The sequence below is a fragment of the Gossypium arboreum genome, chromosome 10 (genome assembly GCF_025698485.1).
Source record: "Gossypium arboreum isolate Shixiya-1 chromosome 10, ASM2569848v2, whole genome shotgun sequence".
Taxonomy (NCBI): Eukaryota; Viridiplantae; Streptophyta; class Magnoliopsida; order Malvales; family Malvaceae; genus Gossypium; species Gossypium arboreum.
Genome location: NC_069079.1, coordinates 25,908,371 through 25,980,459, shown reverse-complemented (window position 1 = coordinate 25,980,459; position 72,089 = coordinate 25,908,371). Strand labels below are relative to the sequence as shown.

General features: G+C 37.9%; 2 non-coding genes across 2 annotated transcripts; one reads left to right on the top strand and one right to left on the bottom strand.

The window, feature by feature from the left end:
• Nucleotides 1-37,975: 37,975 nt before the first annotated feature.
• On the bottom strand, nucleotides 37,976-38,082 carry LOC128283357 (small nucleolar RNA R71). The gene has a single exon (XR_008273699.1). It is a non-coding gene; the product is annotated as a small nucleolar RNA R71 (small nucleolar RNA).
• Nucleotides 38,083-50,034: 11,952 nt separating this feature from the next.
• Nucleotides 50,035-50,141, top strand: LOC128283167 (small nucleolar RNA R71). Its single transcript, XR_008273509.1, has one exon. It is a non-coding gene; the product is annotated as a small nucleolar RNA R71 (small nucleolar RNA).
• The last annotated feature ends 21,948 nt before the right edge of the window (nucleotides 50,142-72,089 follow it).

Genomic DNA, 72,089 nt, shown 5'->3' with positions numbered 1-72,089 from the left:
CGGAAAACAAGAACCTCGGAATACTAGGGGACTTTTCTTGCACACTTTGTTGGCAAGCACGTAATGACCCAAGGGTTTGACACCGAATTACAAACTCGAGAGACTCAATAGGCAAAGCCTTCTTTGGATGCTAAGGTTTCACATATATAAGAATGAGTAGAACCGGGGTCAATCAAAGCAATCACATTAGTATCGAAAAGAGTGAAAGTACCGGTAATAACATCCGGTGAGGTAGCATCCTCGCGTGCGCGTATGGCATAAGTCCTAGCAGGAGCACGAGCCTCGGGTCTTGTTGTAGTATCTCTCGGCCCTCTCTGACTGCCACTAGCATTGCCCGCATTTCTGGATGGCCTACCTCGAGCAGTGGTAGCACTCGGGTTTCCACTTTGACTTATATTTTGTTCAAGCAACCTCGGCGGTCCTTGATAAAGTGGTCACCGATCCACACTTATAACAGAGTGATCACGGAACCTCTGACTCCCGAATGCCATTTGCCACAATGCAGACACTCCGCGCTCTCTCGGCAATCATTTCCACCACTGGCGATCGAAGTGACTCGTGTGGTCACAGGGGGTCGACCGCGATCTCGTCTAGAAAAGCCCGAAGCGCCTCTAGACCGGCTCACATCATCTCAAAATCTCTTCGATGCCTGTTGAAGAGACTTTCCCGAGGGCCTTTTTCGGAATTCTCCAGTTCCCACATCAACTTTTTGTTTCTCCTTTCTAAGCTCTTCGGCTTTACAAGCTCGCTCAACAAGTACTACGAACTCTCGTATTTCGAGAATGCCAACGAACATCCTTATATCATCATTCAGCCCATCCTCGAAGCCTTTACACATAATAGCCGGACGAAATGCATTCTCGCGTCTGGCTAAGCCTCACAAATTTTCGTTCGTAGTCGATGGCGACATAGAGCCTTGCTTAAGATCAAGAAATTCCTTCGCTTTTGGTCGATGAATCTCGGTGATATACTTTTTTTGAACTCGGTTTGAAAGAATTCCCAAGTCACTTGCTCTCTAGGCACCACGAAGTCGAGTACTCCACCAATAGTAGGCGGAATCGTAGCAAGGAGATGGTACACTTTAAGCACTCATCGGTGTACAAGATAGCTCATCGAGCACCGGATAGTGTTGTCCAACCAAAATTCAGCTTGCTCGGCATCGTCGCTATCCGTAGCCTTGAATTCAGTGGCCCCATGTTTACTGAATTACATCATTGGGGCTTACTTGACCTTATTTGGTCGATTCTGGGAGGTATTGTAGGTCTTGGGGTTGCATTAGTCGGAAATGGAGGTTGTGGAACAGCCATGTTAGTTTGAATGTATTGGTTGAACCAATCATTCATCACGCTATAAAAGGCTTGCCTAGCCTCATCATTCGGATTGCTGGCCATAGGTTGAGAGTCTGCCGGCTGTCCCTTCTTGCGGAGCAGCGCCACACTCTCCACATCATCAGCTATTGCTCGGTTGGGATGGGATCCATTGCTATAAACAAACACAAATTGATTGTCGAAATCACCACACTATCAATTTATCACTATATGGCATGTATAGCTAGACCCCAAACATATCATGGTAGTCCTAGAATCGACTAAACCGTAGCTCTGATACCAATAAAATTGTAACACCCCGAACCCGAGACCATCGCCGGTGTCGGACACGAGGGGTTAACGAGACAAATCCTCTTAAAGTACCGACCAATTTGGCATTTCCAGACAGGCTGGAAAACTGCGTCACTGTCGCCTTAAAAATCATATCTTGAGTTTCAAAACTTGGAAACTGATTCCGTAATTTTTCCCTGAATTTAGACTCATATATCCATCCATGGATTTATTTCTAGAATTTTTGGTTGGGCCAATTGGTACAGTTTATTAGTTAAAGTCACCCATGTTAACAGGGGTCGACTACACTGACCTTCACGCGTTACAACTTAAATATCTCTCTGTACAGGGTTTTAATACTGGTGCCGTTTGTTTCTAATGAAACTAGACTCAAAATGGAATCTGCACATATAAGCCATGACATCTAATTCTTTCTGGATAATTTATAGTAAATTTTCAAAGTCGCGTCAGGGGACCCAGAAACCGTTCTGGTCCTGTCTCACAAGAACTTTAATATCTCTCGGTATACTGTTCATATGATCGTTTCGTTACTTTCATATGAAAATAGACTCGTCAAGGTTTGTTTGCATAACTTATTCACAATTTAATAACCTTCCTACAAATTTTGGTGATTTTTCACATCCACGTCACTGCAACTGGCAGCATATGTTTTTAAGGTAGGCCTTACCTATTTTGTAGTTTCCATGGACCAACTATAGTCTAGTCATACATAGGTTCACCTATGATCATGTTTAGCCATTCCAATGGCTGATCATGTGGCCAACACTCCCATTCCAATCCATAATAACATCATGAAACCATATAAAATTTCAAACCACAAATGGTCTAATTCCGTACTCCACTTTTACGAACCATTTTTGCATGGCCGTACACATATACATCACAAAAGCACTTGAAAACAACCGAGGGTAGTCCTATACATGCCATATCCAAAGTTCAACTAAAAGAGTACCAAAGGGGGTTTGATAGTGTGGATGACTTCACTTCAATGATCCCGAATCCGATCGCTAACGAGCAAAATCTATAAAACAGAGAGCCAAAGCAACGGGGTAAGCATTTTTATGCTTAGTAAGTCTCAAGCAATAAAATCAGCTTTAACTAAAGCATTACATTCACATAGCCAAATGAATCATTTCATTAATACACATTCACATAATCATACTTACTTCACACTTCATCATTATATAGTTTCACAAGATATCAACCAATTCAATAGCTGAAAACTCGTTAGTCGATTGAGCGAATGTTACTCAAACATGTCGACTTTTCCAATGCACATATAAACATACCTTATCCTTTGGGCTTTTCGAGCGTACTAATTAAATTTATTACAGCAACCAACGCTCACCTCCAGCCCAAGCTTCTTGAATACAACCGGATATAACCACATGCACGAATGCCTTGGTCTTAGCCCGGATAGAACGACTTGCACAAATGCCTTGGTATTAGCCCGGATTTAACAACTTGCACGAATGCCTTGGTCTTAGCCGGATGTAGTCACTAGCACAATTGCCTTGGTCTTAACCGGATATAATTACTAGCATAAATGTCTTGAACTTAGCCGGATATCATTCAATTGCTCATGCACACACATACATCAATAATCATTACACATCCATGTTTCATTTTCGTTACTAAGGCTCAAACACAAACATATCACTAGCATAATCGCCTTGGGACTTAGCCGGGTATCATTCAAATACTCATACACACATAAATCAATAATCATTACACATCCATGTTTTATTTCACATAATTGAGTAGGGTCATTTCTTGAGGACTTACCTCGGATGTTGTCGAACGGCTTCAACGGCTATTCGATCACTTTTTCCTTCCCTTTATCGGATTTAGCTCCCTTTTGCTCTTGAGCTTAACAAATGCAAGTAGAAGTATTCAATATTTCTATCAATAATGTTTACTAGTCAATCACATTCGGCATCTCATATCATCTCACTTTATTATAATTTATCATTCAACCTTTGAACCCAAAACGCCATTATATGGCCACATATACATACATCCATATATTTAAGCTCAAGAATTTTAACATAACATCAAGTGCTCAAATTACTCATGTGGCCGATTATACATGGTCATAAATACACAAAATCAAAAATAATTTCAAGGTTTTTCACACTATACATGTACTAGGCCGAATGTACATGCAAATTTCACAACATTCTTCAACAAATTTCTTCTTTAAACAAACATATTTATCACTTTCTTCATAATCAAAATATCATGTGCAAACATATATACACATATAGGTGTAAGGCTGAATTTCAAGGTGTCCATAACCATCCAAAACACAAATTTTAACTAACATGCAAGAAGCATAAACCATGCTCATGAGCATACCATGGCCGAATACATCACACACCATACCCCTTTTAATTTTTTGGTCATGGTTAAACAAAGGATTCAATGTCTTACTCAAGAATGCTAAAAGAAATTTCAAGAGTAGTCAATCCATCATTGCATGCATCATCAACAAGCTTCACATTTAGCATGCAATGGCTTTAACACAATATCAACCTTGGCCAAATACCATTTCCATGGCACAACAAGGATTTGGACCATGGGCTAACATGAACATCAAGTTAGCAACTAAAACATGCATGAATCTCATGACACAACCTCAAACATACCTTAATCTTGATGCAAGTATAGCCAAATCTCCTTCTAGATCTCTTCTAAACCAAAATGGAGCAAAAATCCTCCTTCTTCCTTAGTTTTGGCTCAAAGAAAGGATGAAATTTTTTTTCTTTCTTTCTCTACAACTCACGACAATGGGGGGAATACCACACTCACACACATTTTTTTCATTCTTTTCTTACCCATACACCTTTGTTTATTATTTCTCCCTAATGCACCAACAAAACATGTTTATGACATGTTTTGCCCATCCTCTCTTGCCATGGCCGGCCACCACCTATAAAAAGGGGGTATTTGACATGCAAGTCCATTGTTTTGCATGCATGCTTTAATTAGTCATCACACATTTCCCTATCATACTTTCAAAGTTTACTACTAGGCCCTTTCTAGTGAAATTCACATTTATAACACTAAATCAAATCATCAAAAATGTCACACACAATTTAACACATATCATAGGCATCAAAATAAATTTTAAATTATTTTTATGCCTCGGTTTTGTGGTCCCGAAACCACATCCCGACTAGGGTCAATTTTGGGCTGTCACATAATTAGTATTTACATACTTACTTACTAAGCTATAAGCTTACTTTGTTTCTCTCTTTTGTCTTATAGTGTCCTTCGGCTTGCTCAGGAATTAAGGATCGTGAAGATCTACCCGCACTATCATACTTTAGGGTATTTGAACTAAACGTTTTGAATTATGGCATGTATAGTAGGCTTAATTATTTTGTTACGTGTCATATTTGTCTAGGTTTAAAATATTAGTTCTGATGATTTTCGACCAGCTACTTTGTACAAGCCATTAAAGTTGGCTAATATTGTTCAAGACATATGTTATATCGATGCACTATCAAATTGGATGACATATTTATATCTCGGTTATGCTTAATGGTATGTGTTATGTTCTGGTAATACCTTGTATCTGTTAAATGACGATAGCAGGTAAGGGTGTTACATGTATGCAAGAATGTCATGCTCGAATGTAGTCATACATATCATAGGGTATATCAGTCATTTTACCTCGTAGGGGTATAACAGTCATTTCATCAGTATGGTGTCTAAATGAACTTACTAACCCAACAGTAGGTCCAGAATCTTCTTGGATGACCCGTGCAACCTTAACAGTCAAACAGTGATAATGGGCCCAAAACCCATAATACGACCCATGTGGGCCCACACACCCGTGTGGCCCATTAAGGCCAAAAATGGCCTTGGCCGTGTGGACTATACAGCCTATCCCAATAATCTCTACACGTTCATGTGGTTTACCCGAGTGGGGCGCACGAGCCCGTGGGACCCACACGGTCCATTTCGGCCCAACGTAGCCCAAAACAATCTAAGCCTATAAAATCGCTCATGGTGGCCTTTGCTATCAAACGCTCACGATTTATGTGTTCGGATCAGCACACAAGCGAGTGCACGCTTTTGTAGTGCCTATGGACATACTTTTTAGCTTTTGCCGATTAATAGTTATTGTAGTGTGATTACACACCTACTTGCGAGTACGCGCAGAAGCCTACGACCACCAAACCTCTATTCAATCAAGACACTCGATTAGCCCTTTAATCAACAAGGTTAACCACCCTCTTTTAAACACCCATCTCAAAATCATATTGATACTTGCCTTGATTGAACGAGTGTGGTTTTAGCCCGCTTAAATCACTGACAAAGGTTGATAACAAACTCCTTGATGGTTATCTGCATATTAAGCGAATTTATTATTCAAGTTACTTATACATATAGGTTGAATCAACTTACATCAACCTATAGAAAATGCAAAGCCCAAAACAAGGGAAAGAAGTATTCGGCCAATACCAACCCTAGCCAAAATATCTCAGTTTAGAATAATCACAAGGAATAGTATTACCTCCGATCAAGAAACGAGAGAAAGGCTCCAATCGTTTCTATAACACTAGAGAACTCCTTCACTCCTCAAGAATTACTTAAACCCGAAGGAACACCATAACCAAGAGAAATAAGATAAGAATCGGCATGCAGAGATACGAGAAGAAAAGTTGAAAAAGTAGAGACAAAACAGGGACTTACCAAATAATATTCGGCCAACACACCAGTGAAAAGGGAAAGGATCAAGAGAGAGCAGAGAGAAGAGCAGAAAAGGAAGGAGACGAGGTATTCGGTCTAAGGTACAACCGATTGTGGGAGGAAGAAGGTAGAATCTAAAACTGAAAGTGATAAGAGGGAATGATGAAGAAATCAACCAAAACTTAAGAGAGGGGAGAATAGAAAGGAATCGACCCCACAAAAAAGTGCAATTTGTGAGAGAAACAGACAAAAAGAATGGAAAAGGAAGTCGGCTAACCCATTGACCTAAAGGGAGATTAAAGTTGCACCCAAATGCAAAAACAAGAGTACTTGAAAGACACCAAGCAAAAGTCAGCCTGCCAAACCAAAAATGCAAAGAACCAAAAAGAGAAAAACTTGGAAACAAACGAAATGGAGAAAAGAAACCTACTACACTCCAACTGAATTTCCTTGTGTACCTAGAGTCCCCATTCGGCACCAACACTCCCCGACTTCACATCCCCTTGATTTCCTCCTAAAATCTCTCCACAACATCCTCAACCAATCACAATCCAAATTTCCCCTTTTTCCTCCTAAATTTTGCACAAACCCCTACACCCTTCAAACACTTCAATCATCCAAGAATCAAAGTACCACTGACATACAATCTCTCACACAACAACTAGCAAAATAAAACATCCTTGCGTGTAGTATGACTCAAACTCAAGTCCTTTAGCAGTAGCAACACGCCACTATCCCCTGGACCAATAGGTTTTTTATGACTTTCTTTTTCCACAATTATTTAAGAACCCACTATCTAGTAGCAAAGGTTTTATTCAATTAAAACAAAAATTTTGCACAAGCCAAGGCATGAACTCAGGACTTCTCCAACACTCCTCAGGACACAGGTTCTTAAATAATTGTGGAAAATTTTTGTGCGAAAGCCTTGAAAGAACCTATTGCCATGGGTTGTGCGAAAGCCTTCGTCGAAACATTGAGTAAAATTTTTGTTCGTGCAGACATTGTGCGAAAGCCTTCGTCGAAACATTGAGCCTATTGCCACGGGTTCGTTTGACCCTCCATGTCACTCTCAAGTCAAGTCATTCTTTACTGAAAAATGTGTAGCTCTAGCTTGCTGTGTATGTATTAAGAAAAGATAAGTTACAATCTCGCTTTAAAACATTAAAACATATATTGAAAAGATAATGTTTATCCTTTACCTATTCTCACAACTTGTCTCTGCTAGTTTGTATTTTTATAATCTCGATGGAAGTTAGTCGTGATGTACTGGATGTAGTAAATGGATCTTCATCGCATATCGAAATGCCTAATGGCAATAATTAATCCTTACCCTCTATCGGAAATGATGAAAATATTATCATTGCTAATAACATACCTCCACAGGTTAGTAAGGAAGAATTCCCACGATTTCATGTTCTCCTTATCTATGATGACAAATGCTATTCAGAGCACGTTCTTGTTCTCGTCTTGAGCAACCACAAGAAGTAGGATTTGTGTATATTTTTTGTATAGTCAGGTCCCATCTACTTGCACAAATGACTTGTAGTGGGGAAATGGGCGAACGCATGGATCAAATGTCCAGAACATCCGATGGAAAATTCTTTTTTCCGATTGTAGTTGGTCATCCAGGCCATAATAAGTTCATATCTATAACTTAATACAGCATAGCGGCTATCCATCCCTATAGCTCATTGTATGACACATCTGAATCCCTATACAATTGCTTCATTGCCATCTATTTAGCTATTCTCGCCTTTCGATATGATATTCAATACTGAAAACGTACCTACATTTTGACAATCAGTACCAAAACTTTAATGGTCGGCAAGTCCTTCACTATTGGTACGATACACGTACGGATAGTTTTGGAATGAATTTTTTGATGATCTTCTGTCATACGTGTTGACGTGCATGTGTGAGGCTTAACAAATTTTTGTATCTCCCACATCTGCGACTTCTGAATAAATGTGGCTCATACCCGCCAATTGCAGCCTTTCACCAACTTCCAACACCCCCAATATATAATCTTGGTTTATACACGACTACTTTGTAGCCCACTGATATATTCATGCTATACCGCTTAATTGCAAATACGTATTATTTCTTACTTTCGAATCTCTGGCCCATGTACGGGCAGTCGGTGAACATGTAGTATTTCAGGGTCTATGAGCGACATGTGTGCCCTAGGATTATTGTGTATCACAATACATTGAATCTGGTTCCCGACTGAAGACGCGTTAATGTTTCCTTCGTCATTCACATCTTCGTCGTCAATATCATCCAGGACCTCGTCCACATCGGGATCAATATCACTATTGACCTCGTGATTACAAGGATCACTATTATCGTATCCATTATCACCAACCACATCAATATCGGGTGCAATATTTAGATCGATATCGATCCTGTGTACAGTCGACTAACTATCAACGTACGATATCGGAGCCACCATATATTGTTCTTGAGCTCCATGTTCTTCACCTAATGGAGTGAGATCCTCAGTTGGCTCCACTCTAGCTAACTCAAAAAATAACTGAATTGGTGACTTTTGGTCACTCCGATTCCCACAATAAAGAGCGACTATTGTCTCCACGTTTTCATTATCTACAAGTTCTATTTCGGTGAATTTGATGGGATTTTTTGAAACTGGAAACTTGTAGAAAAGTTTCGAGATCCTTATTCCACAATGTCTAACAATTTTTGCACTAATTCTTTCCTTCATACCATCAAACGAGACATTTCTATTAAATCTCATTACTATTTGTTGGCGACATTCGAAATGCATCTAACAATTGTTGTTAGGATTATTCCATCGAAAAAAACACATACGAAAAACTGATTATCTATATTCAATACTCAATTTGTTAAAAAAGAAATAAAAACTCTCAAAACAATTTTGAACAACAAAAGAATACTTACACAAAAAATTTAATGAATAAAATGAAATCAAAATTATATCAATATGCAAATTTTTTCATTCATAAGCTCAGACCTTTTTAGTTCTCATTTCGTACATGAATAACATTTATCTTTACATTTAACCACTTAAAATTCATTTATACATTTTCTTCCATCTCTGATCTTGGATCTTCCTCTGGGAAATTTTCTATATTAAATTTTGAATTCTCTTCAAATTCATCTCCTACAATCCAATTTGGAAATTCTTCAAGATCTTCTTCCTCTTCAATTTTTATAACGGGTATTGAATTTATAAATTATCTTGGTACTTTCCTAAGAACTAATTTATCGATCCATGGTATGTAAACACATTTTACTTTCCAGTCAACTTTCATGAACCTACACTTTGTCTCATTATTTTCCTTGCTCCATAAGAGATTATAAACTTCATGAAGTATATAACTAGATTCTAATAGGTTCGTGGTACTAATTCCTTCCAACGCTGGTCTAAAATGATTTGATGCTCCTGTTCTATTAATGTCCCTCTAAGGGTTAAGTATTGCACTTTATTCTTTCTAATTAGTTCATGACCCTTCCATAACACTTCTTGCATCTTATGATTTACTGTAATAAGGTGTTGAATGATGTCTTCTTTTGGTTTCATTATGTAATCTTGCAATTCTCTCATCATTTTATCAACTTTCTACCTTTGTGCTGTGGTTATTATCTCATCGGGTAATATCAAATTTATTGCCATTTCTACCAATATCTATGAAAAAAATTATTTTTATTTTGATTTTCAGTATTTATCTATTTTTTTCATTGTTATCACTAACTAACAATTACTTTATAATACTAAAAAATAACTTTCAAATATATTAAAAATATTAAAACATAACATTCATTACCTAACAAATCACAATAAACCTTAAACAAATAATTAACCTAAACACAAAACTTACTAACAAAATAACTTAAAATTAATATAAATTTACATTTATAATCTAACAAATCATAATAAACAAAATAACTTTAAAACAAAACATAAAAATAACGCTAAATAAACTATATAATACTAAAAATAATTTATTACTATATAATACTAACAAAATAATTTATTCTCATCATAATATATTCTATTTAAAAGTAAAAATAAAAAACCTTTCCTTTCTTTCTTTCTTCTCCCTCTCTTCTTCCTTATGTTTTGCTTTTTTTTTTTTTATCTAAGCTTTATTATTGAGCCGGACGGTTAAGTAGGGAAAATTTAATATTGGTGCCTCCTATTAGATAGGGGTCACCAATGACCCCTGTCACCGGTACTGCCTATTAGATAGGCACCACACCCCTGCACTGTATTTGTATATAAATACTGGTTTCATACTAGTCCGGTACAAATGTGGTGCCGCCTATTAGGTAAGCACCACATTTAAAATAATATATATTTTTTGGCCAAGGATGTTAGATTTTAGGGTGGTGCCGCCATGCACGACCCTCCACTTGCATGAATGTACCATTTCAATACATAATCCCTCTGACATACTATTGAGATATTTTATATTTTTTCATAATATTAATGTAACATCTTGATTTTCGGGTTTTTTTACGATTATTGATATTTTGGTAAAGTTTTTAAAATTTGGTATTTGGTTGTGGAATTCATAATTTGAGTAGGTAAATGGGCTTATGGAAGGCCCATGTGCTGGCCAAAACCCAGTGGAATTTTTGAATTTTGGGCTTAAGAAGTTAGGGGCCTTGGATAGGTGGTCTTATTAAAATTTGTGGGTAAAATGTAACAATAAAAGATCCTCTAGTAAAGTGGCTAAGTGACGCCACTAGGGAGCTATAAAGGTGGCGTGTAAGTGTTGGGGGAAGACCTGGGTTCGATTCCCTGTGATGGCAAAGATAATGTTATTTTTATGCTTGTGCATGCTAGAGTTTAAAGCTGGATGGAACTCTGTGGGAGAGAGTTTGAAACAGTCAAATGGATGAATTAAGGAGGGATAAGGGGAGAGATTTTAGGGATTTGAGAGGTGAATAGAGCTTAGCCGAATTGAGAGGATTAGAGAGGGGATTTCGGCAGATGGGTTTTAGTTAGGGATTTTCGGCAATAGGAATTAGGGTGTGCCGTTTTCTCTTTTTGGTGTAGTGTTTTTCTCTCTTTTCTTTTCCAGCCGAATCTACCTTCCTCCCATTCATCTTTTCTTCTTTTTCTTTTCCAAAACCAGCCCACTACTCCTTTCGTTCACCTATTGTTTTTCTTACCACCACAACTGTCGAAATACCGCAAAAGCCGAAATCCGTGGAGACTAGGTGGTGCCGATTCTTTGTTGACTAGCAAACCTCTTTTTCTTTTCACTTTTTAGTGGCCAATTCCCTTATCTTCTAGGCATAAATGGATTCAAGAAGAGAGACTGTGGTAAGTGCTCGAACTCTAAACGATTCCTATAGTAACTGTTGACAAAAGCCGAAACCCCTATAGTTTAGGAGATGGCCGAATGTGAGTATAGGCTCTATTGGGTTTTTTCTTTTAATCTTTTATTGTTTGTTTAGTGGAGGAGCAGCAAGGCGTAGGGTCGACTTGGATTAGTTTGGATCATCGGAGTGGCTAGAGCTAGTCATCAATTTCGGCAAAGGTAAGGTTCTTAAGGCCATTATGGAGGGTGGCCGAATGTGTAAGTGTTGAAATTAGATGTTCTCGAGTTGGTTCAATTATTGTGAGCTGATCTATTAACGGTTGACTATAGGAGAAATCGTGTAGGAGATCTCGGCGAGGAATATCGCAAAATAGCTGTGTAACGAACCCTTTTTCATAGCTTAAAATGATAAATGCCGAAAAGCCGAAATGCCAAAATTCTGGCATTTCGAGGACTTGCGAGCAAGCGAACGCTCATTGGTTAGTTAGATTTGCTAAGTTGATCAGGATCGTTGGAACAGGTAAGAGCATGATTTTTGGCATGATAGTAAGTTGGGCCTCGAAGGGCTGAAGTTGGGCCCAATGGGCTTCCGGGCCCATTTGGGTAAAATTGGTAAAAAATGAAAACACGTTAACTTAGCATTAAGGTGGTAACAACATTATGGAATATAGGCTAAATGGGCCTAGATGACAAAATCGGCTAAGTAGGGCCCATTAGGGGTTTTTTTTGACCCAATAACTCGGTTTCGCTAAAAATAGGCCAGAATCACTGTTTAAAACATAAGAATTGTTAATAACTAAAAATGAACATGGAAAACCCTAATATTTGGTAAAATTATGAAATTACCTTTATAATACGAAAATGACTATTTTGCCCCTAGATAAAAATGACCATTATACCCCTAGGGTTTAATTATAAATTTGGAACGTGGGATATGATATACATGATTGAGATGATATGCACATGATATGTATGATATGCACATGATATGTATGAAATGCACATGATGAACTCATAAATGCATTGGGTTGGGTTTTTATATGGATGGAGGAAGTGCAGAAGGGTTTATGCCCCAGTTTATGGAAAAGGGCTTATGCTCCAGTTTACCGAAAATGGCTTACGCCCTAGTTTATTGAAATGGGCTTTGCCGCAGTTTACTGAAAAGGGCTTTGCCCCTGTTATTAAAGGAGGCTAGGTCTCCAGATATATGACAAAGTGGCTATGCTGCCAGCGGTGTGTTGGTTGGGTGGGTTGAATCATTTCCCCATATGGTGTGTTGGTTGGTACAGGTGGAGAGTAGCAGATGGTGGGTCGAGTAGTCTCTCTAATTGGGCTTGCATTCATTCTTTCATTGACATCACTCGTGATAATGAAATGGCCCTACGAGCCATACCGTTTACAGTAAAGGCTTCGGCCCAATGTTATGAAATATGGAATATGAAAAGGCTTCGGCCCAGTATATGTTGAGATTGGATTTGGGCTTAGGCCCAGCAGGCTGATATTGCTTTGGGCTCTGAAAGGGGCTTGTTACACATTGAGTTTCCAAACTCACCCCCTTTCCTTAACCTTGCAGGTGAGCCTTGATTTGGGGGCTTAGAGCCAGAGGGGATTCAGAGTGGCCACGGTGATCGCCTTTGGGCTTTTGAATAAGTGTTTGGTTTTCGTAAAGTTTGCTTTATTTATTAGTTATTTTTGGGTTGTAATAAGGCCATTTTGACTTGATTTTCTTTCTTTTCTGGGATTATTTTATTTTTAATAAATTTAATCTGGTTGGTAATAAATGGACTAGACTTAAGACGTGTTTTCAAAATGATAATTGTTTTCAAAATAACACCACGCCACGATTATTCGATTTATCAAAGATTTCAACTTAAATAAATTAAAACTCGATTTAACCAAGTGTGGCAATGGTTGTGGGCATGTCTAGGTTTGGATCCATTCGAAGAGCTTGGTACTTAAGTAGCCTTCATGGCTCACCTCCTCTGTTACGGATTCCTACCTGGTGCCCAGCTTCCATTCACTTGGTTAGCTTAACCAAAGTTATTTTTTTTAAAACATTAAAATGAAACATGGATTATTATTTCAATATGGCATTTTAGATTCAGCCATAACGTCTAGGCCGGGTTTAGGGTGTTACATTTAGTGGTATCGGAGCCCGGTTGCAACAACTCGACTGTGGATCGGGTCCAAAAAAAACTTTTTGAAAAAAATAATTTTACCAAGAAGGGTATTTTTTGGAAATAGTTTTGAAAAGATCTTCTCAAAGGTATACATGATAAAATGGTTTAAGTTTTTTGGTTTTTAAAAACGGGTCTAAAATCGAGAATTTCAAAACAAAGATATTTTTTGCAAATTTTAAGAAAACCTATTTCCTGTGATTAAATACATGGTTTGTGGTTTTTGGTTTGGAGAAATAAGTGGCGCACTGAATCCCCGGCACCAAGTCTGTAAGTATACTCTCTTTATGTTATGTGATATTGATATGATGCTATAAATAGAACTGAGACCCTACTATGATACTTTAGATAAGGGTAGAACTGTAAAACAGTAGGAATGAAAACTGTAGCTAGGCTACGATGATGCGAAAACAATCCTTGAACTGTTATATTTCTATAAGACATCTCGTAATAAACAATTGAACATTATACTAATATCATAAAATTCGTAATCAAATAAGTTGATATGAGTACAAGAGGAACTCGTGGACGAGGCCGCGGACGTGGTCGCGGAAGGGTGCAAGCTGAATCTTCATCTTCAGGGCATAGGCCAGCTGAGGAGGCATCTGTGCCACAGGCAACAGAGAGTGGGTCTTATGATCGGGCTGCAGGGGATGATGGTTTGTCCCAAGCCATGTTAAGGGTTTTAGAAAGAGTTGCTGGAGCTAGCACTGGGACAGTAAATAGGGGATCCATCTCCAAACGACTTCGGGCTAACGGAGTAGAAGTTTTTAAGGGCGTATCTGGAGTAGCCCCAAATGTGGCAGAGTATTGGCTAGAGGCAACAGAGCGGATTATGGACGATTTAGATTGCTCTGTGGAGCAAAAGCTGAAGGGGGCTGTGTCGCTACTACGTGACGAGGCATACCGATGGTGGATCACCGTAAGGGAGAGTACCCCAATTGAGCGAGTAACCTGGGAATTGTTCAAAACTTCTTTTAAGGGGAGGTATATTGGAGCTGGTTATGTGGATGCCCGTCGAAAAGAATTCTTGAATCTGACTCAGGGAAACAAGACTGTCGCGGAGTATGAGGCGAAATTTTTGAGGCTGAGTTGATACGCCAGCGGGATAGTTGCGACTGAACATGAGTGCAGTGTTCGATTTGAGGATGGTCTCCACGATGAGCTTAGGATATTAATAGCTCCACAGAGGGAGCGTGATTTTGCTGCATTGGCAGAGAAGGATAAGATAGCCGAGGAGGTAAAACGAACTGAGCGACAGAATCGTGAGAAGGATCGACCCAAATTTAAGAGGGATTTTAGACCCTCGAGTGCTACGAATCGGAATGTTAAAAGAGTAAGGATAGAGGAACCAGTTCGAGCAGTTCTAGTAAATACTTTTAGACCGCGGCTTGCAGGGACTGTGGTAAGGTGCATATGGGGGAGTGTTGTAAACGAACTGGAGCATGTTTTCGATGTGGGTCCAAGGAGCATAAGTTTAGAGAATGTCCTCGGAGAACAGCTCAGGAACTAGCTGCGGAGTAAAGGGATGTCCAACCACAGCGAGGAGGACCACCACCACAGAGAGGTCGTGGGCAAGGTAGAGGTGGCAATGGTAATGGATGAGGACGTGGGGCACCTGGCAGGGGTGCTGGACATGTTGAAGCTCGACAGCCGGTATTGGTTTATGCTGCACGACATCATGAGTAGGGTGACGCTCCTGATGTTATAACCGGTACATTCTTCATTCATAGCACGCCTTGCACTACTTTAATTGATGTGGGTTTCACTCACTCGTATGTTGCTTGTGATGTATCTGGGGAATTGGGTGTGCTTCCTGAGGAGATTGTGAGTGGGGTATCGGTGATAAGCCCTTTAGGACACTCGGTTAAGGTAGATAAACTCTTTAGGGCGGTGCCTTTAGAGACACAAGATAAGATTTTTGAAGGAGATTTGGTGGAGCTGCCATTTGGGGATTTTGATCTTATCTTAGGAATGGACTAGCTAACTAAGCATAAGGCGACGTTGGATTGTGCTGCAAAGAGAATGGTACTAAGAACTGCTAAAGATGAGGAGATAATGGTCATAGGGGAACAAAGGAATTATTTGTCCAATGTTGTTTCGGCTTTAAGGGCCGAGAAGTTGATGCGGAAAGGTTGTGAGGCGTACTTGGCTTTTGTAAGTCAAACTGAACTGGAGGAGATAACGGTAGAGCCAGTTAGGACCATTAAGTAATTTCAAGATGTATTCCCAGAGGAACTTTCTGGATTACCCCTGAGCAGAGAAGTCAAGTTCGGAATCGACTTGTTACCTGGAACAACTTCTGTGTCCATTGCGCCTTATAGGATGGCACCTAAGGAGTTGGTAGAATTGAAAGCTCAAATTCAAGAATTGTTGGATAGAGGGTTTATAAGACCAAGTGTATCCTCGTGGGGCGCACCAGTGTTGTTCGTAAAGAAGAAAGATGGGACTATGCGAATGTGTATTGACTATCGGCAGTTGAATAAACTGACCATCAAGAACAAGTATCCATTACCAAGAATCGACGATCTGTTTGATCAACTAAGAGGAGCATCGGTATTTTCTAAGATCGACCTTCGGTCAGGATATCATTAGTTGAGAGTTAAGGAAGTGGATATTTATAAGACGGCATTCAGGACTCGATATGGTCATTACGAGTTTCTGGTAATGCCTTTTGGTTTGACTAATGCACCGGCAGCATTCATGGATTTAATGAATCGGGTGTTCCAGCCATACTTGGATCGGTTCGTAGTCCTTTTTATTGATGATATCTTGGTGTATTCGGAAACGAAAGAGAAGTATGATGAGCATCTTCGTGTTGTGCTACAAGTGCTAAGGGAAAAGCAACTTTATGCAAAGTTTAGTAAGTGCGAGTTTTGGCTGAAGGAAGTCACTTTCTTGGGGCATGTTGTGTTTGCTGAGGGGATCAAGGTGGACACTCGAAAGATTGAGGCAATTCTGGAATGGAAGCCACCGAGGTCAGTAACAGAGATTCGAAGTTTTCTGGGGTTGGCAGGTTATTATCGGAGATTCGTAGAAGGATTTTCTGTGTTGGCAGCACCGTTAACGAAACTTATAAGGAAGGGAGCACCTTTTGTTTAGATGAATAAGTAGCAAGAGGCCTTTGAGAAACTGAAGAAGGTTTTGACAGAAGCACCAGTGTTGATTCAACCAGAGTCTGGTAAGGATTTCCCTGTGTACAGGGACGCGTCACATATAGGTTTGGGCTGCGTGTTGATGCAAGAGGGTAAGGTGATCGCTTATGCTTCACGACAGCTTAAGCCTCACGAAGTAAACTATCCTACACATGACTTGGAGTTGGCAGTGGTGATTTTTGCACTTAAGATATGGAGGCATTACTTGTATGGGGAGAGATGCATTATCTATACGGATCACAAGAGTCTTAAGTACTTGCTGACTCAAAAGGAGCTGAATCTTAGACAGCAAAGGTGGATAGAGTTGTTAAAGGACTATGACTGTTCGATTGAGTACCATCCAGGTAAGGCAAATGTCGTGGCTGTTGCGTTAAGTCGAAGGGCTGTAGCGGAGTTGAAGGCAATGTTTGCTCGTCTAAGTTTGTATGACGATGGAAGCTTATTGGCAGAGTTACAAGTGAGATCGACTTGGATAAAATAGATTAAGAACCAACAATTGGAAGATGAGCCGTTGGTTTCTCGGTTTCAGCAAGTGGAGAAGGGGGAGAATCCAGACTTTGGGTTAAATAGTGAGGGAGTTCTTTGTTTTCGAGGAAGAATTTGTATGCCAAAGGACTCTGACTTGAGATTGATGATTTTGAAAGAGGCACATAATGGACCTTGTGCTATGCATCTCGGAGGGAGTAAGTTGTATCGAGACTTGCGAGAGCTATATTGGTGGCCTGGGCTTAAGCGAGAAGTGACCGAATTTGTGGGGAGATGTTTGACATGTCAACAAGTGAAGGCCGAGCATCAACTGCCTTCAGGATTGTTACAGCTGGTAAAGATACCACTTTGGATGTGGGAAAGGGTAACTATGGATTTTGTAAGTGGGTTGCCATTGACACCTTCTAAGAAGGATTCAGTTTGGGTAATTGTGGATAGGCTCATGAAATCTGCCCATTTCATACCTGTCCGAACCGATTACTCACTTCAGAAGCTGGCCAAGTTGTATGTGGCAGAGATAGTGCGGTTGCATGGAGTGCTAGTATCGATAATTTCCGACCAAGACCCAAGGTTTACATCTTGGTTTTGGCAGAAGTTGCATGAGGCGTTGGGAACGTGATTGGATTTCAATACGACTTTCCACCCTCAATCGGATGGGCAGTCAGAGAGGGTTATTCAGATTTTAGAAGACATGTTGAGAGGTTGTGTTATTGAGTTTAGGGTAGCTAGTAGGACTATTTGCCATTGGCGGAGTTCGCGTATAACAACAATTACCAAGCAAGTATTCAGATGGCTCCTTACGAGGCACTATATGGGCGAATGTGTCGTTCGCCTATTTGTTGGGCAGAATTGGGGGAAAAGCAAGTACTTGGGCCAGAGTTGGTAACGGATACTGAAGACAAGATTAAGGTGATCAGGAATCGGTTAAAGGAGGCAGCGGATGGAAAAAAGTCTTATGCTGATCTGAAATGTAAGGATATTTAATATGCTGTAGGGGACATGGTCTTTTTGAAAGTTTCGCCTTGGAAGAAGATATTGAAATTTGGTAAGAAGGGTAAGTTGAGCCTACTGTTTATTAGGCCTTATCGAATTATTAAGCGGATAGGGCCGGTGGCTTATCAACTAGAGTTACCTCCAGAGCTGGATCGTATTCACGATGTTTTTCATGTGTCCGTTCTAAGGCGATATCATTCGGACCCAACTCATATCGTGCCAGTTACAGAAATTGAAGTACAGTCGGATTTGACTTTCGAAGAGGAACCTGTACAAATACTTGATCGCGACGTCAAGGTGTTGAGAAGGAAGTTAGTCCCATTAGTGAAGGTACTTTGGAGGAACCATGGCAAGGAAGAAGCTACTTGGGAGACCGAAGAGGCGATGCGTCACCAGTACCCTCAACTGTTTGGATCAGGTAAATTTCTAGGCCGAAATTTCTTTAAGGAGGGTAGAGTTGTAACATCCTGATTTTCGGGTTTTTTTGCGATTCTCGATATTTTGGTAAAGTTTTTAAAATTTGGTATTTGGTTGTGGAATTCATAATTTGAGTAGGTAAATGGGCTTATGGAAGGCCCATGTGCTGGCCAAAACCCGATGGAATTTTTGAATTTTAGACTTAAGAAGTTAGGGGCTTTGGATAGGTGGTCTTATTAAAATTTGTGGGTAAAATGTAACACAAAAAAGATCCTCTGGTAAAGTGGCTAAGTGACACCACTAGGGAGCTATAAAGGTGGCGTGTAAGTGTTGGGGGAAGACCTCGGTTCGATTCCCTATGATGGCAAAGGTAACGTTATTTTTATGCTTGTGCATGCTAGAGTTTAAAGCTGGATGGAACTCTGTGGGAGAGAGTTTGAAACAGTCAAATGCATGAATTAAGGAGGGATAAGGGGAGAGATTTTAGGGATATGAGAGGAGGATAGAGCTTAGCCGAATTGATGGGATTAGAGAGGGGATTTCGGCAGAGGGGTTGTAGTTAGGGATTTTCGGCAATAGGAATTAGAGTGTGCCGTTTTCTCTTTTTGGTGTAGTCTTTTTCTCTCTTTTCTTTTCCAGCTGAATCTACCTTCCTCCCATTCATCTTTTCTTCTTTTTCTTTTCCAAAACCAGCCTACTATTCCCCTTCGTTCACCTATTGTTTTTCTTACCACCACTACTGCCGAAATACCGCAAAAGTCGAAATCCGTGGAGACTAGGTGGTGCCGATTCTTTTTTGACCAGCAAACCTCTTTTCCTTTTCACTTTTTAGGGGCCAATTCCCTTATCTTCTAGGCATAAACAGATTCAAGAAGAGAGACTATGGTAAGTGCTCGAACTCTAAACGATTCCTATAGTAACTGTTGACAAAAGCCGAAACCCCTATAGTTTAGGAGATGACCGAATGTGGGTATAGGCTCTATTGGGTTTTTTCTTTTAATCTTTTTATGGTTTTTTTAGTGGAGGAGCAGTAAGGCGTAGGGTCGACTTGGATTAGTTTGGATCATCGGAGTGGCTAGAGCTAGTCATCAATTTCGGCAAAGGTAAGGTTCTTAAGGCCATTATGGAGGGTGGCCGAATGTGTAAGTGTTGAAATTAGATGTTCTCGAGTTGGTTCAATTATTGTGAGCTGATCTATTAACGGTTGATTATAGGAGAAATCGTGTAGGAGATCTCGTGAGAATATCGCAAAACAATTGTTGTAACTGAACCCTTTTCATAGCTTAAAGCGATAAATGTTGAAAAAGCGAAATGCCAAAATTCGGCATTTCGAGGACTTGTGAGCAAGCGAACGCTCATTGGTTAGTTAGATTTTCTAAGTTGATGATCAGGATCGTTGGAGCAGGTAAGAGCATGATTTTTGGCATGACAGTAAGTTGGGCCTCGAGGGGCTGAAGTTGGGCCTAATGGGCTTCCGGGCCCATTTGGGTAAAATTGGTAAAAAATGAAAACACGTTAACTTAGCATTAAGGTGGTAACAACATTATGGTATATAGGCTAAATGGGCCTAGATGAGAAAATCGGCTAAGTAGGGCCCATTAAGGGCTTTTTTTGGCCCAATAACTCAGTTTCGCAAAAAATAGGCTAGAATCGCTGTTTAAAACATATGAATTGTTAATAACTAATAATGAACATGGAAAACCCTAATATTTGGTAAAATTATGAAATTACCTTTATAATACAGAAATGACTATTTTGCCCCTAGGTAAAAATGACCATTATACCCCTAGGGTTTAATTATAAATTTGGTACGTGGGATATGATATACATGATTGAGATGATATGCACATGATATGTATGATATGCACATGATATGTATGAAATGCACATGATGAACTCATAAATGCATTGGGTTGGGTTTTTATATGGATGGAGGAAGTGCAGAATGGCTTATGCCCCAGTTTATGGAAAAGGGCTTATGCTCTAGTTTACCGAAAATGGCTTATGCCCTAGTTTATTGAAATGGGCTTTGCCGCAGTTTTCTGAAAAGGGCTTTGCCCCTGTTATTAAAAGAGGCTAGGCCTCCAGATATATGATAAAGCGGCTATGCTGCCAGCGGTGTGTTGGTTGGGTGGGTTGAATCATTTCCCCACATGGTGTGTTGGTTGGTACAGGTGGAGAGTAGCAGATGGTGGGTCGAGTAGTCTCTCTAATTGGGCTTGCATTCATTCTTTCATTGACATCACTCGTGATAATGAAATGGGCCTACGAGCCATACCGTTTACAGTAAAGGCTTCGGCCCAATGTTATGAAATATGGAATATGAAAAGGCTTGACCCGATATATGTTGAGATTGGATTTGGGCTTAGGCCCAAGAAGTGATATTGCTTTGGGCTCGAAGGGGCTTGTTACACATTGAGTTTCCAAACTCACCCCTTTCCTTAACCTTGCGGTGAGCCTTGATTTGGGGCTTGGAGCGGAGGGATTGAGTGGCCACGGTGATCGCCTTTGGGCTTTTGAATAAGTGTTTGGTTTTCGTATAGTTTGCTTTATTTATTAGTTATTTTTGGGTTGTAATAAGGCCATTTTGACTTGATTTTCTTTCTTTTACGGGATTATTTTATTTTTAATAAATTTAATCGGTTGGTAATAAATGGACTAGACTTAAGGCGTGTTTTCAAAATGATAATTGTTTTCAAAATAACACCATACGATTATTCGATTTATCAAAGATTTCAACTTAAATAAATTAAAACTCGATTTAACCAAGTGTGGCAATGGTTGTGGGCATGTCTAGGTTTGGATCCATTCAAGAGCTTGGTACTTAAGTAGCCTTCATGGCTCACCTCCTCATTAGGATTCCTACCGGTGCCCGACTTCTATACACTTGGTTAGCTTAACCAAAGTTATTTTTTAAAACATTAAAATGAAACATGGATTATTATTTCAATATGGCATTTTTTTTTTTTTTTTTTTTTTTTTTTTTTTTTTTTTTTTTTTTTTTTTTTTTTTTTTTTTTTTTTTTTTTTTTTTTTTTTTTTTTTTTTTTTTTTTTTTTTTTTTTTTTTTTTTTTTTTTTTTTTTTTTTTTTTTTTTTTTTTTTTTTTTTTTTTTTTTTTTTTTTTTTTTTTTTTTTTTTTTTTTTTTTTTTTTTTTTTTTTTTTTTTTTTTTTTTTTTTTTTTTTTTTTTTTTTTTTTTTTTTTTTTTTTTTTTTTTTTTTTTTTTTTTTTTTTTTTTTTTTTTTTTTTTTTTTTTTTTTTTTTTTTTTTTTTTTTTTTTTTTTTTTTTTTTTTTTTTTTTTTTTTTTTTTTTTTTTTTTTTTTTTTTTTTTTTTTTTTTTTTTTTTTTTTTTTTTTTTTTTTTTTTTTTTTTTTTTTTTTTTTTTTTTTTTTTTTTTTTTTTTTTTTTTTTTTTTTTTTTTTTTTTTTTTTTTTTTTTTTTTTTTTTTTTTTTTTTTTTTTTTTTTTTTTTTTTTTTTTTTTTTTTTTTTTTTTTTTTTTTTTTTTTTTTTTTTTTTTTTTTTTTTTTTTTTTTTTTTTTTTTTTTTTTTTTTTTTTTTTTTTTTTTTTTTTTTTTTTTTTTTTTTTTTTTTTTTTTTTTTTTTTTTTTTTTTTTTTTTTTTTTTTTTTTTTTTTTTTTTTTTTTTTTTTTTTTTTTTTTTTTTTTTTTTTTTTTTTTTTTTTTTTTTTTTTTTTTTTTTTTTTTTTTTTTTTTTTTTTTTTTTTTTTTTTTTTTTTTTTTTTTTTTTTTTTTTTTTTTTTTTTTTTTTTTTTTTTTTTTTTTTTTTTTTTTTTTTTTTTTTTTTTTTTTTTTTTTTTTTTTTTTTTTTTTTTTTTTTTTTTTTTTTTTTTTTTTTTTTTTTTTTTTTTTTTTTTTTTTTTTTTTTTTTTTTTTTTTTTTTTTTTTTTTTTTTTTTTTTTTTTTTTTTTTTTTTTTTTTTTTTTTTTTTTTTTTTTTTTTTTTTTGAATTTTAGACTTAAGAAGTTAGGGGCTTTGGATAGGTGGTCTTATTAAAATTTGTGGGTAAAATGTAACACAAAAAAGATCCTCTGGTAAAGTGGCTAAGTGACGCCACTAGGGAGCTATAAAGGTGGCGTGTAAGTGTTGGGGGAAGACCTCGGTTCGATTCCCTATGATGGCAAAGGTAACGTTATTTTTATGCTTGTGCATGCTAGAGTTTAAAGCTGGATGGAACTCTGTGGGAGAGAGTTTGAAACAGTCAAATGCATGAATTAAGGAGGGATAAGGGGAGATATTTTAGGGATATGAGAGGAGGATAGAGCTTAGCCGAATTGAGGGGATTAGAGAGGGGATTTCGGCAGAGGGGTTGTAGTTAGGGATTTTCGGTAATAGGAATTAGGGTGTGCCGTTTTCTCTTTTTGGTGTAGTCTTTTTCTCTCTTTTCTTTTCCAGCTGAATCTACCTTTCTCCCATTCATCTTTTCTTCTTTTTCTTTTCCAAAACCAGCCTACTATTCCCCTTCGTTCACCTATTGTTTTTCTTACCACCACTATCGCCAAATACCATAAAAGCCAAACCGTGGAGACTAGGTGGTGCCGATTCTTTTTGACCAGCAAACCTCTTTTCCTTTTCACTTTTAGGGCCAATTCCCTTATCTTCTAGGCATAAGCAGATTCAAGAAGAGGCGTGGTAAGTGCTCGAACTCTAAACGATCCTATAGTAACTATTGACAAAAGCCGAAACCCCTATAGTTTAGGAGATGACCGAATGTGGGTATAGGCTCTATTGGGTTTTTTCTTTTAATCTTTTTATGGTTTTTTTAGTGGAGGAGCAGTAAGGCGTAGGGTCGACTTGGATTAGTTTGGATCATCGGAGTGGCTAGAGCTAGTCATCAATTTCGGCAAAGGTAAGGTTCTTAAGGCCATTATGGAGGGTGGCCGAATGTGTAAGTGTTGAAATTAGATGTTCTCGAGTTGGTTCAATTATTGTGAGCTGATCTATTAACGGTTGATTATAGGAGAAATCGTGTAGGATATCTCGGCGAGGAATATCGCAAAACAGCTGTGTAACGAACCCTTTTTCATAGCTTAAAACGATAAATGCCGAAAAGCCGAAATGCCAAAATTCTGGCATTTCGAGGACTTGTGAGCAAGCGAACGCTCATTGGTTAGTTAGATTTTCTAAGTTGATGATCAGGATCGTTGGAGCAGGTAAGAGCATGATTTTTGGCATGACAGTAAGTTGGGCCTCGAGGGGCTGAAGTTGGGCCCAATGGGCTTCCGGGCCCATTTGGGTAAAATTGGTAAAAAATGAAAACCTGTTAACTTGCGCATTAAGACTGGTAACAACATTATGGAATATAGGCTAAATGGGCCTAGATGAGAAAATCGGCTAAGTAGGGCCCATTAAGGGTTTTTTTTGGCCCAATAACTCGGTTTCGCAAAAAATAGGCTAGAATCGCTGTTTAAAACATATGAATTGTTAATAAATAATAATGAACATGAAAAACCCTAATATTTGGTAAAATTATGAAATTACCTTTATAATACAGAAATGACTATTTTGCCCCTAGGTAAAAATGACCATTATACCCCTAGGGTTTAATTATAAATTTGGTACGTGGGATATGATATACATGATTGAGATGATATGCACATGATATGTATGATATGCACATGATATGTATGAAATGCACGTGATGAATGCATAAATGCATTGGGTTGAGTTTTTATATGGATGGAGGAAGTGCAAAAGGGCTTATGCCCCAGTTTATTGAAAAGGGCTTATGCCCCAGGTTACCGAAAAAGGCTTATGCCCCAGTTTATTGAAAAGGGCTTTGGCCCAGTTTACCAAAAAGGGCTTTGCCCCAGTTATTAAAAGAGGCTAGGCCTCTAGATATATGATAAAGAAGCTATGCTGCTAGCGGTGTGTTGGTTGGGTGGGTTGAATCATTTCCCCACATGGTGTGTTGGTTGGTACGGGTGGAGAGTAGTGGATGGTGGGTCGAGTAGTCTCTCCAATTGGGCTTGCATTCATTCTTTCATTGACATCACTCGTTATCATGAAATGGGCCTACGGGCCATACCGTTTACAGTAAAGTCTTCGGCCTAGTGTTATGAAATATGGAATATGAAAAGGCTTCGGCCTAGTATATGTTGAGATTGGATTTGGGCTTAGGCCCAGCAGGTTGATATTGCTTTGGGCTCTGAAAGGGGCTTGTTACACATTGAGTTTCCAAACTCGCCCCCTATCCTTAACCCTGCAGGTGAGCCTTGATTTGGGGACTTGGAGCCGGAGGAGATTCAGAGTGGCCATGGTGATCGCCTTTGGGCTTTTGAATAAGTGTTTGGTTTTCATAAAGTTTGGTTTATTTATTAGTTATTTTTGGGTTGTAATAAGGCCATTTTGACTTGATTTTCTTTCTTTTCTGAGATTATTTTATTTTTAATAACTTTAATCTGTTTGATAATAAATGGGCTAGACTTAGGACGTGTTTTCAAAATGATAATTGTTTTCAAAATAACACCACGCCACGATTATCTAATTTATCAAAGATTTCAACTTAAATAAATTACAACTCAATTTAACCAAGTGTGGCAATGGCTGTGGGCATGTCTAGGATTGGATCCATTCGAAGAGCTTGGTACTTAAGCAGCCTTCATGGCTCACCTCCTCTGTTACGGATTCCTACCTGGTGCCCAGCTTCTATTCACTTTGTTAGCTTAACCAAAGTTGTTTTTTTTAAAACACTAAAACGAAACATGGATTCTTATTTCAATGTGGCATTTCAGATTCGGCCATAATGTCTAGGCCGGGTTTGGGGTGTTACAAACCCCCTAAATCTTATTTCAATTCTTTTCTCCACCGTCCAAACAATAAACAAAAGAAATTAAAAGAAAAAAACATTTCCTTTCTTATTCCCACTATTATCGTACCTTTCTAAAGAGTTTAGGTGAGTTTGGTTTTTTTTTCCATTTTTAATTGAATTTTTTTCGTACCTTTCTAAGGTGAGTTTTTTTAGTTGAATTTTTCGTTAAATGATGATAAATATTTATCATCCATTAATTAATTTAGAGCATTAGCAAGTTTAGATATAGTTTTTCATTTTTTAAGAACTTGAGAGATTTCATGTAAAGAAAATAAGTTCGTTAAACATGATAGCAATGTGGTGAGTGATAGTGAATCAGTTGAAACCAAGTTTAGATTATTAAAAGATAATGTTTTATTAAGGACCTATTTGAAAATAGTGAAAAACTTTAGGGTTTATTAATAAATAATAAAGTTGGAAGTTTTTGTACTACGTTTACTAAGTCGGATCTAAATCTGATCGAATAGATTGTGTAATATGAATGTTTCAAATATTAAAGTAATAAAAGACTAAATTGATTTAAATGCATTCATGTGTTGATTTTCTTTGTTGTGATAAAAGATGTTTCTGTAATTGTATTATCAAATGTAGCCAAAGATGAGGCTGGAACATCAAAGGCGAAAGGAAAGAAAAAGATGAACATTATTTTGCTTTTGTAATTTGTGATTTTATAATTTCATTTCAATTTTCTTTTGTAGATTAATTGGTCGTTCTAATAAAATATGAATATATATTAAGGTAATGGTACCTTTCCTTTACAAGCTTTGAATGATGGATTCGAAATGGTGAAAGTTGAAATATGTGGTAAATATTGAAATTGTGTTTGGTATGTGTATAAATGATGAGACATTGATATTATTATGATAATGCCTCGTTAAATGATGTTAGGCATAATTCAGGTATAGTTGGCATGCTATAAAGCCATTAATATAGTGATTTACTAGCCATCATTGCGGGCGTTCAGATGAAAAAAAAAGCAGTATAGACAAATATTAAAAATCATCGTTGTCGGGCAACCCAGGATGACAGAATGAAACAATCCAATTCTCAAAGGATTATTAACTTGTTATATGGATTCGAGTATCCGTCTTAATGTCTATTGTATGATAATAGGGGCCAAAATTAATAAGCATTGAATTGATATTGAAATTTGAAATGAATAAGAATGTTGGAAAATGATTTGATGAGTTAAAGTAGTATACATTAATGCATCTGATACTTTTTATATTTATATTTACTTTATTTTATTCTTAATGATGACCACCTCCGGACGTACCAATGTCTAGAGTAGAAATCTTGTACAAAAGATGTGAAAAGTGGTATCTGCAAGTATACAGGTTAGGTTGTAATATAGTTACAACGGAATAGGTAAGAACTCCAAGGATCATACCTAAGGAGGCGAGCACTAAATTAATTCTAATTTAAACATAAATAGATCTAATTAGTACTTTAATCGAATTATAGTAAGAAGCATCCAAAGAAGGGTTTTTGACAAACTATGCTAAAAATAATAAGAAATGAAATAAAATAAATGAAAATTAAATAAATGAAAAATGAGAAATCAAATAATCAAACATGTATCAAATCTAGGCAAGGATGATTAGCTCGCTTTGGTAGTCATAATCAACTGTCGTCTCAGGCTTTCATGTTCAATCAACTAGTAAAAACCTTAGCAGTATTGTTTGATTTGTCTACTAAAATACTGAGTCAACAAGACCTACTTTTCTTCCAATCTCACAGTCTAGACCAATTTAGGGTTAAGGTGTTCACGGATAGGCCATACCAAATTTGGGTTAATTCCCACCTTGATAACTTCCTAAGGTTCTCAGGCCTAGGGTTTAGATTCTTCCTTTCCTAAACAACTGTTTCATTAAGAAATCCCTGCAAAATAGTTAATCATTCATACCTCCACTCGCTAATCCCTTCCAGGAGGATTAGTTCCTCATAGATCTAATAAACGATATAAATTTGATTGAAAGAATAAACATAAAGAACAATTCAAGAATAGAGTTTAGAATAAGCCTAATTTGTAATGAAATTAAGCATAAAATCCTCATAGAGTTTGACAGTAATTATAGAATATGATTTTTCAACAAAAGTAAATAATAAGAGCAGAAATCTAAAACCTAAGAAAAAGGGAAAAACTAAAGACTAAGTTTAAAGAGAAAATTATACGATATGAAAGTTGAGTATAATATGTGCTAAATAAGCCTATTTATAGACTTTAGGGTGGCCCTCCTAGGTTAGCTACTGTCATCCTACTTACCATGTAGCGCCCCAAAAATCCTTAATATTTATTTTCGTATGCTTGTGTTACACAAATGCATGTTTGTTTCAATGGTTAAATGTCCTGGGAAGAGTTTGAGAAGTCTTGGGTTCAAGCCTTGGCTTGTGCAAAAGTTTTGTTTTAAATGGATAAACCCCTGTCTCTAGTCAGTAGGTTTTTAAATTAATATGGATAGAACATGTCAGAAAGGGCATGCTGGTCTAGGGGATGAGTGGCGTGTTAGTGTTACTTGAGGTCTGAAGTTTACATTCTAGTATGCGCAATGGAGTGTTTTATTTTGCTGCTAGGGTCGTGTGGTTGTTCTAGTCAAACCGAACTACTGAAAAGTTGTAGTGGAATTTGAATTAGGTGGTTGAAGGAGGATTGGACGGTTTTGAGGGATTTGGAAAGGAGAATATGGGGATTTGAAGGCAGTGGGAGAGGTGGTGCCAAATTTGAACTCTTGCCCCTCAGATTTTGGGCTTTGGTTAGTATTTTCTTTCCATTTTCGGCTTCTGTCAACATTTTTCACTTCTTGGGGCCAAACCTTGCTAAGGGATCATTCGGTTATTTTTTGTTTTCATCTTTTTTGATTTTACTCTTCCCTACAGTTCCTTTGCTTATTGATTTTCTCTTCTTCCTCTACTCCTCTAGCAGACGTTCTCTCCTTATTTGCTTTGGCCGAATACATTTTCTCTCCCTCTCTCAATTCTTTCTAATTTTGATAATTTCCTCTCTTTTCATCTTGTTTTTTTCCCTTTGGCTGTCGACTTCTTTGCTTGTAGCCGAACCCTGCCTCTTTTAGCTGTCTTTTTTTGTTCTTCGGCAATCGATTTTTGGTGCACAACAATTGTTCTTACTCTCTCTCTCTCTCTGCCGTAGTAGTTATTTCACCTAACATCTCCCTTTAGCTGCCAATTATTGGTAGGGGTGCGATTGTTCTATCTTTTGTCTCTGTCGTACCGTGTGCTTTTGGCCTTCGTTTGGGTGTAGGCCAATAGTTTCGTTCCCCCTATACTTGGTTTTACACTTCGGTATATTTGATATACGTTTGGTTCAAACTATTTGTGTGAACAATTATGGTTAATAAGATTCGGTTGGAATGCAAGTAATCTCTGAGGGCAAGTAATAGGTCTTTTACCACAGTTTATGTGTGCAAAGCCTCAATCGTTCAATCAAGGCAAGTGACAATCGACTTTTTTTTCGATAAGTGTTATAAGAGAGGTTGTTCTAATCTTATGGTTAAGTGATTAATAGTTTGCTATGATTGAATATAGGTTCGAGTGCTCAAGAGTGGTGTGCGCACTTTACGTAACAAGTTGTGTGTAAACATTGCCCTTAGTTGTAAATTGGCAAAAAGCCGAAAAGTGTGAATAGTCGACACTACACGGGCGTGCAGCTACTCGTGTGGTATCTTGTGTGACTAAACATGGGCGTGTGATTGATGAGGCTGACCATGTGCAAATTAATCGGTTGGGCAATATTGGGCCAAATTGGGCCATGTGGGCCCCACAGACATGTGGGACTCACATGGGTGAACCATACGAACGTGTAGAAATTATTGGGTCAGACTGTGTAATCCACACGGCCAAGGCCATATTAGGCTGTGTGGGCCTACATGGGCCCGCAATATAGGCCGTGGGCCCATTTTCACTGTTTGACTGCTAAGGTTACAAGGGCACTCGAGACGACTGTGGACCTACTGTTGGGTCAGAAAGCTTACCTAGACCCCTAACTGACTGAGTGACTATTATGCCCCTGTTTGATGTATACATATATACATGTTCAGGTATGACTATATTTTAGCATGCTATTTTTTACTGTATTGAATACATGTATAATATTATGACATGGCATGACATGATGTATATTGCACTGCCTCAGGATGAGGTTATATTATGTGAAGAAAGTGCACTGATAGGCCTCGAGCCTGATTTACTGATAGTTCAGCTGCATATTTCTGTATGGTGCCGTTTTCAACATTACTTGGAGTGTAGGGTTGGGTGGGTTGATTATATCCCCACATGGAATGTAGGGTTGGACGGAGATGGAGTGTAGAGGCTGGTTGGGTAAGAATCTTATGATTGCATATATGTGACTGTTATTGTACTGAGATGGGCTAAGGCCCAAACTAGACTAACACTGTTACTGAAAGAGGGCTTATGCCCAGACTATGGTTATCTGTACGCAAGCTGTTTTTGTACATGGGGATTACACACTGAGTTTTTGTAACTCACTCCTTTTGTTTCACTGCGCAGGTAATCCCTAGACTTAGATAGATCGGTGCAGCAGGGGACTCAGAGGTGGCCACACAACCGCTATTATTTTCGCTTTTGATTTTGAGTATAAGTATTATTATTTGGGGAGTTTTTATTGTAATAAGGCCTTTTTGGATTTTAACTTAATTTGGGATTTATTTCCGTGCATATGTTTCATAATCACTAATGGTAGAAAAACACTAGTTTTCAAAAGTTACAAATGTGTTCTTTCAAAACACTCACCGGTACGTAAACTATTTTAAAAGCTTCCGCGAACTATAACGACTTGTGAACAAATGGAAAATGTTTGAAAACAAATAACTTGATTTAGAGAACTTAAGATAACAAAGAAAAATGGTTTATCTACGACTTAGTTTTCGAAACCAATTTCATGTGACATCACTAGATTCGGCCATAACGTCTGGGCCAGGTTTGGGGTGTTACATTTAGTGGTATCATAGTCAATTTGCAAAACTCGGCTATGGATTTAAGTTTTTTTAGAATTTCTAAAAGAACTATTTCGAATGATTTGAAGTATTTTGAAATGTTTTACTGAATGTGTGGTACACTGAGTCTCTGACGCCGTTCTATAAGTCTTCTGAAACTATTGTTTGTTGAAACTGAAATGCTGAGACTACTGGAGGTAGTAGACTGTACTGAAACACTCTAGTTAGGGTAAACTAAAAACTGTAGTAAGATTGCAATCTACGAAAAAGAGCTCTTAATTACTGATACTATTTTCCATAAAATATCTGTTAATAAACACTAGAATTGTAAATTGATGCATAAAACTGCTAATATAGATAAAACGCAATTCGATGATGAGCACTAGAGGTACTTGCAGAAGGGGTACAAGAGGCCGCGACGGAGGCCGTGGAGGGACTCGAGCTGGGTCTTCATCATCTGGCCATATGCGTAATGTAAAAACTAGGGAGGCGTTGGTTTCACCTGAGACTAAGACTGGGTCTCATGATTGTGCGGCTGGGGATGACTAGTTATCCCAAGCCATGTTACGGATTCTGGAGAAGGACTCTGGGCCCAGTAATAGTGTATGGGCTGAGGGTCGGTTACGAAACGACTCTGGTCTAATAGAGCTGAGATTATTAGGGGTATTGCTGGAGTTGCCCTTAATGTGGCTGAGTATTAGATTGAAGCCACAGAGAGGATCATGAACAATCTCGACTGCACGCCCGAGTAGAAACTAAAAGGTCTAGTGTCACTGCTGGGAGATGAGGCTTACCAGTGGTGGCTTATGGTTAAAGAGGGCACTCAGCCCAATCGTCTGACCTGGGAGTTTTTCAAGACTACTTTTCAGCGAAAGTATGTGGATGCTAGTTATGTGGATGCCTGGAGGAGAGAGTTTCTGAATCTGACACAGAAGGATAAATCAGTGGTCGAATATGAGGCTGAATTTTTGTGACTAAGACGCTATGCGCAAGGGATGGTGGCAACTGAGAATGAGCGATGTGTTCATTTCTAGGATGGTCTCAGGGATAGTTTACAGATTCTAATAGCTCCACAGAGAGAGCGAGATTTTGCTGTATTAGTTGATAAGGAGAAGATCGCCGAGGAGGTGAAGCGCGCTGAGTGTCTGAACTGTGAGAATGAGAGAGGTAGGAACAAGAGGGATTTAGAGTCCTCGAGTTCCTTTCTAAGGCCTAAGAAAAAGGCCAGAGTTGATGGGCCGATTAGAGTTGGGGCCTTTGTTGCTATTACTGGACCGCAGCCCTGTGCTAATTGTGGGAGACGTCATCAGAGCGAATGCTGAAAAAGGATTGGGGCAATTTTGAGATGCGGGTCATTGTAGCACCGTATCAAAGAGTGTCCATGAAGGTCTAATCAGATGTAAGCTACAGGTTTGGCTACTACACAACAGCCGAGGGGTGTTCAGCTGCCACTGAGAGGCCGTGTTCAGGCCAGAGGTGGTAATGGTTTAGGACGTGGTTAGAGAGCACCAGACAGAGGTGTTGGGCATACTAAAACGAGGCAGCCAACTTTAGTTTATGTTGCACGTCTCTGAGAGTATGGAGATGCTCCTGATGTTATCATGGGTACGTTCTTTATCTATGATGTACCTTATATTGCACTGATTGATATAGGATCTACTCACTCCTATATTTTTTGCACTGTATCTAAGACTCTGGATATCTTGGTTGAGAGCACTACGAGTGAGGTTACTGTACTGAGTTTATTGGGGCAATCGGTGAGGGTAAACAAACTATTCAGAGATGTTCCTTTGGAGGTTCAAGGGGTTATCTTTTTGGTGGATTTGATAGAACTTCATTTTGGAGAATTTGATTTAATACATGGAATGGACTGGGAGGTAAACATCGAGTGAGCTTGGATTATGCTACTAAACGGATGGTACTGAGAACCATGGAGGATGATGAGGTAGTTGTAGTTGGGGAGCGTCGAAACTACTCGTCAAATATGATTTCTGCATTAAGGGCTAAGAAGTTAGTTCGTAAGGGTTGTAAGCCGTACTTGGCCTATATTAGTGATTCAGATTCTGGGGTTTCTTCTGTTAAAGATATCAGAACGGTTAAAGACTTTTCGGATGTCTTTACTGATGAGCTACCTAAGTTACCTCCAAACCGTGAAGTTAAGTTTGGGATTGAGCTCCTGCCTGGTACAGCTCCGGTGTCCATCGCCTCTTATAGAAAAACATCGAAGGAGTTTGTGGAGCTTAAAGCTCAAATTCAAAAGTTGTTAGATCGTGGGTTCATCCACCCTAGTGTGTCTCCGTGGAGAGTACTAGTTTTGTTTGTGAAAAAGAAGGATGGATCCATGCGTATGTGCATCGATTACAGGCAATTGAATAAATTGACCATTAAGAATAAGTACCTCTTACCAAGGATAGATGATCTGTTCGACCAATTTCGAGGAGCTTCAATTATCTCTAAGATTGATCTTCGATCTAGGTACCATCCACTTAGGGTCAAAGAGACTGATGTTTACAAGACAGCGTTTAGGACTCATTATGGTCATTATAAGTTCCAAGTGATGCCGTTTGGACTGACGAATGCACTAGCTGCTTTTATAGATCTGATGAATTGAGTGCTCCAACCTTATTTGGATCGGTTCGTAGTGGTTTTTATTGACGACATCCTAGTGTATTTGAGGACTAAGGATAAACATGATGAACATCTCTGAGTGGTTCTGAAGATTCTGAGGGAGAAACAACTATATGCCAAGTTTAGTAAATGTGAGTTCTGGTTACGAGAGGTAACATTTCTAGGCCATGTAGTATCTGCTGAAGGGATTAGGGTTGATCTTCGAAAGATTGAGACTGTTTTAGAGTGGAAGCCACCTAAGACTGTATCTAATATCTATAGTTTTTTGGGACTGGCAAGGTATTATAGACGTTTTGTAGAGGGGATTTCACTGATTGCAGCACCTTTAACTAAACTGTTACGTAAGGGTGTGCTGTTTAACTGGACTGATACGCAGCAGGAAAGCTTCAAGAAGCTCAAGAAGGTTTTGACTTAGGCACCTGTCTTGATACAACCTAAGTCAAGGAAAGAGTTCACTATCTAAAGCGATGCATCACATGTTGGTTTGGGATGTGTGTTGGTGTAAAAGGGTAAGGTAGTAGCGTATGCGTCTCGGCAATTGAAGATTCATGAAGCGAATTATCTGGTGCATGACTTGGAGTTGGTTGCGGTGGTATTCAAGCTAAAAATTTAGAGGCATTATGTGTACGGTGAGAAGTGTATCATCTACGATGATCACAAGTGCCTCAAATATCTCCTTACTCAGAAGGAGCTAAATCTTAGGCAACATAGATGGATTGAGCTACTTAAAGATTATGACTGTACGATCGAATACCATCCTAGGAAGGCCAATGTGGTGGCAGACGTACTGAGTCGTAGAGTTTTGACTTATCTGAGGCCAATGTTTGCTCTCCTCAGTTTATTTGATGATGGTAGCTTGTTGGCCGAGCTCCAAGTTAAACTGACATGGATGGATCAGATAAAGGGTAAACAGATGGAAGACGAGTCGTTGGGTTTTCATTTTTGACAGGTTGAGAGTGGGGTTACTATGGATTTTGGACTGAATAGAAAAGGGGTGCTCTGTTTCCGTGAGAGAATCTGTGTGCCAAAAGATAATGATTTGAGGTAGTTTATACAATGAGAGATGTATAGCAGCCCTTATGCTATGCATCTTTATGGAAATAAGATGCACTGAGACCTTCGTGAGTTATATTGGTGGCCGGGTCTTAAGCGTGAAGTTACCGACTTTGTGGGTAAATGTCTGACTTGCCAGCAGGTTAAGGCTAAACATCAATTTCCTTTAGGGTTGCCTCAGCCAGTTAAAATTCCACTTTGGAAGTGGGAGAGATTTACTATGGACTTCGTTGGTGGGCTGCCTCTACTGTCTACTAAGAAGGATTTAGTGTAGGTTATTGTGGATCAATTGACCAAATCTGCCCATTTCATACCAGTTCATACTGATTACTCTTTGCAGAAGCTAGCTAAACTGTATGTGTCTGAGATAGTGAGACTGCATGGGGTACCAGTTTCAATAATATCTGAAAGGGATCCTTGCTTCACGTCTCGATTTTGGAAGAAGTTACATGAAGCTCTGGGTATGAGATTGGACTTCAGTATTGCGTTCCATCCTTAGACAGATGGTCAGTTAGAGAGGGTGATTTAGATACTGGAGAACATGTTAATAAGTTGTGTGATTGATTTTTGAGGAAGTTGGGATGATTACTTCCCGCTAGCAGAGTTTGCTTATAACAATAGCTATCAGTTTAGTATACAGATGGCACCTTATGAGGCATTATATGGTCGTAGGTGTCATACTCCTTTGTGTTGGATTGAATTGGGCGAGCGGCGTGTTCTGGGCCCTTAATTAGTTTCTGATACCAAGGATAAAGTTAGACTAATTCAAGATCGACTGAAGGCGGCATCAGATAGACAAAAGTCGTACTTGGATCTAAAGCGTAGAGAGATTAAGTATTCTGTGGGGGACTTCATTTTTGTCAAGGTCTCAACATGGAAGAATGTACTGAGGTTTGGACGTAAAGACAAGTTAAGCCCTAGGTTTATTGGGCCTTACCACATAATGAAATGTGTGAGACCAGTTACCTATCAGTTGGAGTTACCTCCAGAGTTGGATCGAATTCACGATGTGTTCCACACTCTATGTTGAGGTGCTACCGCTCTGATCCCGCACATATTATTTCGGTTGAGGAGATAGAGGTGAGGCCAGATTTAACTTTTGAGAAGGAGCCAATTCAGATATTAGATCATGATGTAATGGTTTTAAGGAGGAAGTCTATCCCATTGGTTAAGGTTCTTTAGCGTAATCACAGCTCTGAGGAGGCCACGTGGGAACCTGAGGAGGCAATGCGACAACAATACCCTCATCTGTTCTGATCTGGTAAAATTTCAAGGCCAAAATTTTCTTTTAGGGGGACAGAGTTGTAGCGCTCTAAAAATCCTTAATATTTATTTTTGTATGTTTGTGTTACACAAATGCATGTCTGCTTCAGTGGTTAAGTGTCCTGGGAAGAGTTTGAGAAGTCTTGGGTTCAAGCCTTGGCTTGTGCAAAAGTTTTGTTTTAAATGGATAAACCCCTATCTCTAGGCAGTAGGTTTTTAAATTTATATGGGTATAACATGTCAGAAACGGCCTGCTGGTCTAGGGGATGAATGGCATGTTTGTGCTACCTAAGGTTTGAAGTTTGAGTTCTGGTGTGCGCAATAGAGTGTTTTATTTTGCTGCTAGGGTCATATGGGTGTTCTAGTCAAACCAAACTACCGAAGAGTTGTAGTGGAATTTGAATTAGGTGGTTGAGGGAGGAGTAGACGGTTTTGAGGGATTTGGGGAGGAAAATATTGGAATTTGAAGGCAATTGGAGAGGTGGTGCCAATTTAGAACTCTTGCCTCTCACATTTTTGGCTTTGGTTAGTATTTTCTTTCCATTTTCAGCTTCTATCAACGTTTTTCACTTCTTGTAGCCGAAGCTTGCTAAGGGATCATTCGGGTATTTTTTGTTTTCATCTTTTTCAATTTGTCTCTTCCCTATAGTTCCCTTGCTTATCGATTTTCTCTTCTTCCTCTACTCCTCTAACAGACGTTCTCTCCCTATTTTCTTTACCCGAATGCATTTTCTCTGCCTCTCTCAATTTTTTCAGTTTTTGATAATTTCCTCTCTTTTCATCTTGTTTGTTTCCCTTTGGTTGTCGACTTCTTTGCTTGTAGCCGAACCTACCTCCTTTCGACATCTCTTTTTGTTCTTTGACAATCGAGTTCTGGTGCACAACAGTTGTTCTTACTCTCTCTCTATGCCATAGTAGTTATTTCACCTAACATCTCCCTTTTGCTGCCAATTATTGCTAGGGGTGCGATTGTTCTATCTTTTGTCTCTGGTGTACCGTGTGCTTTTAGCCTTCGTTTGGGTATAGGCCGATAGTTTCCTTCCCTCTATACTTGGTTTTGAGCTTCGGTAAGTTTGATATACGTTTGGTTCAAACTATCTGTGTTTGGTTCAAACTATCTATGTGAACAATTCAAGTTAATAAGATTTGGTTGGAATGTAGGTAATCTCTGAGGGCCGGTAATATGTCTTTTACAATAGTTTAAGTGTGCAAAGCCTCAGTCGTTCAATCAAGGCAAGTGACAATCGGCTTTTTTTTGGATAAGTGTTATAAGAGGGGTTGTTTTAATCTTATGGTTAATTGATTAATGGTGTGCTATGATTGAATATAGGTTGGAGTGCTCAAGAGCGGTGTGCACACTTTACGTAACCAGGTGTGTGTAAACACTGCCCTTAATCGTAAATTGACAAAAAGCCAAAAAGTGTGAATAGTCGACATGATAAACCGTAAATTATACACATTTTTACCCCAAGTTTAATGCATTTTATGGATGATTTCTCATTAGAATTGGTGAATTTGATGCTTCTAATGACTTGATTTCATGTTTTATACTTAGAAGAGCATAAGAGAGCGAAAGGAACGAGAAACAGGCCAAACACGGAGAAAATGGACCAAAGTACGAAACCAACACGACCTGGACCTCCTCACACGGGCAGACCACACGGTCGTGTCAATCTGGCAAATTGGAGCATGACTCACACGGGCATAGCACACGTCCGTACCATTCTAATAGGCTCAAACACTGCTTGAAGTAATCGGACACGGGCGTGTCCCTACCGAGCCCAAGTTAAGTCCAATTCGAAAAAGGCCACTTTTGAGGGCTTCTAGGCATTCCAAAGCCTATAAATACACCCTAGAAGAGGAGAAAAAGGGAGAAATAAGGCGCAGCTTAAGATACATACAGAACAAGCAAGAAGATGATACTCAACCTCCAACCGACGAGATGGCTGAAAACTAAGGCAATCAGCTACCTCCTGCAATTGCGGCTAATCAAAATCCTGCTCCACGTACTATGTATGACTATGCTAAACCTTCTTTAATAGGAACTGAGTCAAGAATAGTTAGACCAGCTGTAGCTACAAATACTTTTGAACTAAAACCTAACACAATTCAAATGATACAGTAGTTTGTTCAGTTTGGTGGTTTGCAGGATGAAGATCCCAATGCTCACTTAGCAAACTTTCTGGAATTTTGCGATACATTTAAAATCAATGGCATTTCTGATGATGCCATTCATTTTCGGTTATTTCCTTTTTCACTGAGAAACAAAGCTAAACAATGGTTGAACTCGGTACCACGAGGGTCAATTACTACTTGGGAACAAAGGACCGAAAAATTTTTACTAAAATATTTTTCGCCGGCTCAAAAGGCTAAATTACGTAATGATATCTCTTCTTTTATGTAGATAGATTTAGAAACACTTTACGATGCATGGGAGAGATACAAGGACTTACTGAGACGGAGCCCTCACCATGGGTTACCGCTTTGGCTTCAAATACAAACATTCCATAATGGTCTGAATCCTTCGACTCAGCAAATGGTTGACGCAGCTACTAGCAAAACCATCAACAATAAAACACCGAAAAATGCTTATGAGTTTATAAAGGAGATGTCACTGAATAACTATCAGTGGCAAGTTATGAGGACAAAGCCAACAAAAACAGTCGGCATTTTTAACGTCGACTCAGTTACTATGCTGTCAAATCAGGTAGAACTTCTCAATAAAAAGATTGATGGTTTACTTGGTTCTACATAGGTACATCCAGTAATGAGATGTGACTCAAGTAGAGGAGGTGTGCATACAGAATATCAATCCTTCAATCCCACAACCGAAGAGGAATAAGTCAACTATATGGGTAAAAATAATTTTAGATCTCAAAATAGCCCATACAGTAATACTTATAATGCAGGTTGGAGGAACCACCCAAATTTTTCATGGAGCAGTCCAGGAAATCAAAGACCACAACATTCTCTGGGTTTTCAACAGCCACACTATCAATAATAGAAGAAACCGAACCTTGAGGAGATGCTCTCAAAATTCAGATCAATGTCAGAAACCCGTTTCCAAAATACTTAGACAACACCTAAAAATCAATAAGCATCGATCCAAGGACTCGAAACTCAGATAGGCTAGCTATCCAAACTAATCTCCGAATGACCACAAGGTAGCTTACTAAGTAATACTGAACCTAATCCAAGGGAACACCTCAACGCAATTAGTACTCAAGATAAGGAAGGATTCATTGCGCCTGAGCCAGAATTGATGCAAGAAACTGTGGTGAGCAAAGGTAAAAGTAAGGTAATTCATAATGATGAATAAAGAATATAGACCTCATGTCTCATACCCTAACATGACAAGGAAAGGCTGTTCAGACTAACAATTCGGTAAATTCCTCAAACTTTTGAAAAAATTACATATTAACCTACCGTTTATTGAAGCTTTGTCGCAGATGCCAAATGCAATGAAATTTTTAAAAGAGATTTTAGTAAATAAGTGGAAGTTGGACGAAGCATCACATATGGAGCTAAATGCAGTCTGCTCAGCTATTCTACAGAATAAGCTACCCCACAAGTTGAAAGATCCAGGGAGTTTGACAATTCTTTGTTTAATTGGTAGTTTAGATATAAGTCATGCATTAACTGATTTAGGGGCTAGTATTAACGTCATGCCTTACAAAATGTTTAAGCAACTAGGTCTTGGGAAACCTAAACAAACTAGGATGAGCATTCAACTGGCAGAAAAACTATAAGATTCCCTAGGGGTATTATTGAAGATGTAATTGTGAAAGTAGATAAGTTCATATTTCCTGTTGATTTCGTTGTTCTAGACATAGAGGAGGATAATAACACCCCTTTGATTTTAGGAAGGCCCTTTTTAGCAACTGCTAAAACAATTATTGATGTTGGCATAGGTGAGCTTACACTTCGTGTGGGAGATGAAACAATCACCCTTCAAGCTCATAATTCTGGCATCACATCGAATATTGAAGGTAATAGTCCACATCAATCTACTAAAACTGACAATATGACTTTGCAAAAATTAAGCTTCAAAGAAGTTCACGAGCAATGTTCCAAAAATGATAAAGGTCACATTCATGAAGAACGAAGGCTACGGATGGAGGAGCTAGATGAATGGCGAGCACACAAATCGAGAACACATGATGAACTGAAACTACACCAAAACAAGCTCGATACCTCTCCTAATCAACTTAAGGTTGGCGATAAAGTCTTACTAGATGCTGCAGATCCCTACATTGTCACTACCACACTGAATGATAAAATCCCTCTTACGGTACTCAATATTTTTCCATTCGGTACGGTGGAGTTGAGTCATCCTAGGTTCGACACTTTTAAGGTAAACAATACCCGTTTAAATCCTTATTTTAATGAGACTGATAGCAGGAATGAGGAGTATAAACTCCTCGAACCACCCTGACCATTCACTAGAGAGGTAAGTTGAGCTTAGACTATAAATAAGCACTTCTCGGGAGGCAACCCAAGCACTAACATATTTTGATTTCTTTATTTTTAATTTCTAAAACTTTGAATCATTAAATTTATCTTTGAATTGCAAAGTTTTTCAGTACACACGGCTAGGCACACGGGCATGCCTAAAGCCGTGGCCAAACAGGGAAAGAGACACGGCCGTGTGGAAGCAGGACATGATTTCCCCAAAACACGGGATACAATAAATCCCCATGGTCGTGGGTGAACTTGATAGGTGAACACGGGCATGGGAACAGAAAAACAGGGGTGTGCCAGGGGCAAGGCTCGATTCTGTTTCTTTGACACAGGCGTGAGACACGTCCGGGCCGTTAAGCCGTGGACAACAATACACGGGCGTGGGAGAATCGAACAAAGCTAGGCACGACCGTGTGACATGGCCGTGTACCACACACGCCCCAGAACACGGGCATGGGATAGTAGCCGGGCATGACCTAAATTGCAAAATTTGAAAAACACGGGCTCACCCTTAGAGTACACGAGCATGGCCCTAGGCCGTGTGGCCCTCCCTTATATAAGCAAACCATTGTTCATCTTTTTCCCCCTTTCAAAACCCTAGCCGAAATCTCCCCTTCTCCATTCCCTAATCCCTATCCCAGCCACCATTCCCCAGCTTCTCATTTCCCCAACCCCCAAACCATCCTAAAATCCACTTCCCCTGCATTAATCCTCACTTTCCTATCTCTTTTCCCTCTCTTACAGTTTCCACGAGGGCCCCAAGAAGAGCTCTTCCAAATACTTCGAGCCTGACCTTTAGCAGCAGGCCGCTGCATCGACTGGGCAAATGTTCCACAAGGCATCTCGAGCATACTTAGCATGAGGATGATCGAGAGGTGCCGAGGAACCTCCCCTCCCTAGTATCGCCTTGCCCAATCTACCGAGGAGGAGGCCTACGAGGACATTCCTGATGATGTCCCCCTACAACACGAGGACCTACCGACTCAGCCACCACCACCCTCTCGTCCAGTTTATGTGGTAGCTTCATATGCTAACATCTCTGAGCGCCTCACTCGATTCGAGCATCAGTGTTTTCAACGATTTGACAACATTGATGCTACTCCACAGTAGATTTGTCAGCATCTCCATATCTCATCGCCAGTCCCACCTCGCGAACCATTCAGTGATGAAGATGTTTAGAAATATTTATTTTATTATTTTATGTTTTTAATTTTTATTCAAACCACTTTTTATTTTTTTTATTTTTTATTTTTAGCAGATTTAGAATTTTATTATAAATTTCAGTTATTTCTTTTCGAGTACTTATTCTTCCTAATATCCTCTAAAAAGTTCCTAATTTTATCACAGTTATATAGAGCTCTTAAGCTCATTATCACAGAGGAACTAAAACTCCACCAGGAAAGGTTCTCCACGATTGCCATGTCCTGCTCGACCACGACCATAGCTACCACTAGATATAATATTCTTTTGGATCAAGACTTATGGCCTAATGAACCTCTACGACCGCCGAAGTATCCTCCTCCACTCTCGAACTGATTACTCTCTAAAACTCTAGTTCGAGGAATTCATCATACAGGAAGTTTCACTTCTCTCCCTATCTTATTTTTATTTTATAATACCTATCTTTGTACATTGAGGGCAATGTACATCTTAAGTTTGGAGCGGTATTTATTAATGATTGCTTGTTCTCTTGAAAAGCTCTCATATCATATTTAGGATAAATTTTGATTGGTTTATGATTTTGATTGATATATCTTGAATTAAAACATAGGGATTTATGCATTGACTATTTAAACTTTAAGCCAATAGAGAATCAAGCATGATGAGTTGATTTTTAAATTCAAAATCTTAGGCTATTTCCCCAAGTCTAGGAATTACTTTGAACTGGAATTCAAGAGTCTAAACATTAAAAAGCCATAATTTTTGTGAGGTTTTTGAGCCTTTTGAGCATCTATTCATCCTTTCATGCTCACTTTTATTATTGCTTTGAGTGCGTCAGTATTGAACTGTTATTCTAGAACTTGCTTGATTATGCATGTCGAGACAACACCATTTGATTTGATATATCAAAATGATTAAGGCACTTAGGATTACCCACTCATGCCACTTGATCGCGTGATTTGTAACAAGTAATAAATATTTATAATGAAGATCAAACCTAGACTAACTATTATCAATACGAAAAGATAAGCGCACCTATCGAACAATAGTATAGTAATGGCAAGATCGGGATATCGTACCCAAGGGAACCAAAAGTACTAGTAATAACTATCTTTTTATTATTTAACCTAGAAATAAGAAAGGGTTGTTTATTAACTAATTAACTAAAATAATTAACTAACTAAACTAAAGCAAAGAGAAAGATTGGAAAAATACCTGAAGAAAGGTAATTGATAAAGATGACACCTAAGAAGGAATCCACCTAGATTTCACTTGTTATCTGTCTCTGAACCAAACGATTTATTCACTTGACTTGATCCGTGAGACTCCCTAACCTATATTATTATCTCTTTTGAGACTAATAACACCTAACCCTCAGTTGAATTAATCAAAATTTCTTTCTTAATTAAAACCCATAGGGAAGCAGTAAATCGATCTATGGACTCCCATATTAGGTTTCACCCTAATCCGGCAAAGTCTCGTAACCCTATTTTTAGGCGTTTGATAAACTCCACTTAATTATGCCAAATCTACTCTTAGACAGGGACTTTTGCTCCCCTGCATAAGCACATCAAATCATGAATTAATACCTGGAATATTAACTCAAGCATTAAGACACATAATCAAGAACAAATCTAGTATTTATCATACAGTTCAGATAATAATAACAAGATCCATCATAGGTTTTAACCCCCTTAGGTATCTAAGGGATTTAGTTCATAATAAAATAAGGGTACATATCAAAAGTATGAAAATAACAAAACATAAAGAAAACTCTAAAACCCGTGAAGGAATTCTGAGAGAGATCTTCAGTCTTGGAGTAGCCTCGGCTTTTGGGATGGATCGTCTGGCTTCCTTCAAGTAATTCCCGACATGTGGTCTTGTTCTCTAGAAAAGTTCTGGATGGGAGCCCCCTTTCTAAGTCATACTTAGGGTGTTTATATAGGCTTTGGATTGGCTTTCTTCCTCCCTAAGTATCCTTTTCCGTGTAAAATACAACTCTTTGAAAAAGGGGCACACCCGTGTACCACGACCATGTGACGTGATTGCCAAGCCGTGTTCGATCCGTTAAATTACACATGGCCGTGTGGGTCAATGGCCAGGCATTGTGAATCGTGAAAGCCTTGGTCTGCACCTTCGAAAGACACGGGCGTGTGAACAGCCCATGTGGTAAGGCTTAGGCCGTGTCATCTTCTCGATTTGGTCCGTTTTGTCCCTTTTTGGCTCGTTTTTAGATCATTTTGACTCTTGGTGCTCTCCTGAGTACAAAACATGAAATAATCAGATTAAGAGAACCAAAATCCACAAGTCTAGTGATAAACATCCATAAATATGCTAAGTATTTGGGGTAAAAATATGTATAATTTGGCATTTATCAAATACCCCCACACTTAAGCAGTTTCTTTTCCTCAAGTAAAACTCTCATTTACTGCTAGAATTCATTCCTTTCAATCAAATAATCATTACTGATAATGTTACAAGTTGTTCCACAGAAAATCATACAAGAGAACCAAAATCCACAAGTCTAGTGATAAACATCCATAAATATGCTAAGTATTTAGGGTAAAAATATTTATAATTTGGCATTTATCAAATACCCCCACACTTAAGCAGTTTCTTTTCCTCAAGTAAAACTCTCATTTACTGCTAGAATTCATTCCTTTCAATCAAATAATCATTATTGATAATGTTACAAGTTGTTCCATAGAAAATCATACAATGTGAATTTAACTATAGGGGCATTAAAGGCCTTAAACAATCTAAATCGAATATTTTGATAATAAAATCATAGGTAATCTCCTTCCTCTAAGTAATTAACTTTATTCCTAAATATACAAGAGATGACATCCTTACTAAAGATTCACTCAAATCACTCAAAGTGTTTAAGGTTCAAGATTAAGTACTCGATTGTCTAACATGAGAAGTTATTACCATAGGCTTGCATGAAAATCAAATCTCCACCACTTGTAAATGATATGATACACAAATCAAAAGGTCTTTGTATGGTTGTAACGTGGTTTAGGTTACGGGTATGGATATAAACTGAAGAGACAAAGGTTAGAATCGAGATAATTTCAATATATTACCCCACTATCAAAAACTTAATTACTTAATCACAAACAAATATCTAGAACTATATTACATAAGCTTATGACAACTTTAGCTTGCTGAGAATTACAATAATAATATTGAGTTTTTTTTTAAGAACAAATCAAGTCAATACAATATAGAAATCATACTTCCTGATTCAGTAACAAAAAATGGTGAACATGTGAGGTAACAATATTAAAAATAATCCCGATAAAAAAAGGGTAAATTAAGTAAGAGGATTTCAACAATAATGGGTTAATGGGTTAATGATGAGGGTTAATTAATAAAAAAGGGTTAGTAAGCTCAAGGGGGTATAATAAGAGTTTAATTATGTGGGAAGGCTTTTTATAGAGTAAGTGGGTTAAATCCTAAGTGCCTTTATCATCTCAGTATATCAAATCATACTTGTGATCTCAACATTTATAATCGAAGCAAGTTTTAGAATAATAGTTCAATGTTGACACACTCAAACCACAAAAGAAGTGAGCAAGAAGGAAATCTACATGCTCAAAAGCTCAAAAATCTTACCAAAAAATTTGGGTCTTTGATGTCAATTCTGTATACTTAAGATTTCAAGATAATACCTCAATTTGGGAAAATAATCTAAAAATTTTAGTTCTCAAAATATCAATTTATCAACTCGATTCTCTAATGTCCTATAATCAAATAATCATGCATAACTCCCATGGTCTAATTCATGACATATCAACAATAATTATAGATCAATCAGAATTCATTCGATCAATATTATGAGAAAATCACTTAAGCTCAAGATCAAATTCAGGGATTTGAGAATAATGCAAAAATTTAGGCATCATGTTCATGTTCACCCCCCCGATGTACATTGCCCTCAATGTACAAAGATAGATTATCCAAAATAAAGAAAATCATAAGAGGGAAGGAGGTGAAACTCCCTGTTATGTAGATGTGGAGGTTGATTCTGAGGCTGGAGTGTTTGGGGAAAGTGGTAGCTGCCACTGTTCTTAGCTAGATGAAGAAATTGGGTCATTGAACATGGCACTCGTGAGGTATTGTTTCCCATTTGTTTCCTCATTCCATAAAATATTCCTGGCAGCTTTGCTTAGAAGTCTGTAGAATCATGAAGAGCTTATTAAGAGTTGGTGTGGAAGAGAGTGTAGTGGGATTACTTGTTAGAGATACCAGAAAATGAAGAAAGTAAAATTTACTAATATAGATATGTCTTTCAAAAGAAAATAATAAAATTGAAATTAAAATAGAAATAAAAATAAAAATAAAAATAAAGAGGTAAGAGGATTCAATGATCCTCGTCAGTGGGGCCCTCAGGTGGTGGAGCTGGAGTGGCGATGTGGAAGTGTTGTCGCAGCTGCTGCATCATGGCCTGCATGTCATCCATCTATTTTTCTCGTCCCTGATCTAGCTCGTGAATCATCTCGAACTGTGTAGTGCAATATTGCTCGAAGTGAGCGAGTTAGTCGGAATGGTGTGCAAATGAAGTAGCCCCATAAACTGGTCGCTGCCTAGGTGGCGTGGTAGAAGGCTCCTTGTGCTGTGGGGGAACATCATCAGGAATGTCCTCTAGATCCTCCTCGTCAATGGCATGAGTGAGACGGTACTGAGGAGGATCGGTCCTACGGTGGCGCTCAATCATTCTCATGTGTAACATAGTCGTGATGCCTTGTGGGGACATCTGACCTATCAATGTAAGCGCTGACGACTGGGCCACGGTGTTGAGGAGGCTGAAGTGTCTTGCAAGACGCGTTACGTAGGGGCCGATAGAGATTACTCCCTTCTGATACCGCTCGGTCTGATGGCGAATGGCGAAAGTGATGAAGTATGCCAAGTCAGTCACGTGTGATTCGCCATGCACTATAAATAGTATGTGTCGTAGGTGTTGATAATGCCGGTGATCTCTTTCCTTCCGGTCAAGGTGTGTGCCAATATGGCATGGAGATATCGTAGGGAAGGGGCGAGAGCTGAGGCCTTCGAGCGGCTGAGGTCATAAGTGGAAGAGAGTGGTGCCAAAGCTTTCCAGCACGAGGAGGGTGAAATGTGGATATTGCGTGGTAGTGCATTCATGTCCTCCTCCTCCATAAACTCATCGGTGTAAAGTCCCAGAGTGACTCCAAACTCTGAGACACTCATCGCTCGAACTAGACCGCCTAATCGGAAGTGAATGGTACCTGGATCGTCATTGTTCGTCATCACCGCTTGCAAATGAAAAGTAGAGCATAATTCTAAAGTTAGCTCTAAATAAGTGGGCTCGGTAATAGTGAAGAACTTTTCCCATGGGTCTGTGGATAGGAGGGTGCGGATGGCATTAGCTAGCTGGACTTACTCTATGGTAGCCTAGTCGATGCAATGACCTGTAGTGAGGGGTCGTGCGCATAGTATCTGAAATAGCTCCTCCTGCAAAGCTTGCAGAAACTTAAGGAACGGGTGCCAAACTTCGGTTGTAGCACGTACCAAGGAAGAACCTGGTCCCCTACGTCTCTTTGAGGATGGGACCGCGGCCTTTTTGCCTCTTGATGATGACATAATGTACCTGAAAATGTATGAGCTTTGATATAGTAGTTCCAAGATGTTTTAACATTTACCGATATCAAGCGAGAGGTGAAAAATTTATATTATTATTCAGAAACATGTACTGAAATAAAAAATGCATCATTAGTTACGCAAGAATCCTAGAACTAGTATATCCTATTTAGTAGTTTAAACAATTCAAATATAGAAAATACTAAAGCAAATTCCTAACTTAATTAGAAAAAATTGGTAATATTAACAATATCTTTGTAAGTTATATAGAATACTAATGTAGCAACACAAATTGGAAAAAACAAGGTTGAGAAGTGAACCAAAAACTGCTGTAGGGCGGCGCACAAGCGTGTTGGTGGCGAACACGGGCGTGTGGCGTGGGTGTACAGCCGTGTGGGGGAAAAATGGAGGGAAAAAAGAGGGGAAAGTGAGGATTGATGCAGGGGGAGTGGATTTGAGGGTGGTTTGGGGGTTGGGGAAGTGAGAATCTGGGGAATGGTGGCTGAAAAAGGGATTAGGGAGTGGGGAAGGGGAGATTTCGACTAGAGTTTTGAAAGGAAGAAGAAAATGAATAGTGATTTGCTTATATATGGGAAGTGCACACGGCCTAGGGCCACGCCCGTGTAGTCTGAAGGTGAGCCCGTGTTTTTTGAATTTTGCAATTTAGGTCGTGCCCGACTACTATCCTACACCCGTGTGTCTGGGGCGTGTGTGGCACACGGCCATATCGAACGGCCGTGCTTAGCCTTGTTTACTTCTCCCACGCCCGTGTGTTAGGATACCATGCCCGTGTATTATTGTCCACGACTTATCGGCACGGGCGTGTCTCACGCCTGTGTCGAAGAAACAGAATCGAGCCTTGCCCCTGGCACGCCCGTGTTTTTCTATTCCTATGCCTGTGTTCACCTATCAAGTTCAACCACGGCCATGTCACACGACCATGGGGATTTATCACACCCCGTGTTTTGGGGAAATCATGTCCTGCTTCCACATGGCCATATCGCACTACCGTGTCTCTTCCCCTGTTTGGCCACAGCTTTAGGCACGCCCATGTGCTTGGCTGTGTGTGCTGAAAAGCTTTGCAATTCAAAGATAAATCTAATTATTTATAGTGTTAGAGGTAAAATAAAAAATAAAAAAAGAAAAAATAAAGAAATCAAAATATGTTAGTACTCGGGTTGCCTCTCAAGAAGCGTTTATTTATAGTCTCAGCTCGGCTTACCTCTCTGGTGAATGGTCAGGGTGGTTTGAGGAGTTTATACTCCTCATTCATGCTATCAATCTCATCAAAATAGGGTTTTAATCGGGTATTGTTTACCTTAAAAGTGCCGAACTTGGGGTGACTCACCTCTACCGTACCGAATGGAAAAATACTGAGTACCGTAAGAGGGATTTCCTCATTCAGTGTGGTAGTGATAATGTGAGGATCTACGGTATCTAGAAGACTTCATCGCCAACCTTAAGTTTATTAGGAGAGGTATCAGGCTTGTTTAGGCGTAGTTTCGGTTTATCATATGTTCTCGATTTTTGTGCTCGCCATTCGTCGAGCTCCTCTATCTGTAGCCTTCATTCTTCATGGATGTGTCCTCTATCATCCTTGGAACATGGCTCATGAACTTCTTTGAAGCTTAATTTTTGTAAAGTCATATTGTCAGTTTTAGTAGATTGGTGTGGACTATTACCTTCAATGTTCAATGTGATGCCAGAATTACGAGCTTGAAGAGTGATCGTTTCGTGTCCCACACGAAGTGTAAGCTCACCTGTGCCAACATCAATAATTGTTTTAGTAGTTGCTGAAAAGGGCCTCCCTAAAATCAAAGGGGTGTTTTTATCCTCTTCTATGTCTAGAACAACGAAATCAACGGGAAATATGAACTGATCTACTTTCACGAGCACATCTTCAATAATACCCCTAGGGAATCTTATAGTTTTATCTTCCAATTGAGTGCTGATCCTAGTTTGTTTAGGTTTCCCAAGACCTAGTTGCTTAAACATCTTGTAAGGCATGACATTAATACTAGCCCCTAAATCAGCTAATGCATGACTTATATCTAAACTACCAATTAAGCAAGGAATTATAAAACTCCCTAGATCTTTCAAGTTGTGGGATAGATTATTTTGTAGGATAGCTGAGTAGACTGCATTTAGTTCCACATGCGATGCTTCATCCAACTTCCGCTTATTTACTAAAAGCTCTTTTAAAAATTTCATTGCATTTGGCATCTACGACAAAGCTTCAATAAACGGTAAGTTAATATGTAATTTTTTCAAAAGTTTGAGGAATTTACTGAATTGTTCGTCTGAGCGGTCTTTCCTTGTCGTGTAGGGTATGGCACATGAGGTTTATATTCAACAGTCGTCGGTTTGTTTGTATTTTGACCTACCTAATCTCTCCCTTTGCTTACCACAGTTTCTTGCCTCGGTTCTGGTTCAGGGTCAACGACTCCTTCATCATCTTGAGTATTAATTACATTGAGTTGATTCCTTAGGTTAGGTTCGGTATTACTTGGCAAACTACCTTGTGGTCGTTCGAAGATTAGTTTGGAAAGCTGGCCTATCTGAGTTTCGAGTCCTTGGATCGATGCTTGTTGATTTTTAAGTGCTGTCTCGGTATTTTGGAAATGGGTTTCTGACATTGATATGAATTTTGAGAGCATCTCCTCAAGGTTTGGTTTCTTCTCTTGTTGATAAGGTGGCTATTGAAAACCTTGAGGATTTTGTGGCTTTTGATTTCCTTGACCACCCTAGGAGAAATTTGGGTGGTTCCTCCAACCTGCATTATAAGTATTACTGTATAGGTTATTTTGAGATCTAAAGTTATTATTACCCATATAGTTGACTTGTTCCTCTTCGGTTGTGGGATTGAAGGATTGATATTCTGTATGCACACCTCCTCCTCTTGAGTCACACTTCATTACTGAATGTACCTGCGTAGAACCAAGAAAACTATCAATCTTTTTATTGAGAAGTTCTACCTGATTTGACAGCATAGTAACTGAGTCGACGTTATAAATGCCGACTATTTTTGTTGGCTTAGTCCTCATGACTTGCCACTGATAGTTATTCAGTGACATTATTTCAATGAATTCATAAGCCTCTTCAGGTGTTTTGTTGTTGATGGTTCCCCCAGCAGCTTTGTCAACCATTTGTCGAGTCGAGGGATTCAGACCATTGTGGAATGTTTGTACTTGAAGCCAAAGCAGTAACCCATGGTGAGGGCACCTTCTCAGTAAGTCCTTGTATCTCTCCCATGTATCATAAAGTGTTTCTAAATCCATCTGCACAAAAGAAGAGATATCATTACGTAATTTAGCCGTTTTAGCCGGCGGAAAATATTTTAGTAAAAATTTCTCTGTCATTTGTTCCCAAGTGGTGATAGACCCTCGTGGTAACGAGTTCAACCACTGTTAAGCTTTGTTTCTCAGTGAAAAGGGAAATAATCGAAGACGAATGGCATCATCAGAAATGCCATTGATTTTGAATGTATTACAAAATTCCAAGAAATTTGCTAAGTGAGCGTTGGGATCTTCATCCTACAAACCATCAAACTGAGCAAACTGCTGTATCATCTGAATAGTGTTAGGTTTTAATTCAAAAGTATTTGCAGCTACAGCAGGTCTAACTATACTAGATTCAGTTCTTGTTAAATAACGTTTAGCAAAATCATACATAGTGCGTGGAGCAGGATTTTAATTGGCCGCAATTACAGGAGGTAACTGATTGCCTTGGTTTTTCAGCCATCTCTTCGGTTGGGGGTTGAGTATTTTCTTCTTGCTCGTTCTCTGTGTATCTTAAGTTGCACCTTATTTCTCTTTGGTTTCTATGAATTGTACGACCGATTTCTTCGTCAAAAAGTAATGGTCCCGACGGGTTTCTTCTAGTCATAAACTATGAGAACCTGCCAAGAGAAGGAAAAAGTAAATTAATAAATAATAATTAAATTAAATTAAATTAAATTGAAAGAAAAATAAATGGTTAAAGTAATAAAAATTGAGTGTTCCTAATATTTTAGTTCCCCGGCAACGGCACCAAAAACTTGATCGCGTGATTTGTAACAAGTAATAAATATTTATAATGAAGATCAAACCTAGACTAACTATTATCACGACGAAAAGGCAAGCGCACCTATCGAACAATAGTATAGTAATGGCAAGACCGGGATATCATACCCAAGGGAACCAAAAATACAAGTAATAACTATCTTTTTATTATTTAACCTAGAAATAAGGAGGGGTTGTTTATTAACTAATTAACTAAACTAATTAACTAACTAAACTAAAGCAACGAGAAAGATTGGAAAAAGACTTGAAGAAAAGTAATTGATAAAGACGACACCCAAGGAGGAATCCACCTAGATTTCACTTGTTATCTGACTCTGAACTAGGCGATTTATTCACTTGACTTGATCCGTGACACTCCCTAACCTATATTATTATCTCTTTTGAGACTAATAACACCTAACCCTTAGTTGAATTAATCGAAATTTCTTTCTTAATTAAAACCCCTAGGGAAGCAGTAAATCGATCTATGGACTCTCATATTAGGTTTCACCCTAATCCAGCAAAATCTCATAACCCTATTTCTAGGCATTTAATCAACTTCGCTTAATTATGCCAAACCTACTCTTAAACAGGGACTTTTGCTCCTCTGCATAAGCACATCAAATCATGAATTAATACCTGGAATATTAACTCAAGCATTAAGATACATAATTAAGAACAAATCAAGTATTTATCATACAGTTTAGATAATAATAACAAGATCCATCATAGGTTTCAACCCCCTTAGGTATCTAAGGGATTTAGTTAATAATAGAATAAGAGTACATCTCAAAAGTATGAAAATAACAAAACATAAAGAGAACTCTAAAACCCCTGAAGGAATTCTGAGAGAAATCTTCAGTCTTGGAGTAGCCTCGGCTTTTGGGATGGATCGTCTGACTTCCTTCAAGTAATTCTCGACGTTTTGGAGGGGAGCCCCCTTTCTAAGTCATACTTAGGGTGTTTATATAGGCTTTGGATTGGCTTTCTTCCTCACTAAGTATCCTTTTCCGTGTAAAATACAACTCTTAGAAAAAGGGGCACGCCCGTGTGACGTGATTGCCAGGCTGTGTTCGATCTGTTAAATTGCACAAGACTGTGTGGGTCAATGGCCAGGCTGTGTGAATCGTGATACCCTTGGTCGACACCCTCAAAAGACACGGGCATGTGAACAGCCCGTGTGGCAAGGCTTAGGCCGTGTCATCTTCTTGATTTTGTCTGTTTTGTCCCTTTTTGGCTCATTTTTGGCTCCTTTTGACTCTTGGTGCTCTCTTGGGTGCAAAACATGAAACAATCGAATTAAGAGCACCAAAATCCACAAATCTAGTGATAAACATCCATAAATATGCTAAGTATTTGGGGTAAAAATATGTATAATTTGGCGCTTATCACCATGAAAAGCCTACCTTCACGATTAACCCCTAATAAACCCCCTTGAGCCTAACAAACCATTTCTTGTATTACCCTTAATATTAACCTTTAACCCATTATTGTTGAAATCCCCTAAATTAATCCCTAGTTTTGTCGAGATTTGAGTTGAATGGATTGCCTAGCTATGTTTTGTTCTTGCTATTTAGTCTATATTATTTAACTTGTTCTTAAAAAAAGAAAAAGAAAAAGAAAACTATGTATGCATATCTGTAATTTCTTATTCTGAGAGAAGCTCTGTTGTACGCAAGTGAAGATTAACTCTTTTTCTAGTTAAGGCAACCTTTCAAGTCAATCTCGATTCTAACCCTTTCTTTCCGCTTGTGACCACACCCCCTAACCAAGCCTCATTACAACCCTCTAAAGACCTTTTGATTGATGTATCATCTTAAATTATAGTGGTGGAGATTTGATTTTCATGCAAGCCTATGGTAATGATTTTCCATTATTAACTATTGAATGCTTCCTTTATTCTCCTTAAAACACCTCGTGATTTGAGTGAATATTTAGTTAGGATGTAAAACATTGTGGTATTTTGAATTAAAGGTAATTACTTAGATGAGAGAAGACACCTATGTTTTCGGAATAAAATGCTCAACCTGGAATGATTGGAACTTTTATGCTCTTTTAGTTAAATTCACAATGTATGATTACCTATGGTTTAATGTGAGATATTATCGATAGAAATTATAACTTGACAAGGATTTATTTTGATTATGAGTTGAGAATTTTTCTTGAGGACAAGCAAATGCTTAACTGTGGGGGTATTTGATAAATCGTAAATTATACACATTTTTGCCCCATGTTTAATGCATTTTATGGATGATTTCTCATTAGAATTGGTGAATTCGATGCTTCTAATGCTTTAATTTCATGTTTTATACTTAGAAGAACATAGGAGAGTGAAAGGAATGAGAAATGGGCCAAAAACAGAGAAAATGGACCAAAGTAAGAAACCAACACGGCCTGGACCTCCTCACACGGGCAGATGACACGGCCAGGTCAATCTGGCAGAATTAGAGCATGACTCACACGGGCATAGCACACGCCCGTGCCATTCTAAAAAGCTCAAACACGGCCTGAAGTAATCGCACACGGGCGTATCCTTGCTAAGCCCAAGTTATGTCCAATTCGGAAAAGGCCACTTTTGAGGGCTTCTAGGCATTCCGAAGCCTATAAATACACCCTAGAAGAGGAGAAAAAGGGAGACAGAGAATAGGGGGTAAGGAATTACCCCAAGGAAGCCAATTGATCCATCTTAGAAGCCGGATTCATCATCAAGACTGAAGATCTCTCCTCAATTTCCTTTCAAGAGTTTTGGGTTTTCTTTATGTTTTGTATTCTTTATTCTTCTGAGATGTTTTCTTATTTAGTTATGAACTAAATCCCCTAAATACCTAAGGGGAATGAAACCTAAGATGAATCTTGTTATTATTTTTTGAATCGTATGATAAATATTTAACTTGTTCTTAATTATGTGTTCTTAATTCTTGGTTTGATATCCCAGGATACTAATTCAAGACATGCTCTTATTCAGAGGAGGAATAGACCTTGTCTAAGAGTACTTTTGTGATAATTAGGCGGAGTTATTTGCGCGCCTAGAAATAGGGTGATAAGATTTTACCGGATTAGGGTGAAACCTAATAAGGGGATCTATAGATCGAGTTAATGCAACCCTGGAGTGTTAATTAGAGAAAAGTCTTGGATATTTAATCAAGGAATTAGACATTATTAGTCTTGAGTAGGGATAATAACATAACTTAGGGATCTCTACGAAACAAGTTGAATGAATAAATCGTCCGATTCGGAGCCAGAATAACAAGTAAAGTCTAGGTGGATTTTTCCTTAGGTATTGTCTCAAGTCAATCGATTTTCCCAAAAGCAATTCCCTAATTCTTTTCTCTGTGCGTTATTAGTTTAGTTAATTAGTTTAATAAACAACCCCTCTTCATTTCTAGGTTAAATAATAAAAAGATAGTTATTACTAGTACTTTTGGTTCCCTTGGGTACGATATCCCGGTCTTGCCATTACTACACTATTGTTCGATAGGTGCGCTTGTCTTTTCGTCGTGATAATAGTTAGTTTAGGTTTGATCTTCATTATAAATATTTATTACTTGTTATGAATCACGCGATCATGACACCACACGGGCGTGCAGCTACTCGTGTGACTAAACATGAGTGTGTGATTGACGAGGCCGACCATGTACGAATTCTGTATTGGATTGAATTGGACCGTTTGGGCCTCACACAGACATGTGGAAATTATTCTGCTAGGCTATGTAATCCATATGGCCAAGCCATATGTGTGGTCCCACATGGGCCCGCAATATGAGCCGTGGGCCTATTTTCACTGTTTGACTGCTAAGGTTGCACGGGTCACCCGAGACAACTGTGGACCTACTGTTGGGTCTGTAAGCTTACCTAGACCCCTAATTGACTGAATGACTCTTATGCCCTTATGTGATGTATACATATATACATGTTCTTGTATGACTATATTTTAGCATGCTATTTTTGACTGTAATGAGTACATGTATAATATTTTGACATGGCATGAGATGATGTATATTACATTGCATTGGGTTGGGGTTATATTATGTGAAGGAAGTGCACTGATAGGCCTCGAGCCTGATTTACTGGCAGCTCAGCTGCATATTTCTATATGGTGTCGTATTCGAAATTACTTGGAGTGTAGGGTTTGGTAGGTTGATTATATCCCCACATGGAGTGTAGGGTTGGATGGAGATGGAGTGTAGAGGCTGGTTGGGTAGGAATCTTATGATTGCATATATGTGACTGTTACTGTATTGAGATGGGCTAAGGCCCAAATTGAACTGACACTGTTACTGAAAGAGGGCTTATGCCCAAACTGTAATTATCTGTACGCAAACTATTTTTATGCATGGGGATTACACATTGAGTTTTCATAACTCACCCTTTTTATTTCATTGCGTAGGTAATCCCCAAACTTAGATGGATCAGTGCAACGGGGGACTCAGAGGTGGCCACACAACCACTACTAGTTTCACATTTGATTTTGATTATAAGTATTATTATTTGGGGTACACCTCTAATGGTTTCTTGCACACTCACAAAGTATATTAGCTCACCCTTAGGCCTCATTCGGCCCCTGAGGTTAATAAATGACTCAAATTACACATTTTATTAAACTTAACTAAACTTACAGAAATGTAATTAAAACTTAAATAAAATACTTATGTTCAAGCTCCTAAGTACAAAAACTAGTTTAATCTGCTACAATGAATTACAATAGATCAAACTTCCCTACACTTAAGTCATTTCTTGTCCTCAAGCAACACAAATAATAAATGAAAAGATGACCCTTGAACAAGTATAGTACAAGTGTTAGCTTTGGAGCACATGAATAGACTTTTTATATTCACACACAATCTTGGCATTAGATATAACTGACTTACCACTTTTGGTATCAAACATCTAAGTTCAGTATATTACAAAACATTCAAACATTATGGGTCTCAAATGTTAGAATCCATTATTAAATTATACAAACAATTTGATTATCCTAGCAGATTACAAATAATCATAAATTCAATTATTCAGTATGATTTTGAATCATGGATAAGTCTACTTAGATCACATAGGGCTTTTTGGTTTGTAACGTTTTGAGGCTTAAGACAAGTATGGATTTTAAGAATTGTAAGCATCAGATAGTTTCAAGCACGAAAATAGTTTGGCACATCATATTGTTCCCTATTCTCCCCATCAGTAACCCTTTCTCGCTTACTTCCTTATTTATTCTTCTCTCACCTTCCTTATTTCTCCACATAAGAAGTCACATCATAATATAATAATTATGGTTAGCTTACAAGTTTTTATGCACTAATGAATGAGCTTTTTTACTTTTGTGACTTTGTCATATTTTTTTTTCTTTTTCAAGACATCTCCCTCACAAATGCTTTTACTTTTCAAGTACTTTTTCTACTCGTTTTGATTTTCTGTTTGAAATTTTCTTTTCTTGCACATATTGGCTAAACTATAATTACTATATCACATTGATCCTTCATATTTCACTCTATTTTTGCACAATATGTCGTAATGTATCTACTTAACCCTCAATACATATAACCAAACATCTATAGTCGTGCAATTCAAGACCAAAGAAAAAGGGTAAGTGCAAATTGATATCTTGACTCAAATTTGTACGAAGGTTCATCAAAAAGTGTTTTTTTGGCTCAAAATAGGTATTAAAGATAAATAACAGGGTTAGCTTTTTGGTTTTCGGTGTATACTAAACAATGCCTTAGGACATCCCAAGGTATCTCGATATTCACAACTTTAGTAAACCAACAACCACAAATTTAACAATTTATCATTCAAACCATTTTGCTCGTTTCCTTGTATTCTCTATACATATGGTACGTTCAATTGCTGAATACCTATTTTACAACGTAATATATATAACTTATTAGTCTAATAAAAAAAAATTTAAAATCACCTATCCTCATGCCAAATTTATTGTAAATGCAAGCAACCTATGTACATGCTCCTAATTGATCACTTGTATTTCTACCAGTTTAAGCACACAATTGACAAGAAAATAAAAAAAAAAAAAAGCTTAAAAATTTAAAACAAAATTTCTATGTTACCCACGCACTTTAGATAACACATTGTCCTCAATGTGTAGCCCTTAAAAAGATAAGGAAAGAAGTTACCCGATTAATCATGATAGTTCCGTAGACTACTGGTGGGTGCCTCCTCCTATGCTTGCAAGCTAAAAGTTATTGTGTTTCTTCCATGTGAGGTTCCTACATAAAAAAAATTTCACAACAGAAAACTAATAATTTACTATTACTCCTACTCCTAACAAATTAAAAAAAAATTAAAAATCATCCAAAATTAATATAATTCAACAAAAAATAAAATTTAGTTTCAATCACCCTCCTTAAAGACTGTCTCATTATCACCTTCCTTATCAGTTTCTTCCTCTTCACTTTCCTACTCTATCCCTTTTATGATGGGTTTTTGTTGGGCCAAACATATTCAGCAGATAATTTGGAACTCTTATGTTGTTTCGCCATGTGAATTCTTGAAGAACTGGGCCCGTTTCTTGCATCCATCATATCATTCCATCTATTTTAGCTTTGCTGCTCTCACCTATTTTTCTTGCTTTCATCGTTTCTTTTCTTTTGAGTGAGGGAGGCACATCCACCTTTTCCTTTCTCCTTTGATTCCAATCCATAATTTGTTTTCGGTTGAGTTCCACATACTGACTGTACATAGAATCATCGATTAAACTTTTTGTTGGGCGCATAAATTGTTCATTCTCCTCTATAGGTACCTTTACACTTTTGCAAAGTGTTTTCATTAGATGGGGAAAGAAAATCCCAACCTTCTAGCCACTGGCACAATGCTTTATGTTTTGATATATCCACTCTTCGATGCATATATGTTTTTTCTATAAAATATCATATAATAAGATAGCTCTAAAAGTATTTATGTTAGAAACATTTAGTGCAGGTGCTATCCTAGTACAAATAAATTGCATCCACATCTTAGTTCTTGGAAACATGATTGTCTAATAAAAATTTGTCGGAAGTCCTGTATCTAGCTCGAGGTTCCATTCACCATGATTCTTAGTTAAAAATTTACAATGCTAACCATGTCTAAACTCTCAAATTTATTTAAATCACTATTTTCTAAATAATTAGTTTCATAAGAATGAGCACCATAAAATTCACAAATATTTTCTGGTTTGAATGGTACATCCTTACTTCTTACCGTTGTCATATGTCTTTATGTCTCCTGATGTAACAGCCCGATTTTGGGTCTAGCTAGAACAGTGGTTCCGGGACCATAGATCTGACTCAAAAAAATTTATTTTTATTATATTTTTATGTTCTACAGTTTTATGGAATGATTTCATGAAAATTTCGTTCAAAAATTTTGACGTTTGGCAATTTATTTGGTCAAAAGGATTAAAATACAAAAAGTGCAAAACTTGAGTTCTATAAGGTAGAGGTGTCTAATTGTTATGAAATTTTAAATTGGAGGTACTTAAATGGTAATTAGACCATTGGTTGTTAGGTATGTTTCTAAAGTTTTTCATTAATGGTACGTTAGTAATTTGGTAATTAAATGAATTAAAAAGCCAAATTAAAAGCTAATTTTTGTCTATCTTCCTCCCATGGCTGAATTTTACAAGAAGAAACCATAGCTAGGGTTTCTGAAGCTTTCAAGCTCAATAGTAAAGTCCGTTCGAGCCCCATTTTTAATGATTTTTATGTTTTTGAAATCCTTGTAACATGATCTATCTATTTCCACCACTAATTTAAGACATAATCAAAGTCTAAAATTTTACCCATGATGGATATTTGTGTATTTTGATGTTTAATGGTAGAAAATGTATGTTTGATGTATGATAAACGACTTTTGCTAAGTGATTTTCAATGAAAATGCCCAAAAGGACATATTTGTAAAAGTTATAAAATAAGTAGTGAAAGTGTAATTTAATAAGAAATGTGGGCTGATATGAGTACAATAAAGATTTAGCTAGGCTTGGGTAATAAAGAAATTTGATGAAAATCATTTTACGAGCCTAGGGACTAAAATGTAAAAATGTGAAACTTTAAGGGCAAAAATGTAATTTTTTCCATAATGTGATCTTGGGCTGATTTGAATAGTATGATGATTAAATAAGTTAAACATGATATTATAGATAAAGAAAAATGAGGTTCGAAATTAGAACGGGAGAAAAATGAGTATTTCACGGTTAGGTCCTATTCCCCATTTTTATGTCGAGGTAAGTTTGTATGTTTAATAAGCATTAAATTATATATGTATAATTGCTTAATTGATATGATTTTCATAAATTCTATATTATTGAAATAAAAATGTGAATGTTATTGAGTACGACATTACAGAAATGACCGATAGAGGTTTGATATAGGGAAAGTTTCGGTTGAACCTTAGGAATAGATAGGATACAAATATCATGACATTAGGGTTACTAAATTACGTGTAAGACCATATCTGGGATATGGCATCGATATGAGATTTTGTGTAAGACCATAGCTAGGCTATTGGCATCGATACGAGATTACATGTAAGACCATATCTAGGATATGACATTGGTACGGTACTGTGAGTACGAGATTGCCGAGTATCCTTTAGTATTCCAAGTGGTTCAATGGGAAATTCAATGGGTATTTGAAAGAAGAGAAAGAGTATGTAAGTGTTACAAATTTGTACAGGTATGTGCATAAGTTTTATAAGCATTGACTTCATGATATTGTGAGTTCATGGTTTCCATAAGAAAGTTTTTATGAAAGGCTTATGATTATTGGTCTATATTTGTGATGTATGAAATACATGGTGTAACACCCTTAACCCGTATCCGTCGTTAGAATAGTGTTACAAGGCATGTAACACCCCAAACCCGGCCCAGACGTTATGTCTGAATCTGACGTGCCACATTGAAGTTAAAAACCCATGTTTCATTTTAGTGTTTTATAAACTGACTTTTGTTGAGCTAACAAAGTGAATGGAAGCTGGGCACCAGGTAGGAACCCGTAACAAAGGAGGTGAGCCATGAAGGCTACTTAAGTACCAAGCTCTTCTATTGGATCCAATCCTAGACATGCCCACAACTATTGCCACACTTGGTTACAACGAGTTGAATTTTTTTTGATAAATCGATTAATCGTGACGTCGTGTTATTTTGAAAACAAGTATCGTTTTAAAAACGCATCCTAAGTATAGCCCATTTGAATTATTATCAACCAGTTTAAAGTTATAAAAAGAAAAGTAAATAAAATAAACCTAGAAAAATAAAGTTAAAATGGCATTATTACAATCCAAAACTAAGTAATAAATAAAGTAACCTAAAGAAACCAGTCATTTATTTTAAAAGCCCAAAAGCGATCACCGTGGCCACTCTGAATCCCCTCCGGCTCCAAGTCCCCATATCAAGGCCCACTTGCGAGGTTAAGGAAAGGGGGTGAGTTTGGAAACTCAGTGTGCAACAAGCCCCTTTCAGAGCCCAAAACAATATCAGCCCGCTGGACCTAAGCCCAAATTCAATCGCAGCATATACTGGGCCAAAGCCTTTACATTATTCATATCACTGGGCCGAAGCCTTTTCATTATTCATATCACTGGGCCGAAGCCTTTTCATTATTCATATCACTGGGCCGAAGCCTTTACTGTAACAATATGGCTCATAGGCCCATTTCAATAATACATGCAACATCAATGAACATATGCAAGCCCATTTGGGGAGACTACTCAACCCACCAACCGCTACTCTCCACCCGTACCAACCAAACTCTCCATGTGGGGAATAACTCAACCCACCCAACCAAACTCTCCATGTAACATCCTGATTTTCGGATTTATTCGCGGTTTTCAATATTTTGTAAAGATTTTAAAATTTTGTATTTGGATGTGAAATTAATGTTTTGAGTAGGTAAATGGGCTTATAAAAGGCCCATGTGTTGACTAAAACCCGGTTGAATTTTTGAATTTTTGGACTTAGGAGTTAGGGGTTCTGGCTAGATGGCCCTTGTATAGAGTTATGGGTAAATGGCATCACAAAAAGAGCCTTAGTAGAGTGGCAAGTGTGACGCCACTAGGCTCCTAAAAAGGTGGCGTGTGGAGCATTGGGGAAGGCATGGAATTGATTCCCTGTGTTGACAAATGGATGCATTTATTTTTTAAGTGCAGGAGGGGTAAGTGTTGGAGTCCAGGTGGATTCTGCTAGAGGAGAGTTTGAATCAGTCTAAACACTTGGATTAAGGAGTGATAAGGGGAGAGATTTAAGGGATTAGGAGAGAGGTTAGGAGTTGGCCGAATTTTGGGAATTGAAGGGGGAAAAATCGGCAGAGGGTTATGAGGTTAATATTTCGGCACCTAGGGTATTGAGTGGTGCCGTTCCTTTCTGCTCAGACACCACAAGGGTTTTCTTTTTCTCTCTTTTCCTCTCTAGCTGAAACTTCCACCTATCCTATTCTTCTTTCCCTACTTTCTTCTCTAAAGCCGTCCATCAAACTTGCGATTCATCAGCACCTTTGCCAAAGTCGCAAAAGCCGAAATCCTGTGATCACTGCTTGTGCCGATTTCTTCAAAGCCAGGTCCTTCTATGTTCTTTTGTTTTATTAAATCTACGATTATCTTTTCTTAATCCTAGATACCTGACGGCAATTCTACTTCAAGGTCATAGCCTCATATCGTCATCTCCTTCACCACCCAAAAGCCAAAAGTACTATTCGTTTAGGGGCTTATAGCCGAAACTTCTTCAACCCCTGGATTCGGGTTTTACCATTGTTCTAAGGATAAATCTGCACCGGATTGCGTGGAAATCAAGTAGGAGTAAGGGGTAAGTACTTATCATCTCAGATATGTTCTTATTTTACGATGTTAGGAAAAGCCAAAATCCCTAAAAAAATTAGGGAGGCTGTCGATTTGAGCATAAGGCTTTAAGGGTTTGCAACTGATGTTTTCTTTCCGTGATTAGAGTCTTCTTAAGCATTGGATCAAAAGCGTGAATCATTGGAGCAATCAAATTCGGAGCTAACTATCGATTTTGGCAAAAAGGTAAGGTTTCAAAGGCTTTTAGGGACATGGTTGAATGATGGATAAGTAAGTTTTGGGGTTTAGTGATTATGGTTTGTACATAAGAACTATGCTAATCAATTGTAGGACATCGGAAGAGATCTCAGTAGCAGTCATCGCGAATCAAGTGTGTACCGAACACCCTTAGTTCAATTCGGCAAAAGCTGAAATGCCGAAATTCTGGCATTTCATAGGCTTGTAAGTATGCGAATGCTCTCAAGACATAGAGTAATTGTTAGATCTAGCACCGCAAAGTGGTAAGTAAGTTTGTGTGACATTTTAGCGTACTTCGGAAAAAGGGGCCAGATGGGCCAAAACTGGGCCCAATGGGCTTACGGACCAATATGGGTAAGAGATGGGCAAAGTAGCATGTTAGTTAGATGGTGGAACCAAATTGCATAAAATTGCTAAAAATTACTGTAGTAATTTGTGTAGTTGCTAAGTTACGAAAATGACCCCTAAAGAGCATAATTACCGAAATACCCTTAGGGTTTAAATTAGCTAAACTGCATGATTGATTAATACTGTATTGTACATGATATGCTTTATTAATATCATTGCATGGGATTGGGGTATTGATGGAGGAAGTATTGAAAGTGGTTCATCCACGTCTTGGAGGCTTTGCCTCAACTTCTCGATATTTGAGCGGCGTTCTTGTGGCTGTGTGGAGTGTAAATTTGGGTGGGTTGAGATATTCCCACATGGAGTGTAGAAATGGTATGGGGCGGTGTAGCGGTTGGTGGGTTGAGTAGTCTCCCAGATGGGTTTGCATGCATTACTACTATTGTTACCTATGTTCTTGAAGCGGGCCTATGGGCCACACTTGTTATATAAAAAGGGCTAAGGCCTTGCTCATCAGATTCGAAAGGGCTTGATCCTTTGTGTAATTGTTATCTGAATGGGGCTTAGGCCCAATGGGCTCGAGCTGATTTGGGCTTTGGATGGGTTTCTGTATACACTAAGTTTTCCCAAACTCACCCCTTTTTCTCCCATCCTTGCAGGTGAGCCCTAGTTGGTGGACTTGGAGCTGGGCGGGATTCGAAGTGGCCACACGTTTTCTGCAAATTCGTTTTCTTCTGGTGAATTAGATTTTCCATATTTTCGTTTATGGTTTTGGGTTTTTATTTTTTGTAATAAGGCCGCTAATTATTTTTATGGTTTGGGTTGTTTCTTTATTATTTAATTCTATTATGTTAAAATTGATCTATGATAACTAACGAAATAGATTGACTCTAGGACGCGTTTTCAAAAACATTAAGTGATTTCAAAATAACACGAATACGAGTAAGACTTTCACTAAGCAAACGTTTTCAACCTTAATCATTTTCTTAAGATGGACCTAACCAAACGGTTTTTTCAAAATTATACGAGATGTTAGAGTGTGGCAATGGCGGTGTGCATGTCTAGGATTGGATCCGAAGGGAGCTTGGTACTTAAGCAGTCCGACGGACTCACCTCCTCTTCTTCCTGGTTTCCTACCTGGTGCACAACTTCCATTCACTTTAACCTACTTTTAAAAGTGTCTTTTACAACACCAACTAAGTTTTCCAACTAAGTAATACGGAATGTTTTGAACGCTTCGATGTGGCACATCAGATCCGGTCATAACGTCTAGGCCGGGTTTGGGGTGTTACACTCCACTGGCAGCATGGCTGCTTTATCATATAACTGGAGGCCTAGCCTCTTTTAATAACTGGGGCAAAAGCCTTTTTCGGTAAACTAGGGCAAAGCCCTTTTCGGTAACTGGGGCATTGCCCTTTTGCACTTCCTCCATTCATATAAACCCATCCCAATGCATTATGAATATATCATGTGCATATCATACATATCATGTATATCAGAATCCCATGTATCAAATTCATAATTAAACCCTAAGGGTATAATGATCATTTTACCTAGGGGAAAAACAGTCATTTCGATATTATAAGGGTAATATCATCATTTTACCAAATATTAGGGTTTTCCATGTTCATTATCAATTACTAGTAGTTCATGTGCTTAAACAGCGATTCTGGCCCATTCTTAGCGAAACCGAGTTATTGGGCCAAAAACCTTTAATGGGCTCACGTAGCCGATTTAGTCATCTAGGCCTATTTAGCGCATTTCCATAACGGACTTAGCCTATTGACGCATGATCTGATAAAATTCCATTTTCTACCAAATCTATCCAAACAAGCCCGGTAGCCCATTGGGCCCGATTTTAGCCCCTTGAGGCCCAACTTACCGTGATGCCAAAAACATGCTCTTACCTTTTCCAATGTTCCCGATCATCAACTTAGCGAATCTAACTAAACAATGAGCGTTCGCTTGCTCACAAGTCCTCGAAATGCCAGAATTTCGGTATTTCGGCTTTTCGGCATTTATCGATTTAAGCTACAAAAGAGGGTTCGTTACACACTTGATTTGCGATATTCCTTGACAAGATCTCCTACGTGATTTCTCCTATAATCAACTGCTTATAGATTAGAACACGTTAATAATTAGACCAAATTGAAGACTACCTATTATCATTACTTTACACATTCGGCCACCATCCATAATGGCCTTTGGAACCCAAGCCTTTGCCGAAATTGATGACTAGATTTAGTCACTCGATGATCCAAGCTAATCCAAGTCGACCCTACGCCTTGCTACTCCTACACTATACAAACCACAAAAGATTAAAAGAACAAACCCAATAAGGCCTATACCCACATTTGGCCACCTCCCTAAACTATAGGGGTTTCGGCTTTTGTCAACGGTTACTATTAAAATCGATTTAGAGTACGAACACTTACCATAGTATTTCTTCTTGAATCCATGTAAAGCTTGGAAAATAAAGGGATTGGCCACCAAAAAGTGAAGGAAAACAGAGAGTTGCTGGTCAACAAGATTTCGACACCACCTAGCTTCACAGGTTTCGGCTTTTGCGGTTTTCGGCAGAAGTAGAGGTAAGGGAAAGAAACAATAGATGAATGGAGGGGAGTAGTAGGCTGGTTTTTGAGAAAGAAAAGGGAGAAAGGATGAAGGGAAAGGTGATAAATTCGGCTAGAAAAGAAAAAGAGAGAAAAAGGCTAAACCAAAAGAAGAAAACGGAACAACCTAGTCCCTAATGCCGAAAATTCTAACCTAATACCCCTCTGCCGAAATTCCCTCTCTAATCCCCTCAAATCGGCTAACTCTATCCCCCTCTCAAATCCCTAAAATCTCTCCCCTTATCCCTCCTTAATCCATGCATTTGACTGATTCAAACTCTCTCCCACAGAGTTCCATTCGGTTACAACTCCTACATGCTCAAAGTATAAAAATTAGCATCACATTTGCCATCACAGGGAATCGAACCCAGGTCTTCTCCCAACCACTTACACACCACCTTTTTATCTCCCTAGTGGCATCACTTAGCCACTTTACTAGAGGCTCGTTTGTGTTACATTTTACCCACAATTTTTAATAAGACCTGCTGTCCAAAACCCCTAACTTCTTAAGTCCAAAATTCAAAAATTCTTTCGGGTTTTGGCCAACACATGGGCCTTCCATAAGCCCATTTACACCCTCCAATTATGAATTTCGCAACCAAATACCTAATTTTAAACACTTTACCAAAATATCGAGAATCACAACAAAACCCGAAAATCATGATATTACAAAGCATTACTGAATATTACACGTCATTTACAAACATTTATGCATTCATTATCATAAACTATTCACAGACATTCACATTGCCCCTTACAAGGTTATATGAAACCTTAAAACATGCTTAAGAGTGGTTCGGGACTAAACCGATCATATATAAAAGCTTCCGTACACTTACAGAAATTATGCAATCACAAGTCACACGCTCATGTGAACAAGCCGTGTGACTCACACGGTTATCTAAAACGCCCCTATCTCTGCAAGTGTGGACAAAAATAGGCTATTTGCAAAGCCAATTTGCCACCCTTAATAGTCATCCCTAAAAATCAAGAAATCAAAGCACAATTCATGACCAAATAACAACTAAAACCATACTCAAACATGCATAATTCAATCCACAATGTCACCAATCACTTTCATCCTTATTATCCAAACTAAAACATACCAAAATCACATACCAAACTCATTCATTCATACATGTCATTATCCGAAATTTTCGCATCCATTCTCTTATCAAAATCATACCATTTCCATAACTAACTCACATAACTAACTTACTAAATTGAGCATTTCTCACTAGGCCATTTATGCACATCAACAAATACCATTTCTTAACATAACTTATATACCAAAAACCACACCAAATAGAAACTTTAATCAACCATATCACATGGCATGATATACACTTTACTAATCATATTCAAATACTTCTAGCCTATACATGTCATACTTTAATATTCACATTTTCAAAAGTTACCAAAATAGAGTTCGATGGTGTGGTGATGATCCTCGACGATTCCTGAGCTCCTGGTAGCTTCGATATCTACAAAACAATCATAAACACACATAAATTAAGCTTTCAAAAGCTTCGTAAGCCATATACAAATAAAATTGTCACATAACACATTTTTAAACCAAATTATTCATGTAGCTCATGGCAAAACAAAATCACTTATACATAAGTCTCATATAGCTTATTCGATCATAATTCACTTACATATAACATATCTCATTCTCATGATAATTTAATTGGTATCAAAGCTACGGTTTAGTCGATTCTAGGACTAACGTAGCGCGTGAAAGTCTAGCTATACATGCCATATATATGAACTACAATAGCGTGATGATTCCTGACAATGAAAATGTGTTTTTATATAATAAATAGATCCCAAAGGAGCCGTAGCTAATGATGTCGAAAGTAATGCACCCGTTTCCACTCAAGGGGCAACGCAATCTGATTCTAGACTTGTTTCGAGTAGCTACAAGGGAGAGGCTAAGCAAGTCTTTTACCAAATGATGAATGATTGGTTCACTCAGTATGTTAGAACAAACTTAGTTACTCCCCAACCTCTGCCCTCATAAGTTCCTGTAGCTATTTGATTCGTCTAAATAAGCTTCCAGTTGATAAGATTAGAAAATATGGGGCTGAAGAATTTCGTGCTACTACTATTGATGATATTGAAAGAGTTGAGTTCTAGATCTAGAATAGGATTCAAGTATTTGATGATTTATCTTGAACTCCATAAGAATGTGTTAAATGCGCTGTTTCACTTCTGAGGGATACCGTGTATCAGTGGTGGAAAACTTTGATATCAGTGGCTTCGAGGAACGAATCACATGGGATTTTTTCCAACTTGAATTCTAAAAGAAATACATCAGTGAAAGATTCATAGATCAGAAACGCAAAGAGTTTTTTGAACTGAAACAAAGTCGTATGTCTGTTATAGAATATGAGTGAGAATTTGTGAGATTGAGCCAGTATCCACGAGAATGTGTGAATTTGTGAGATTGAGCCAGTATCCATGAGAATGTGTCTCGACCGAAGAAATAATGTGTAAAAGGTTTAAAGATGGCTTAAATAAAGATATCTGCTTGTTAGTCAAAATTCTGGAAATAAAAGAGATGGTGGTGCTTGTTGAACGAGCGTGTAAAGCTGAAGAATTGAGTAAAGAGAAAAGAAAAGCTGATTTAGAAGCTAGAGAGGTGCAAAAAAGATCATCGAATAAGTCATTTCAGTCCGCACCAAAAAAAATTCGAGATTATTATATATGTTCAAAGGCTAATGTGGGACATTTGAGTAGAGATTGTACAAGATCACATTTGAGCTTCAGAGCTCCAGCTACTTCTGTTGCAAGTGTTGAAAATGTCTAATCCGATCGACTCGAGTGTAGACACAATGGTAAAAGATTTTTGGGAAGTTGTAGATTGAATGACCGAGCTTGCTTTAGATGTGGATCCTTAGATCACTTTATCCGTGAATGTCCTAAGTTTATAGAGTAAGAGGTTGTGCAAAATCTGAGGCATAGTGGCAATACAGCTCAAGGTAGACTACACAGAAACACGAGTAATATGAGTGACATACAGAGAATGACTAAAGACACCACTGTTAGATCTGAGGCCCGAGCACCTGCCAGAAGATATGCAATTCGTGCTCGTGAAGAAGCTTGTCTCTAGATGTTATTACTGGTATTTTCACTCTTTATGATACTTCAGTGATTGCATTTATTGATCCTGGATCTACTCATTCTTATGTATGTGAGACATTAGTATACAGTAAGACTTTACCTGTAGAGTCTACTAAATTTGTGATTAGAGTGTTAAACCCCTTAGGCAGATGTGTTCTGGTTGATAAAGTATGCAACCTGTCTGTTGATGATTTGAGATAATTTCTTTCTAACTGATTTGATGTTGTTACCATTTGACGAGTTTGATATAATTCTAGGTATGGATTGGCTAACTTTGCATGATGCTATTGTGAATTGCAAACAAATGACGATTGATCTAAGATGCAAGAATGATGAAGTAATCAGAATTAAGTCCAGTGATTTGAATAAGTTACCAGCTGTGATATCTACAACGAAAGCTTTGAAATATGTGGAAAAAGGTTATAAAGCCTACTTTCCCTATGTGATTGATTCGAAAGTGATAGAAAAAAAAGTGAATCAGTGCCTGTTGTCTGTAAATTCCCTAATGTGTTTCCTGATAAGTTAACGGGTTTACCACCGATTTAAGAGGTTGAGTTTGGGATTGAATTAGTGCCAGGAACTACTCCAATATCAATATCTCCATATAGAATGGCTCTAACCAAGTTAAAAGAATTAAAGTCTCAGTTGCAAGAGTTAACTGATAAAGGATTCGCAAGATCGAGTTTCTCACCTTGGGGTGCTCCCGTTCTATTTGTAAAAAAGAAAGATGGCATGATGAGAATGTGCATTGATTATCATTAGTTAAATAAAGTGACTATTAAGAAAAAATATCCTCTACCTCGAATTGACGATTTGTTTGATCAGTTGAAAGGAGCTACCATGTTTTCAAAGATAGATATGAGATCAGGCTATTATCAGTTGAGAGTAAAAGATTCAGACATTTCAAAAAATGCTTTCCGAATAGGGTATGACCACTATGAGTTTTTAGTTATGCCTTTTGAACTAACAAATGCACCTACTGTTTTTATTGACCTAATGAATCAGATTTTTAGAAAATATTTGGATCGATTTGTAGTTGTGTTTATAGATGACATATTGATATATTCTCGTAATGAATCCGAGCATGCCGAACATCTGAGAATAGTGCTACAGACTTTGAGTAATAAGTAAATATGCATGAAATTCAGAAAATGTCAGTTCTGGTTACGCAAAGTTGGTTTTTTGGGCCATATTGTGTGAGCATCAGGTGTCCGAGCTGATCCGAGCAAGATTTTAGCTATCATAGATTGGAAGCCTTCGAGAAATATTTCTGAAGTCCGCAGTTTTCTGGGACTTGCAGGTTATTATCGACGGTTCGCAAAAGGCTTTTCTATGATCATAACTCCATTGACGAAATTGCTTCAGAAAGATGTGAAATTTGAATGGTCTGAAAAGTGTCAGAAAAGTTTTGATCAGTTGAAATTATTGACTGAAGCTCCAATATTAGTACAGCCAGAATCGAGTAAAGAATTTGTCATTTATAGTGATGCATTGTTGAACGGTTTAGGTTGTGTTTTGATGCAAGAAGGCAAAGTTATAGCCTATGCTTCGAGACAGTTAAAGCTGCATGAAAAGAATTATCTGACGCAAGATCTGGAATTAGCTGCGATTGTGTTCGCTTTGAAGATTTGGCATCACTATCTATTTGGTGAGAAATGTCATGTATATTCTGATCATAAAAGTTTGAAATATCTGATGACTTAGAAAGATTTGAATCTGCGACAGAGAAGATGGCTAGAACTGTTAAAAGACTACGAGCTTGTTATTGATTATCACCTGGGAAAAGTAAAAGTTGCTGCTGATGCTTTGAGTCAAAAATCATTATTTCCATCACGTGCGATGAATACTCATTTAGTTCTGTTTTCGATATTAGATGAATTGAAAGTGAGACCGTTATTTATTCAGCAGATTTACGAAGCTCAGAAGGTTGATAATGAGATTATAGCAAAACGAGCTCAGTGTGATTTGGATTCTGATTCTGAATATCAAATTGATAATGATGATTGTCTGAGATTCTGAGATCGTATTTATGTTCCGAGAAATCTAGAGTTGATTCAGATGATTTTGAACGAAGCTCACAACAATCTTTTACCTATTCATGCGAGAAGTACGAAAATGTATAATGATTTGAATCAGCTATACTGGTGGTCTGGAATGAAAAGAGATATTTCTAACTTTTTTTCTGAAATGTTTGATCTGTTGGTAAGTTAAAGCTAAACATCAGGTGCCATCTGATTTGTTACAACTGATTATGATTCCAGAGTGGAAATGGGATAGAATAACGATGGATTTTGTCTCGGGTTTGCCCCTATCTCTGAGAAAAATGATGTGATTTGGGTTATAGTTGATAGATTGATGAAATCAGCTCATTTCGTTCTGGTTCAAACAGATTACTCGCTTGATAAGTTAGCTAAATTATACATTTTCGAAATTGTGAGATTGCATGGGGTGCCACTATCTATTGTCTCAGATAGAGATCCGAGATTCACTTTGCGATTTTGGAAGAAATTGTAAGTGGCTTTAGGTACAAAATTACACTTCAGTACTGCTTTTCACCAGTAGATGGATGGTCAATCCGAGCGGATTATTTAGATACTCGAGGATATGTTAAGATGTTGCATTCTTGAGTTTGAAGGTTCGTGGGAACAGCATTTTTCATTGATTGAATTCGCTTATAATAATAGTTTCCAATCGAGCATTAAAATAACTCCTTTCAAGGCATTGTAGGGTCAAAAATGTCGAACACATTTGTATTGGACTGAGCTCAGCGCGAATAAGATTTACGAGGGTTGATTTGACAAAAGAGACTGAACAAAAAGTAAAAATAATCCGAGACAGTCGAAAAGCATCTTCCAATCGTCAGAAATCATATGCAAATTTGAAATGAAAAGATATTGAATTTGAGTTCAGCTAAAAAGCGTTTCTGAAAGTATCTCCATGGGAGAAAGTTCTTCGATTCAGTAGAAAAGGCAAATTGAGTCCGAGGTTCATCGGACCGTATGAGATTATAGAGCGTATTAGGCCGATAGCTTATAGATTGTTATTGCCACCTGAGTTAGAAAAGATTCATAATGTATTTCACGTATCGATGCTTCGACGATACAAATTTGATCCTTCGCATGTGATTTCTCCATCCGAGATAGAAACTCAATTTGATATGACCTATGAAGAAAAATAGATCAGTATCTTACCTCGCAAAGTTAAAGAACTGCGAAATAAGAAAATTTCGCTAGTAAAAGTAATGTGGCATTGACACAGTATTAAAAAGGTTATGTGGGAGCCCGAAGATGCTACGAGACAACAATATCCGAATCTGTTCAATGGTAAGATTTTTAGGGATGAAAATCCCTAAGGGGGGAGAGTTGTAACAGCCCAGTTTAGACCCTAGTCGGAATAATAGTTTCAGGACCACAAATCTGAGTTAGAAAAATATTTTAATATTATATTACGTGTTTACAATATGTGAATTAATATGTGTGAAAGTTTCGTATAAAAATTTGATCTTTTGTGTGATTAATTTGATAAAAGGACCTAATCGCGTAAAATGCAAAAGTTGCATTCTATATGTTAAAAGTGCCTATTTGCTATGACTTTTTAATTGCGGGGTCCTTATGATGCAATTATACCATTTAATTAATACGTGGACATATTAGTGGATTTTAAATGATATTAGTAAGGTTAAAAATGGTATTTGGTTATTAAGTTAATGTATTAATTAAAACAAAACAAAATGTGGCCTTTAGTTCATCTTTTTTAACCGATTGAAAGAAAGAAAGCAAGGGTTTTGATCTTCCTTATATTCGACATTCATTTTGGTTAACTGAGGTATGATTTTTGATTGATTTTTGATAATTTCTTCGTTTTTGTGATTATTGCTTTGCATTTTGTTAAGCATATGCCTCAATTTCAGAATTTGATGATGATTTTGAGTTATGCCATTGTTGATTTTGTAAGCTTTGTGATCTTAATTGATGAAAAATGAAAGACATGTGATACATAAATATATTTTGTATTGGGATTTTTGATGAATTTGATTATTATGGGCTAAATTGTGAAAATGATATTTTCAGGGACTAAAATGTGAAATAAATGAAATATATGGGCTTATATGGGCTAG